This window comes from Lolium rigidum, chromosome 1 (assembly GCF_022539505.1).
Source record: "Lolium rigidum isolate FL_2022 chromosome 1, APGP_CSIRO_Lrig_0.1, whole genome shotgun sequence".
In the NCBI taxonomy this organism is placed as follows: Eukaryota; Viridiplantae; Streptophyta; class Magnoliopsida; order Poales; family Poaceae; genus Lolium; species Lolium rigidum.
This window is the reverse complement of record NC_061508.1, coordinates 109,833,529-109,897,563: the sequence shown is the minus strand read 5'-3', so window position 1 is coordinate 109,897,563 and position 64,035 is coordinate 109,833,529. Positions and strand designations below refer to the sequence as shown.

Below are 64,035 nucleotides of genomic sequence, written 5' to 3'. Positions count from 1 at the left end.
ACCGAAGGAAGTGTGAACGGAAAGCTGCCCTGGCTAGCACCAAGGTTAAGATCTCTTATGGGTAAAGCAACACACCTCTGCAGAGTGTAATGAATCGTGACTCGTCACTCCCTCGTTCCAGGATTTGGAACTCACGACACGCCAGCGGAAAGGAACTCCATGAAGTTCTAGTAAACCGGTGAAGGCCGACGGACATAGTTCTTTGAAATAAAATCAACCTCTTGAAGGAATGTTTATGAAAACTCGCATTGATACTAGACTTTCCGGTCTAATATCGTAGCTAGTGCATTAAACACCTCTTTTCTATAATGAACTTGTTGAGTACGCTCGTACTCATACCACTCTTAAATCCCCTACTTAGATTATGCCGAACCATCCGGAGGAGGACAACGACAACCTCGAAGGAGCCGACATCATCGGCTATGAAGAACCGTGACCTCTGGAGGTGTCGAAGGAGTAGACTACCTCATAGTCTACGGAACCGGGGAGGGTTCCGGAGGAGAGCACGTGTAGACCTACCAAGTAGTATTAGTATCCGAGCAGTACGAACTCTTAGTACTTTACTGCTCGAGGAAATAAATGTATAACTTAGTAAGACTACTATATTGTAAGTTGAGTTGGGTTCGCCTCGAACCCAGGAGTATCCCTCTTAGGACCCAAGAGGAGCTCCGAGATGATATGTACATTATGTTTGTAATAATAAATGAATGAGTTATGGACCTGCTATGTTCGTTGTACTACTCGAGGGATGTAATATTTGCGGATTGGTACTTCGTGAATGTTATATCAACGATCGGCATACTACAACATGCGATGGTATGCGTGTGGTCACCACGAGTTGGTATCGAGCAAAAGCTTTAACCTTAGGTTGGAACCTAGTAAATGGGACGAAACGTTAGGAGTCAAATAGGATTAGTAAAGAATTCTCTAAAAATATGGTGTATATTCACTTGAGAATAAAACAATCATATGTTTTAGTGCGATAATTCTTTATTATCTCTATTATGATGCATTATTACTAATCTTATATTCTTTCTATTCTACGACCAACTATGGCAAGTTCACGCCCGGGACGTAACGTGAAAGTGAAGCCGTCAAACTTGAGTGAATACGACGGAGGACTCGCAGACATTCTTCGTGCCATGTTGCTTGAATTTGGGTGCGATCCCCAAATCCAAGTAATGAAATACTGGTACTACGATGGACCAGTATTGGCGAAGTGTAGGGTAGGGCTAAGACTTCCAGACTCCCTAGCAATGAGTGTAGTGATGCCAGCAGGTGAGGCTAGAACTATCAACACAGCCTACCACATAGCCATAATGAGAGCCATCACTGATATTCGGGAGCATAAGACGAAGGAGCTTATGGGTTCCGAATTCGCTCATATTCCTCATATGGAGGAGGAAGATGATCCTATGCTTAACCATTTCAAGCTTGCAAAACGCAAACCGACAGAAGCCGCTAAGTACATGGATAACGAGCCGCAACCTCATCGTCATTGTTCTTTAAATTGAACCGACATTTGTCGGGAGCGATTGATACAATCGTCGGAAGAGTTCACTGAGCCCAAGGAGGAGACTAAGGGGAATGAGCCAATGGAGAATGAGGTTCACACACCAGTTTATTCAGCTGGTGATTACATTAGTATTGACCATCCCGAACAACAAACCACACCCATTACACCTAGGTACTTTCCTAGTAGTTCCCATGGAGGATATGAGGGTGGAGAGGAATCCGGAAACAATCAGCGTTCCGAGACTCCTATAGAAAACTCCACAGGTTGGCGTTGGGGATCAGATACTGGAACCCATAGTGATTCAGTTGGATATAATCCAGAGATGAACGAGGACGCCACAACCCAGAACTAGAGTTATCAGTATAATGGGGAAGACGATGGAGGGTATCCGATACAGATCGAGTCGGATACGAATGTTGGAAATACCTATGGTGGAGTCACAGGGGAGTACACCCGATGGGTGGATTATGATGCACTGAATGACCAGTTCATGAACACAGATTTCTCCCTGGGATCATCCTCTGATTCCGACTACCAGCCAACGGGAAGACCTTATGTTCCAGGTTTTGTCAGGAGGACTACACGTTCGACCGGATGGAAGCCTGGAATGTACCGGGAGTGAAGCACGACTAGAGACTACCATGGGAGGCGAGACTACAATACATTAGTACCACATGTATTGTAGTATATGTAATATTTTGTAGAAATTTGTACATATACTTCAATAAGTGAGTTTGCATACTCACAACGTCACTGAGTATTGTAATAAGACCACTTAAGTATGTATATACATGGTATATGTTTTGTATGATTTGGATTTGCTTCTTGATTTCCATTGCGTGACTAGTTCTGTGCACAAAGTCGAGCTCAGAAAACTTGCGCATGGAGTAACTATGAGTACCATTTTGTGTTGCAGAACTAGGGGGATATGTCGGGACCGACGGGAGAGGAGAGTGAAGCGCAGCGCATCGAGCGCGAGGCCAAGCAGAAGGAAGAGGCTGATGAAGCAGCCAGAAATCAGTTTCCACCACCACCACCACCCATGACGCAGCAGAACTTCCTCCAATACATGCAAATGTTGGAGGAAAGGTAACGTATGACGATGGAGCAGCAAAATAAGTTCTTCTAGGAGCTGCTTTAGCAGAACAGGGTGGAGAGGCCGGAGAACCAGGGAGTCACCTTGTCAGACTTCCAGAATACTAAGCCTATATCCTTCGCATACGCGCCCGAACCAATGGACGCGGAGGATTGGCTGATGGACACTGAGCGAAAGCTCAATACCGTTGGATGCAACGACTCGGAGAAGGTCGGATACGCAACACACTTGTTGTGTGGACCCGCCGCATCATGGTGGGATAATATAGTAGCCGTTTATCCGGCTGAGAAGGTATTCACATGGGAGGAGTTCAAGAGGAAGTTCAGGGAATCCAATGTCCCTGAAAGCATAGTGGAACTGAAACGTCGAGAATTTGAGAGTCTCGAGCAGAAGGATAAGGCCATCCTGACTTATGTCATGGAGTTTTCCAAATTGTCTCGGTATGCAGTTGAGGAGGTCAATACCGAGGACAAGAAAAAGAAGAGGTTCTTGTGGGGGTTAAGTCCCCAGTTCAAGGTACAACTCAGAATGATGAGAGCGATAGAGTTCCAGGAGTTGGTGGATGCAGCCATCACTCTGGAAGATGACTTCAAGCAACTACAGGAGGAGAAGAGAAAGAAGGCCAAGTTTGAGCCTAAGAGATATGTCAGCAACAAGCCTAATACTGGCTTGAGTTTCAAACCAAGGTACAACAACAACAACAACAACAACAGGAGGAGGAATCAAGGATTCCCAGCGGCAAGCCAGATTGTTTGCCGTAGTTGTGGGTTCACAGGGCATTTCTCAAAAGATTGCAAGAAGCCCAAGATAATATGCTTTGGGTGTCGTCAGGAGGGGCACATGCTGAAGGACTGCCCCAAGAGAAATACTGGAGGAGGTCAGTCAGGAGGAGGAGGAAGCCGAGGAGGAAACACCGGAGGGATTGGAAGAACAAGAAACCCTTCGGCAAGTTAAACTGCACCAGCTTGGAGGAGGTGGTGAACTCCGATCAGGCAGTGATAGGTACGCTTCAGATACTTACTCATCCCGGCAAAGTACTTTTTGATACCGGTGCAACTACATCATTCATTTCTCAACAATTCATCATCAAACATGGGATTAGTTGCACTAAGTTAGATACACCTATAACCATACTTTCTGCGGGGGAAACGATAGTAGTAACCCATACCAAACAAGGACAAGTCATTATGATCAATAAATGCGCGTTTGACGCAGACCTATTCATTTTACCGATGAAGGACATTGATGTCATTCTTGGTATGAACTGGTTAGAGGTTAATGGAGCATTGATAGACTGTGTAAACAAGACTGTGTCTTTGAAAAGCCCTGATGGAAGTAGAATGATCTACCAAGGAGATAAGCATACATGATTGAAGTAGAGCTACAGTTGAATAGCATGAAGGAAGTGAAGTTGGAGGATATACCTGTAGTAAATGAATTCCAGGATGTTTTTCCTAAGGAATTACCCGGAATGCCACCGAGATAGGGAGATAGAATTTACTATCGACCTAATTCCAGGAATAGCTCCGATTGCTAAAGCACCATACAAGATGGGGCCTAAGGAGTTGAAAGAACTTAAGGAGCAATTGGATGACTTGGAACAAAAAGGATTCATACATGAGAGTATCTCACCATGGGGATCACCTGTTATCTTCGTGGATAAAAGACATGGAGGCAGAAGGATGTGCGGAGACTACAGGAATCTGAATAATGTTACTATCAAGAACAAGTACCCACTTCCTAGAATACAAGATCTATTTGATCAAGTAAGAGGCGCGGGAGTCTTTTCCAAAATTGATCTAAGATCCGGTTATCATCAGATAAAGATCAAGAAGGAAGACGTTCCGAAAACAGCCTTTGTCTCGAGGTACGAACATCATGAATATCTAGTAGTACCTTTTGGATTAACCAATGCCCCAACAATCTTCATGAATCTTATGAATAAGATCTTCATGCCATGTCTAGACAAGTTTGTCATCGTATTCATCGATGATATCTTGATATACTCCAAAGATAAAGCTGAACATGCTGAACATCTGAGGATAGTGTTGCAAACACTAAGAGAACATCAACTCTATGCCAAATTCAGCAAGTGTGAATTTTGGCTAGATCAGGTAGAATTTCTGGGTCATGTTATTAGCAAGGATGGAATAGCAGTTAACCCAAGCAAAGTAGCAGCAGTTTTAGAATGGGAAGCACCAAAGACTGTCAAAGAAATTCGAGGATTCCTCGGAATGGCAGGATACTATCAAAGGTTCATTGAAGGATTCTCCAAGATAGCAGGACCGATGACTAAGCTGTTAAGGAAGAACACACCATTTGTGTGGTCTGATGAGTGTGAAAAGAGTTTTCAAACTCTGAAATAGAAACTCACCACAGCACCGGTGTTAGCAGTCCCGGAAGTTGGCAAGGATTACACCGTGTATTGTGACGCATCCAAACATGGATTGGGTTGCGTACTCATGCAGGATCGGAAAGTAATATTTTATGGATCGAGGCAACTCAGACCTCATGAAGTGAATTATCCAACACATGATCTAGAATTAGCAGCAGTAGTATTTGCACTTAAAACTTGGAGATATTTTCTCTATGGAGCCAAGTGTGAGCTCTATACGGATCATAAAAGTCTCAAGTAATTCTTCACTCAGAAGGAACTCAATATGAGGCAGAAAAGATGGCTTGAACTAATCAAGGATTATGATTTGACCATCAATTATACTCCAGGAAAGGCTAATGTTGTAGCAGATGCCTTGAGTAGGAAGAGCACTGGAGGAGTGGAACAAGAGTTATCACCAGAGTTGAGGAAGGAAATAAGCCAAGCCCAAATACAACTTTGGGAGAAAGAAGCTCATGAAGGACTTTCGGCTTTACAAGTAGCCAATGAGCTAAGTGTTAACTTAAAGAACGAGATAATCATGGGTCAATTGGACGATCCATTCATCGTAGAGGAAATGAGAAGGATAGATGAGGGTAGACCATCAGAATTCCACCGAGGTGAATCAGGATCATTATGGTTCCAGAAGAGGATTTGCGTTCCGGATATTGATGAGATCAAGGAAGTTATACTTCGGGAAGCACATCAAACACCGTACTCTATACATCCGGGAAGTACAAAGATGTACATGGATCTCAAGGAACTATTCTGGTGGAATAACATGAAGAGAGAGATAGCACAGTACGTGGCGGAATGCCATACCCGCCAAAGAGTGAAAGCTGAACATCCGAGTCCGGCGAGAAAGTTACAACCTTTACCAATCCCAGAATGGAAATGGGAGGAAATAGGAATGGATTTCATCACCGGACTACCCATGACTAATAAAAAGAAGGACATGATATGGGTAATCGTGGACCGGTTGACGAAAAGCGCACACTTCTTAGCAGTAAATCAGCAGGATAAAGGAGAGAAACTCATCGATCTTTACATCAAAGAGATCGTGAGTAAACATGGAGTGTCTAAGAAGATCATGTCAGATCGAGGATCCGTGTTCACATCAGCATTTTGGAAACAACTACACGAAGCTTTAGGATCCAAGTTGGACTATAGTACCGCCTATCATCCTCAGATAGGTGGACAACCAGAAAGAACAAACCAGATATTGGAAGATATGCTTAGGGCTTGTGCCCTAGACTTCGGAGGATCATGGGAGGAGCACTTACCATTAGCGGAGTTTTCATACAATAACAGCTATCAAAGCAGCATCAAGATGGCACCTTTCGAAGCTCTGTATGGAAGGAAGTGTAGATCACCAATTTGTTGGTATGAAGCAGGATCAAGCAAGGAATTCAACCCTGATTATGTCAAGGAAAAGCAACAGATCATTGACATCATCAGAGATAGACTGAAAATAGCACAAAGCCGACAGAAGAGCTATGCTGACCAAAAGAGAAGGACATGGGAGCCACAAGTTGGAGACATGGTGTACCTTAAGGTAAGCCCGATGAAAGGTCTTCAGAGATTCGGAGAAAAGGGGAAGCTTAGCCCTAGATACATCGGACCTTTCAAAATACTAAGTCAGAACCGAGGGTTAGCATTTGAATTGGATCTGCCGGGAAGGTTAGCTCAAGTACACAATGTATCCCATGTGTCTCAACTAAGGAAATGTTTGAAGACCCCAGACGAGCCAGTATCACATGATGAGCTAGAGTTACAACCAGACTTGACCTATATCGAGAAGCCAACCAAGATTCTCGAGGAAAATTGGAAACAACTCAGGAACAGAGCCATTAAGTACTGCAAGATTCAATGGAAGCATCACCCCGAGAGAGAAGCCACCTGGGAGAAGGAAGAAGACCTGAGAAAGTCTTACCCAGAACTGTTCAGGTATTACAACCACCACTTCGGGACGAAGTTTTCTTTAAGGGGGAAAGGCTGTAATGTCCCTGGTTTAGAGACAATCGAGGGGTAGATTTTAGAAAGGGGTATGCATTGCATCGTAAATTCTGGGGAAATTTCGCGCTTTTAAAGAAAACTGCATCGAAGGGGGACAATTTTCTCTCTCGACACCTTACAGAGTTAGGGTTTCGAGGGTGCGACAAACTTGCACCTCAATTAGTTCAATTAGGGTTTTTTGAGAAGAGAGGGGAGTAGTGCATCACAAATATTAAGTTGCATGATTGAATTCAAACAACTAGGGTTTGAATTTCAAATTTAAACATCATATGATTATTCCATAATTCAAATTGAGATAATTCATTAAACAAATATCAATAATCAAGTATATAAATAATACAACATATAATTAAAGCTCATTAGAGAAACTTTGAGCTTTATTGATCAACACACATAATACATTGTCATTTACAATATTCTTGTGAATTATGAATTTACAACACATTACAAGAATTGAAGAAATAGAAAAAGAAAAAGGAAAATTACAAGTTAATGAAATGTCCTAAACTACACAAGATTATCTTCATGAAAAGCTTGTGCATGATGATCTTGATCTTCATCTTGATCATCTCATTGATCCCTGCACACACATGAAACAATAACTGGATTATGCCAAGTGGCATTGCCACTTGGTAGGTTAGCAAATAAAATGGAGTGAGAGGATATTATCAAGACCAGCCGAGCTGATCCACTCAGCTGCACAAGTCCCACACACACACACACAAGCTGCTCACACAGCTTGAGTGCATGCTCAACAGCAAGCCATGGAGTGTGCATGCACAACATCACACACACACACAGCCAGGGGAGTCACCAAACGATGCCAGGCTCTGTTGTCGACCAGACAGGCAAAGAGTTGGGCATATATAAACTTTTCACAGCCCAAACCCTAGCCATTTGATCGGCAGCAACTCAAGTGGTAAGAACACTAAGAACAGCAAGAACAGGTGAACAGCTAGAGTTGCTCAGCCTATTCCAGTAACAAGCTGAATCAAATCAAGCATCACCAGCAAGCCAGGAGGAGCAGGGCAAGCATAAGCTCAACACTGAAGAAATCCTCTACACCAACACTTTAATCTAGGAGCTGGAGTGAGGTATACACACCATCATGAACAAACCAGATGGTTTTGTTCATAAATTGCACATGCATGATCACACAAGTACACAAAGGGTGGAGTAACCTTGTTTTGATCATCATTCGGTCATAGACCAAGTGTAACCTGGTAGAAATGGCAAAGAACAGGGATCAATCAAAGCCTATGTCCATGGTTATACCAACCAGACTAGTGGTAGCATCTTCCAGATGGAAATAGGAAGGAAAACCATCCCAGAGACTTACCCAAATATACCCAGACTACACTAGCCCATTTAAAACCATCAGAAATGCAGAGAAATATGTCTACTGCAATTATTTTCAACATCAAAAGCATCTGGCAACCAAATATGGTTAAACCAGAGAGCAACTGTCCATACACATCAAGCCAACAAGGGTGGGAGCTTCCTGAACAACAAAGAATTGCTGTTGAGGCCACCTCAACCACTAAAACAGCCAAACCACCAAGCCAGCACTTATATCATTACCTAGATGGGTTCAAAGAAGAGCTAGGGTCCCCAACAAATGGTTGGCATCCCTCTAGCTCAAGTAAATTAAGTATAAGAGTCATCACTGCAAGCAGTTCATCTCATTAATCCAGTAAACAAGGACAAGCTATACAGATAAATGAAATTCATAAATCTTAAGTAACTGGAACACTTGCACATGATCCAATGGATCATTGCAAGCATCAACTGATGCTTGAGCAAGCAACAGCACACACCAGCATAAGCCTGTGTGACACACACACATCACAGGGTGAGCATCAGTGAGGCACAGAACAGCAGAGCAGCTTTTACAAGTAATTGATGATCACAAGATCATCAGCAGCTTGCTAGAGTATGTTAGAACCATTCCAAGTATTAATACATGGACCAGATAATTAAATAGCCACAGTTAAGCAACAATTGTATCACAGATAATCATATAAACCATTTTATGATTGTATCCAGAAGCACATCATCAAGGAATTGATGCACATGGACAACAATTAAGCAAAGCAGAGCCTACCATGAGCCAGAACTCTTTAATCATCACACAAACAGCACTGACACTTGCAAATTTGCAAGGAATACACACAGTAAACAAGCCAGGGCCACATAAATGAATACACTTGAGTATTTAGCAAGTCTAATAACAAGAACAGAGGCACAGAGATAGAATTAAGCAAGAATTGCAAGCATAGGCAAGCACTGAGCCTAGGGAATCTTGCACAGAAGCAAGGCAGGGCTGCACACAGCAATAACACACGCACTGGCATGGTCATGGTAGCAATGGCCAAGGCCAGTGGAGCACAGCAGCAGCACAGCAGCATACGCAGGCTAGCAAGGCACAACAGTAGAGCATCGGCACGGCGAGCATCTCTACATGGAGATGCAAGCCAGTGACTGAGCAAGACGCAGAAGAGGAGGAGGAGAGAAGAGAACAGAACAGAGAGGGAGAAGAGGAGGCGATGGTACTTACCAGTGAGGCGGAGCGAAAAGCACGGCCATGGCGGCCACGGCGGCACACGCCGGGGCGCGGCGGCTCCAGGTCAGGCCAAGCCACGGCGGCGCCACAACACCATCTCCACCACGGCTAAGCATGGCGGCGCCACGGCATCTGGAGCATCGGCGGCGATGAGATCGCCACGGCACTCCATGGCAGGCGACCAGAGACGAAGGGGGCGAGACGAGCAGGCGACGTTTCACAAATCGCCGCGGTGGATCTGAAGCACCGTTGAACGGCGGTTCAGATGCACCATACCTCGCCGGCGGCGACGGCCGGAGATGGCCGGAACAATTCGGAGAAGACGACGACGACGCGGGTGTCGCGAGAGCGAGAGCGAGGGTTAGGGTTGCAAACGAGTGAAGGAGAAGGGGTCGGTGCGACCGACCGAGCCCAAGTGTGGCTCGGGTTAGGGTTAACCCGCTGGGCCACCCTGACAGGTGGGCCCAGGGGCAAATTTGGTATTTCACAAATTCTATAAATACTGAAACTTTAGAAATTCATAGTAGATGTTTTATAGCTCTAAAAAAATAATTAAAAATATGAAAATCACTCAGTATAAAATGCTCTACCATAATAAAATATAAAACAGAATTTTTGAAGTTAAACATGAATAAGTTCAAATTTGATGATTTAAATAATCATTTAAATCACACCTTATATTTTCAATAATGAAAATAAGTCCATAAATTCTTTTGGACTTTAAAAACACCTTGACAACATTTCAAGGTTGTATTTTACCCTAAACAGAGTATCCCTAAGTGATTCTTAGTATTAACCTCTCACATGAAATAATAAAGACATCGGGAGGGGGGAACAAACCCTAAAACTGGAATCATGCATAAATGCTTCTTTAACCATTGTTGCCCTTATCGGACAATGATGCTATTTTTCAGCAACAGAGGACAAGGGTCAGTCCACACCATCCAACTGCAACACTTTGCAGTGTTCAGGCAAGTTCATCACTTGCTCATGTCATTCGAGTATTTTTATCAAATTACTTGCAAAGTACTATGTTTATCACTATTGCATAAAAAGCAAAACCACTATTTTCATAACTATGAATATGACTAAGTGGTTGGCAATGGAACCATGGATTGTGTTGACATGGTGGAGGTTCCATTGCAATGGGTTTATATCCATCTAGGATTAAACAACAAATGTCGTCCAGTGATTCTTGTGCCGTAATAACCGTGTTAACCATAAGATCCGGAGTGGGACGGAGTAGTCAAAAGTGTTTCCACCTCTCGTTCATCAACGGATGCGCTTACCGTAGCAGTTATATCTTGCGAGAACAACCGGAGGGTGGGGATCCCATTCTAATTCCCCACGGTAATGCGGTCTATGAGGGGTTGCAACGACCGGCGATGGACCATGGTTGCGACCTGGTAATAGTCGAGGTCGGAAGGTATCCTTTGGATACGCTGACCGGCGAGGACCCAAGGTCGGAATTGCAACAAAGGGTGGGTGTTCGAGGTAGCGGAGGAACATGATTGGCTAGACCTTATACCGGGCCTCACACCGAAGGAAGTGTGAACGGGAAAGCTGCCCGGTTGGCACCAAGGTTAAGATCTCTTATGGGTAAAGCAACACACCTCTGCAGAGTGTAATGAATCGTGACCTGTCACTCCCTGTTCCGGGATTTGGAACTGCGAACGCTGCCGGAAAGGAACTCCATGAAGTTCTAGTAAACCGGTGAAGGCTGACGGACATAGTTCTTTGAAATAAAATCAACCTCTTGAAGAAATGTTTATGAAAACCTGCATTGATACTAGACTTTCTGGTCTAATATCGTAGCTAGTGCATTAAACACCTCTTTTCTATAATGAACTTGTTGAGTACGCTCGTACTCATACCACTCTTAAATCCCCTACTTAGATTGTCTGAACCATCTGGAGGAGGACAACGACAACCTCGAAGGAGCCGACATCATCGGCTATGAAGAACCAGACCTCTCTGGAGGTGTCGAAGGAGTAGACTACCTCATAGTCTACGGAACCGGGGAGGGTTCCGGAGGAGAGCACGTGTAGACCTACCAAGTAGTATTAGTATCCGAGCAGTACGAACTCTTAGTACTTTACTGCTCGAGGAAATAAATGTATAACTTAGTAAGACTACTATATTGTAAGTTGAGTTGGGTTCGCCTCGAACCCAGGAGTATCCCTCTTAGGCCCCAAGAGGAGCTCCGAGATGATATGTACATTATGTTTGTAATAATAAATGAATGAGTTATGGACCTGCTATGTTCTGTTGTACTACTCTGAGGGATGTAATATTTGCGGATTGGTACTTCGTGAATGTTATATCGACGACTGGCATACTACAACATGCAGTGGTATGCAGGATCACCACAATCCACCACTACAATGAAATATATTTTGAATTCCCATCATCTTCCTCCATCAATCAAGATATCACAATACAGGAGGCATGCAAACATGGTGACATCAACATATATGATCGTATCCACCTCCCATTATCTCTATTGTTGCCTCTCAACAAGATGCAATAAATTTCGTGAAATTTTGCAATCCAATAGTGACGATGTGGAGAAGGACCCCCCCCCCCCCCAAATTTGGACATTAAATAGCCTTGAGTGGAATATAGGATTAAGTTGACCTTTGGAAGAATATATTACATGGCGGGGTGAGATATAAGATCTTTTGTCCAATGAGATCCTCATTCTTGAAATGTTGGTTCCTACGGAATCACTGTAACAAATTTATTTTACGGCCAGAATAATCAATGCTTAGGACCATATTCGCTTCTTCAAGGAATCATTCGCATGCCCTTGCCATGAATACGGGGAAACCTAGTCTTGAAGTGAGGGGGTGCAAGGATGGATTGGCACCTTGTAATCTCTCTCCTCTCCCACATTCACACGTACACATCTTTATACAAAAAGATAACGGTATACAAGTCATCCTGTTGTTTATTCTATCGAATATACATGCATATTAGAATAAATATACATATCTTACTCTTAATTAAAGTCTAGAAAGGAAAAAAAAGAGAAAAAAATAAAAAACATTAAACAAACGTACCTTGTCGGGCTGGCCCGCCGGGCAGCAGTGCATGGTCGTTGTTCCCGTACGCACACTGCAGGCGTCAGTTAAGTAGGAATCGCTATCATGAGCCCACCATAAGGTCTTGCCTCTGGCAAAACCTATACACCGACCAGGTCGGTGGCTACCGGCCACCGCACACCCCCTGGTCGGGTATGGGCCAGGCCCATTTGGGTCTGTTTAGCCTGTGCAGTTCGTTTTTGCTTTTTGCTTTTTTTTTCTTTTCTGGTTTCTTTTTTCTGTTTTCATTTCTTTTTTCTGTTTTCAGTTTTGTTTATATTTTTTCAGATTCGAAAATTTTAATTTTTAAAAATTGTTCAAATTGAGAAAATGTTTAAATTCAAAAATGTTCAAATTTGAAAATCATTCAAATCTGAAAACCGTTCATTTGAAAACCGTTCAAATATGAAATTTGTTCAAATTCAAAAATTGTTTAAAATTTTAAAATGTTCAAATTTAAAATTTATTCAAATTTAAAATATGTTTATATTCGGAAATGTTCAAATTTAAAAAAATCAAAAATCTGAAAAATGTTCAGTCCCAAAAAAAAGTTTAAGTTTGAAAAATGTTCAAATTTTGAAAAATGATCGGACATTTCTCACAGCAATCAAAAAATCTGAGCGAAAAAGCGGAAACCGGAAAAAAAACGAAACATCGGTATATGGGCCTGGCCCAGAAGCCAATTGGGGTGTGCGGTGTCCCGATTGCCACCTACCTGCTCGGTAGTGAGCAGCCCCGCGATCCCTATTCTCCGCTTATTGCGGGAGCAATCTAGCGCTCCGCACACCCCCGGTCGTATGGGCCTCGCCCAATAACTTTTCGTGCTAGCTTCCGGAGAACGTTTCATCCTCGTGCAGCCAGATCTGGCCGACGCGATTTCTTTTCTCCTTCTCGTCTCGTTGGGTTCTTCTCTTCTGGAGGCGGGCGCTGGGTTTATTCGCTTCTGAATTCTGATGGCAGGTGTTCGATTCATTTGCTCGTCGGCGATGGCCGGCGATGGCAGCCAAGGTTCATGTACCCTTTCCCGTATCCCTTTTTTCTTGTTGTTCCTTTTTCCCGTCTTAGTTCTAGGGTCTCTCTAGGTAGGTTCGTGCCTTCTAATAGTTATCTAACATAAAAGGCGGTAGTGTATTTGTGGATAACTAGATTCTTCTCTTTCAGCTTATGATTAACTAGATTCGTGTGATGAGTTCCTGGTACAAATCATATAGATTGTCTACCTGTAATTTCTACACACCGCACATGATCTCATCTGAAATTAGGGTGGTGTTTCGGGTGGGTGGATGGGGGATTTTTCATCTTATGTGTGATTCTGTTTAGGCTCGTAGTTTTCATAATTTTGTCCACCTTCTTCACAAATTATGTTTCCTAGTATCTGTTTTTTTGGAATTAGTGCAGGTGCTTTAGGTGGGGTTTTGGTGCAAATATGTCCAGATGTATGACCATGTGAAGTCCTAGTTCTTTATTTTATTTTATAGCTGACCTCTTTTGTTGTTAGATATATATTTTTCAATTTTTCATAATTGTGCGAGGTTGAGAACCAGTTCAAGGTCAAATCTCATTGAAGGTGAAATGCAGTTCATGGTCATAACTGTTCTTGTTGGAAATCTGCTCAAGTAAAATAAATGTTCACGAAGGGAAATTGTTCATGTTTCATAAATGTTCAAGATGAAAATCTGTTCATGCACCCCTAAAATGTTCAAGGAAAAATCCGTTCAGGGAGGGAAATCATTTATAAATTTTTAAGGACGAAAACCATTCAATATTCAAAAGTGTTCACGGAGGGAAAAAACCGTTCATAAATGTTTTAGGTGGAATACCATTCAAAATTAAAAAGAAATGTTTATGGAGGGAAACCATTTTTCAAATTTTCGTAAAAATTTTCTTGCTGGAAATCCTCTCAAGTAAAATAAATGTTCACGGAGGAAAATTGTTCATGTTTCATAAATGTTCAATATGGAAATCCGTTCAGGCACCCCTAAAATGTTCAAGGTCAAATCCGTTCAGGGAGGGAAAACGTTCATAAACTTTTAAGGTGGAAAACCGTTCAAAATTCAAAATGGTTCATGAAGGGAATCGTTCATAAATGTTTAAGGTGGAAAACCATTCAAAATTCTAAATGTTTATGGAGGAGAACCGTTTTTAATTTTTCATGAATGTTTTTGGTTGAAAACCAGTTCAAGGTGAAAATTCCGTTAAAGGTGATATTTGGTTTTAGGAGAAATTTCCTTCATAGTTTTTCTTGATGGAAATCCACTCAAGTAAAATAAATGTTCACATAGGGAAATTGTTCATTCATAAATGTTCAAGAGGGAAACCCATTCAGGCATCCCTAAATTGTTCAAGGTCAAATCCGTTCATGGAGGGAAACCGTACGTAAATGTTTAAGGTGAAAAACCATTCAAAATTCATAAATTTTCATGGAGAAAAACAATATTCAATTTTTCATAAATATGCAAGGTTGAAAGAAGTTCAACGTGAAATGCCGTTGAAGATGAAATTCAGTTTAAGTTGAAATTTAGTTCATAATTTTTATTGCTGGAAATTTCTCAAGGAAAATAAATGTTCGCGAAGGAAAATTCTTCATGTTTCATAAATGTTCCAGATGGAATTTTGTTCAGGCACCCCTAAAATGTTCAAGGTCAAATCATTTTAGGGAGGGAAACCGTTCATACATTTTTAAGGTGGAAAATCGTTCAAAATTCAAAATCGTTCATGAAGGGAAACCGTTCGTAAATGTTTAATGTGAAAAATCGTTCAAAATTCATGTAATTTTATGGAGGAAAACTGTTTTCAATTTTTCATATATGTGCGAGGTTGAAAACCAGTTCAAGACGTAATCTCGTTGAAGGTGAAATTCAGTTCAAGGTGAAATTTTGGTCATCTTTATTATTGCTGGATATACACTCAAGTAAAACAAATGTTCACGGAGGGAAATTGTTCATGTTTATAAATGTTCAAGATGGAAATCCGTTCAAGTACCCCTAAAATGTTCAAGGTCAAACCCGTTCAGAGAGGGAAATCGTTCATAAATTTTTAAGGTGGAAAACCGTTCAAAATTCATTAATGATTTTTCAAAGTGTTTGTTATAGCTTTTGTACTCTCTCTCTGAAGTTGTACTGTGAAGTTGCTGAACGTTTAACAGGTGCTTCATGACACTATCGCATGTTTATATTGTACTATATAGTGAATCCTGTATGCATTGTTTTATACTGCACTCAATATTTTTACTTTGCGCGTGCGAATACATATATCCAAATGAGAAAAAGTTAAAGCCATGCGAAAATGGTCCGCAGCACTTGTATTATGTGGGAAAAGTCACGCGGCAACAGCTACAGGCAAAATCGAGATACACTGTTTTCACGTCAAACAGACCGTGCATGTTTCTCCTGCTGGAGAACCATGTGGGCTCGGCCCATTAAAGCCGATCGTTGGAACGAAGATATGCGGAGCCAATCGTCGCTCCGCTTAAAGCGGTCAATTGGCGCTCCCGAGCAGCCCCCTTGCCTCTAAGCGCCACACCCCAGTATTCCGCGGGCCGACGGACCGAGGTGACACGCCCCACGTACGTCCCAGGATGGGCTCTGGGCCGCACGAAGCAGCCCTAACGAGACGAGCACGGCTGTCCGAGGAAATTGCTGGCTGCCGCGACGCGGCTGCATCCTTCAGTTCAGAAACTAATTGGCGCGGCTGCAGTCAACACTTGCCGTGCTGTGTGCCGTGTCAAAATGTTAACGCTGCTGTGTCAGGTGATTACAGATCGATCGCGGGCGGCTTCATGCCTGCAACCGCAGCATCTTCCTTCTGGGGGTGAATTGCTTGCAAGATAGGACGTGACTGACGCGCCGCCCCTCCCAGTCCCAGGCTCCAGCGCCGGCCGGAAAAGGGGCCATGAGAGCTCAAGGACGTGACGCGCCCACGCGTGCGACGCTCCGTTCGGTAGCTCACGCAGAACTTGCAGCCCTCGATCGACCGGCTGCCCCGCCGCTCGCGCCGCCGGCCAGCTCTAGCTAGGTGAGCCACGCAAAGCTCGCCGCGCGCGCATGGCGCCCCCTCCTCTCCAAACCGCACGCATAAATACCACCGCAGATGAGACCATACATTCCATCCACAGCGCATCGCCGAGCACACACACACAACACAACACAGCCAACAGGCAGAGCAAGATCGAAGCCGGTAGCGCTCGACCGACCAGCTGACGATGGCGCCGAGCACCGTCCTCCCACGCGCGCTCCTGGCGGCGTGCGTCGTCGCCGTGCTCCTGGCTTCCACGGCGCCGGCGGCGGAGGCGCAGGGGGAGTGCGTGCCGCAGCTGAACCGCCTGCTGGCGTGCCGCGCCTACCTGGTCCCCGGCGCGGCGGACCCCAGCCCCGAGTGCTGCAGCGCGCTCGGCTCCATCTCCCGCGACTGCGCCTGCAGTACCATGGGCATCATCAACAGCCTCCCCTCCCGCTGCAACATTGGGCAGGTCAACTGCGGTAAGACCGGCCATCTCCATCTCTATCTTGTTTCTGCTTCTAAGCTTAAATGCTTTGGGCTAATGTACGTACGTGCACATGAACGCAGCGGCTTGAGGAGCGTAGCAAGGATGCGAGCTCGAGAGGAGCTAAATAATGGAAGGCGGTGACTCCGAGCGCGGCGAGGCAGCCGTCGTTGCGCCCCTTCACCGTCGACTTCGTTTTCGTTTCTTCAGTCTCTTGATGTTCATCTCCATGCGTTAATAAAGTGAACCACCTTACGCGCGCACGCTTGCAGTACATCTCAAAATCGCATGGCTTTGTTCCTTGCCGTGCTGGAACTGCTATTTATTTTATTTACCACACATTGTCCACGCTTGGCTTCCGATGCTACTTTCTCTTTTTATTTGATTTTCCGATGATGCTTGAAAGAGCTAAAACCCAGAAAACAGACACAAGTAGTAGTAAATGGGATGTCGAGTTAGATGCTTATCGGAAGGCATTTTATTTTCAACTATTCAAGTGTCCGCCTTGAATCAACTTACTAACAATCAACTCGATGAAGCTGAAGAAACAAGTACTCCCTCCTATCCATAGTAGTAAGTGTCAGGGCTTCAGTTTATATTTAGACTAAAGCCCGACACTTACTATGGATCACAGGGACTAAAATTTATCATTGCTAAGGCCTGCAACTGCATCCAAAGATCAATACTAAACGCTGATAACAGCAACAGAGTAACAAGCCAGTAACGGTCAGGTCACGGGTACCAAGCAAGGCTAATATCCCACAAGGCAATCCAATAGCAATAGCATTGTCAAATACTACGTAGCATAAGACCTGATAAACTATGGTAGCACTGTATATACATCCTGACTGCGTGCCTAAAGCGGGTCCGGGACACTGAGTATGGCATAAGTACTGCCATAGTTTCGATAAAAACAAAAAAGGGATAGCTGAGACCTTTTTCAACGCCAAGGTTCATGGGAAACATTTGCTAAATTTTTCGTCAACATACGGCAGCAGACAGAACTAGAAACCCTGAACCCCCACAGCCAGACGCTGTCCATTGCTAAATCCTATCCGCTATCCTGAAATCTGCTCTAGAAACAGGGCCTCCTGCTTGCTGGTCAGGCCAACATCACTCAGCGACATCAGACACTCCTCGTCGGTGAATGCACGCCTGGGGTAAGACCTCACCTGCACATCACAAATTCAAGTTAATACTACATTCATTGGTATTATAATAATTATTAAAATTTCAAACATAAATTCGTAGAACATGAAGTTGAGCGAACTTCGGATGCACTTGTTCTTCCCTAGTGCTTAGGGACATCATTCAGAATTCACATACATCAAAGAACAGCAATAAATGGCCAGCGAAAACGTATTTCCAGAGAAACACCATGCACAAGCATGCAGGAAGATCCTACTGATCTAATAATAAGCATGCCCCGTGAAGCGGAGACGGTTGGCATCGCTGTTTCTATGAAATCAATCATCATACAGGTTCATTGGGAATGGATCAGTACGTGAATTTAAGCATTGTGCAGCGGCATATAAATACAGTAGCCTTCATATATCGACGAAAATAGCGAACTAAACTGTGAAACATGATAATCTTTCGCCTCTGTTGTATATAAGTCCAGTATACCAGGTTAGTGCTACGACATTGATCGTTCTTGGTAGAAATTCTCTTGTGAACATAAATTCACGAAATTGACGAAAAATGGTAGATTTACCAGTCTATAAGTTCCTGGCTTGAATGTCTTGCTGATGTCTATGAAATCAAAAAGAACCTGCAAAGATCCCACAAATTTGCAAGCAGGTATAAGTTTTTTTTTTTGAAATGTGCAAGCAGGTATAAGTTTATAATGTATGATATCATTATGGAACAGCCAAACTGGCAACTGAAAGCAGCTTACCTGAAGCTGGTCGGATCTCAAAAAGCGTCTTCCCTGGCGACTACCATCAGGCATGCGAACTACAACTGTGACTGCTCCTTCAGCATTTGGCAGTGGCTCCTTTGGTAATGATTCTCGCTTGGCTGCAAGCAGTGACTCCAGCTCCTATTTTCATAATACGACATGAATGCATGATCAATATATTACCATGCCAAATATAACACATTGATGGAAAATACATAGTAATCAAGCTTTTGACAGAATTTGCAGAAGAAATTACATGTTTCTTAATAGAGACAATCACAGCAAGAAATATCTCTTGTATTAGACTGCTTCTACTTAACCCTAAATTAGTTTGAAAAGAATGCCCTAGTAAGAACCAAGTAAAGAAACATACTAAATTTAACAACTCCAGGCATATCTTCCGCATTCGCATTAATATCCACACACTCATGTTAAAAGTTAACAATCATATCCATTGCCAGCTGCGCAATGATGTAATGAACCATCCTGAGACAAGCAACACGCTTCCAAACCAATAAACTATCCAAGTGTGATTCGTATGTAAGATATATCAGTGTATTATCTGACCAACTCCTACGTAGATGGTATTAGCATTGGGTTGTGTGCATTAGAGTAAGACTCATGAGATTAGTATATACAGAGGTATATGTATAGCAACTATGAGAATAGAGAGAAATCCCAGAAAGTTTTAGATAATGCCAACTGAAGTACCTCTTCCTCAAGTTGTTTTCTCAGCTTATCCTCGTTCTCTTGCTTTTGCTTTTCAATAGCAGCTTCTCTTGCAGCAGCTTCTTCCACTCTACGGAGCTCAGCATCCTCCACAGCCTTCAACTCTTTTTCTCTATCAGCTTGGAGGGCTGCAAGATACTCATCATCCTACAATGGAAAAACATTAGGTGTTCAGCGCAATAGTCTCTATAATCTCCAGCAGAGAAATGCTGTTCCATACCTGCTGCTCCCTTATCAACCTTTGTGCAGTTAATGTTGGTGATGGAGGATGTGCTACTCGGGGATAGCCAGCTGAGATTCCATGAGATGGGCGAGGAAATGGATATGCTGTGTGTTCAGGAATGCCACCAAACATTGCAGCCTCAAGCATAACAGCTTCATCATGCTCCTCGGAAGAAATGCCACCCCACTTTTAAGTGAAAAAAGAAGGACTGAGTTGTGGAGAAACTGTACTGTACTGAAATTGAAGCCTCCAAGAGGACCAAGAGGGATAATGGGATTACCTCCGCGAAACCTCCATTGTGCTGGTGAGGCTGAGGGCTTAAAGGAGGACTGTCAGGCCTTTGCACAGCTTCTGTTGTCTCTGCATTTCGAGATAGAACACGTCTAGAACGTTGTCTAACTAAAGGTTCTTCCTCAACATCTTCAATATCTTCTTGGAAGTTCTCTTCATCTAACAATTGCCTAGAAGTTCCGACATCCCTTGCAATTAGTCCTTGCCTTCAATAAAAAAAGAGGATACATTTGAGGAATCAGTTACCAATGGAGAGAAGAAGGTTAATTTGAGGCTATTACAATAGGACACACAATGATCATGCTTAATAACTGGTAAGGAATGAGTAAAAATAGCACAAAGATGCAAAGAGCATGGTAGACTGCAGCTGCAAGAATACATTGCCCTTTGAAACTGACGACGGATGGAACAATGGACACTGAGCAAGTGATAAGACATTCCAGGGAACCTAACAAATTATTGATCTAACGACTAACTAAATAAAGTAATATGGTGGGCAATATTTGATAGTCACCTTTCAACTGTTTCACTTGCTCCTTCCATGTCTTCCTTATCAGATAAATCAGAAGAACCATCGACCAAGATTCCCTGTTGGCGTAGAACTCTCTCTCGCTCTGCTGCCTGATTAACCACCAAAGAAAGGTGCATTTAGTATAAAGGTATATGCACGAAACAGGAGCTCCAAATCTTGGAGAACTACCTCCAACGACAGAGAAACTGCCTCTGCAAGATCGTTATCTCTGACTTGTGATGCATTTTCACGTCCAACATCATTTAAACCCTAAACACAACAAATTTTGTCAAAACAAAGTGTAAAGCCTAACTTCTCAAGAGAACTAGATACCAAATAAGCAGAAGCTTACATTTGTCGATCCTTCCGCATCCCTTTTTGATGCTTCAATTGCTGCACGGATCATCTCCTCTTCTATGTCATTGTTGTAGTCACTAACCAATGGAGGAGCACTTGGCGCAGAATAGTATGTGCCCGGAATATCTCTTGGGATAGTAGGAGCATAGGCAGACGGCAAGTCATCATCATCCTCATCAACTACAACAGTCCCATGAACCTCCGGACCATATGAAGACTCACGTCCAGTAACATCTTCAATAACAGGACCCTGACCAGAGCTCCCTGTTTCAGGATTAGTGTCTTTTACTTCAATAGGTATCTGCCGCACCTCCCTGGGATGTGTAACCTGAGGTCTCCCACCGAAGAAACCAGCAGCAGCTCTCTCAGCAAAACCTGGGTGCAGAATATCAAAAGGGTTGCCCATAGGCCTGCTGAATGGGGGATCAAATGGATCGTCCAGATCCATCATATGATCCATCACATCGTCATGACTGTCAGGTACAGGGTTCTGAATGATTCTGGTGCTGAAAATCATACAGCCCGATTATATTTTGTCAAAGGAAGCACCGTATCAGAAAGAAAGCAGATGGGTGAGCGGAAACTCACGTGGACCTATCTCCATCATTGAAGTATGCATTCACAGCTTCATTTAGGTCACCGCTATGCTCCTGGACACATTTCATTACCACCAATATATCAGCCCAGAAAGCATAGTAGTATACAACAATCAGTATGTCTAGTAGATGAGCCTCAGGTGCCATGACAAAAAAGAGCTGTAATCCAGATTGTTCAAGGATAATACACCCAAATAACATGAGCATACTATAACCTCTGAATTATTTTCAAGTTGGAATTAGAAGGAGTCGCCTTGCCTACAAGGTGGAACAAGGCACGTCTAGTGATACTGAGTACTTTAGTAGTGAGTAGTATAGTGATACTGAGTAGCCTAGCATAGGGTTAAACTGAAATCCAGTGTAAAATGCGTGCTTGTTTGAATTCCAAACTACTGTATGTATTTTATAAGAGCAGTACAAGATGAAGAAATATGAGAAACAGTGAAATGCAAATGAATTCAATCATTCATGGTGTATTAACTCATTAAATACTCCGTCAACACAAATCTCCAGCAGAACCAGATCTGCACTCAGTGCACAACAGCAGTCTGACGATAAATCCAGACGCCAAAAACTTTAGTAATAAAAAGACATTTCCTCCTGCCCTTAGTCCAAACGACCAAATACAATGCACTTCTCCCTACAAAAGTTCCATTCGTTTTAGAACAGCAACATGGCGCAATCATCTGAACGGATTCAACAGAATTCAGTCCTTCCCGCTACACGGAGTACAGGCTAGAGAACCGCAGGCATTACACTCGAGAAACCCCAATTGGACGATTATTCTCTCTTCTAAGCACCCCACAGCACGAGCCCGCATACTGATCAAACCCTGACGCTGAATCAAACCACCCACTCGCCATCTCGTCGCATCGCCATCTGACCCCTACCCTGCAGCAGGGAGAGAGCGAACCCTAGCTCGACCCGAAGGGGGCCGATTACACATGCGCGGAGCCCCCGGCGCGATTTCGATGGGGAAAGGGAAAGAGCAGGAGATAGTACTACTGATGGGGTTGTGAGGGTGGGAGGAGGTCTCGGGTTTCACCTCGAGCTTGCGCGCGGCGGCGGCCTCGTCGGCGCCGGTGATGCTGATGAAGGTGTCGATCGCCTCCTGCGAGGGCCGCGCCATGGCGGGGCGCCGTCCTCGGGATCCGCGCGCGGCGACGCGACGGCGAGGGGGATTGGGGTGGAGCGGAGGAGCGGAGGAGGAGATGGAGGAAAAAAAGAGAGGAGTTCGTGAAGCAGCGGATTAATTCGAGAAGTGTTGATGATGCGGCGTGTTCCGGTTTTCTGGGTTTTGGGCATGTCGTTCGCTTTCTTGGTTGTTGGGATTTAGTGGGCTGGAGGATGCCGGGCCCATTAGGGCTATCATATTTACATTTTTGCCCTCCATGGAGTTTGATGCCTACAGATTAAATAGGCCATGGAACTATTTGCAAAAGAAGATAAAGTTCGAACTTAAAATCGTGCACATTTCCATAACATCACCATCCTGACATGTCGAATTTCAAAAAAAAAAAAAAACTAACTCCAAAGCATAGCTCCTGCAGTTTTTTCATTGTAACATGATTTTGACATGACACTTTCTTCTCGGCTCTGGACTGTGAGATAAATGGTGACAAATCAAAGGGGGCATCAACATCATGTAGATGTTGATTGGGTGTGGCACGGAACAAGGTATCAACCACAACATAACATCAAGCATGGCGGTGTGGTGTGGAGGCGAATGGAGGAAGCGATACCATGACAAAATAATAAATAGGGGATAAAGGTATAGAAGCACGGTGTGGCAGGGCAACAAGGAGGTTGTCGAAGAAGAAGGTGAGGAAAACGAAAGTATAGTACCATACAAGGATACTGACCGCTATGTTTCTTTAGTGAAAAAAAATGTTCTTAACAGGCTGGGTATTTCGTCACAAGGATGCCCAGTAGCCAAGGGTATGAATGTAAAATCACACCCAGCGCTTTGCCATCTTCTTGCGGAAGAAGTATGCCATGCCAAGAGAGAGAAGATGGAAGAAAAGAACCGAGTCTTCTCCACCAAGGAAGGCAAACTTGGTCAGGCTGAGGCTGAAAGCAGTTGCAACCAGCACTAGTACAGTAAGGTGGCATATACCTTTCTGCACCTAGGCAGTAATGAAATATCCTATGAAACGATCACACGATGAATCGAAGATGACGTGTGCTATTTTTATAATGATTTTTTATCTTGGCGGGACATTTTTGGGTTTTATTATAATGAATTCTAACTTGCAAGGATATATATAGTTCAGCAGACCACCGCAAATTGGGAGGAAAAAACAATGTACAATTACACCATTTAATTGCCTTGCGAGGAAACCGCAAACAGGTACAAGTTCAAATTACATCATCGGCTCATCGCGCATGATTTTACTTTATAGATGCAGGAGGTATTCGGCTATGTAAAGCACAAGTCTGATGCGGGTCTATAAACACACAAGCATAAAGAGAGAGGATCCCAGAGGATTCATGTATGGAGTATTTCGGAGAAACACCAAATGGATGGAACTGAACCGTCTAAGTGCACTTCCATCTGGATGTCGGTAAGCAGTTCAGGTACCGGCACCAGTGGCATCCATCGTTGCCGTTCTTGCCCTTGAAAAGCATCGCCAGGGAGACCGCGTACCTACATCAGAAGTCACCTCCCGTCAGGTTTAATAGCTTGTCGTTTGACAAGAGATCGCTCGTCCGAGCAATGATGTCAGTTTTGAATATTTCATCTCAAGTCAAATTATACAACTAAGTGAAATCTAGACTGCATACTAGCCTGCAGTATCTTCGGATAGAGTGGAGGGACTTACCCAACTAGAAGCAAGAGCAGTGCCGCGCCCCACAGAACATACTGGTACCTTCTGTACTTTGGAGGTTGATTAGTCTCTGGCAACTCATTACGTTCCATCCAACCAAACTGAGGCCTTGCCAGCAGCACAAACCCGAGAAGGAATCCAGTTACGAATCCACCAATGTGAGCAAAATTATCGGCGTGCGGCAGTATCCCGATCGCCAAATTGATCACAATTATAGACAGAAGAGTTATGATGGCTGCTGCCTGCAAAGAGCAAACGAGCTGAAACTTGCACCGAAACAACTGAATAGGAGTAAAATAAACCACAATGCCTTTCTTCTGCTGACCTTGTTGGAATAAATAGTCCAGTTCATAAATATCTCCGAGAGCATAGAGCCAAGTAGGCCAAACAGGGCTCCAGAGGCACCAACAGAGATGTTGTGGTTACGTAAGAACAGTGCAGACAGCACACTGCCGCCAAAGCCAGATAGCAGGTAGATGATCCCAATGCGGACTTGCAAGTGCGAAAAATGAAGTCAATGCACAGGGATTTACTATACACATTGGCATATTAAGTTGAAAAAATCACCATAAAAAAAAGAAGTCCAGCAAGATTATTCACAACTGTATACCTGATTGCTTTTCATTGTTTTCAAATAAAAACCAAGAAACCAAATTATTATCAGATTTGTGAAAGCAATGGCCTTATCTGGGAAAATCATATCTCAAGAGCTGTACACCACAGCTGGAAGAAATTGCAGCTGAGGCCTGAGGCGCGCCATCTACCAAGATTGACGACAGGAAGTGGCAGGGGAGTTTAGGGTCTGCTGACTGCTGGTGTGTGTGTGTTTGTGTGTTTTTTTGTTGGGATGTGTTTTGCATAACTTAGTTTCAGGATAGCACTATGTGTACTATTTGATAGGCATGCAAAGCCCCAAGTAATCTGTAAGGATGGTTGAGCTTGCTGCCCACTTCTGGGTGGTTTGTTGTGCCTTGCAGTTAAACTCTTGTAGTACCTTGGTTTCCATTAATAGAAATCAAGGAGAGACCCAATTATGGAGGTAAAAGTAGCAATCTAGTACATAGGAGTACCTAACATAAAGGTTCGGCATGGAATTAATCATACCAAACTACTTAGTTCAGATTGACATTATAGTTTCCACAAATACATATTACCAAGGCAGAACCAGTTCAAAGAATTACAATGCTAAAAACCATGAAACAGCCGAGAGAGAAATGAGCCTAGTGCTATAAAGGAGCAGAGTCAACCGAGGTACCTCAGTAAAGAACGTTTTCTGCAAAAATGGTAAAATGTACCAATTCAGAACTTGTGTGAAGCTTACCATAGCCAAATTGCTGTTCAAGGCGGATTCCGATGAACAGCAAGCTCAGCATGTTGATAACCAAGTGGATTAGACCAGCGTGCAGCCACATACAGCTGATTAGGCGCCATCCTTGGTGTTGATAAGCAACTTTGGCCCAGTTAAGAGCTCCCATCTTCTCCAAACTGCAAGATGGGTGTGATGTTAGGACTTGAGTCCATTTATCCCTAACATTTTCAAGATGAACAAAACTATACTGTGCTATTCCTAACCATAGCATTTCATAAACATAATGTAGCCCTGATTCTGGATGCCATTCCTAAGAAAACTACACCATCATTTCATAAACATAATATAGTCCTGATTGTGGATGCCATTCCTAAGAAAACGACACCATCAGGGCTTTATTAATTTAAAGTCAGGCAGTAATGCCTTTTATCCAAAAAAAAGAAAACTACACCATGCTATTCCTAACCATAGCATTCCATTTTCCTGCAGAAATCAACTAAACATGCTATTTCTAATCATAGCAATCCAATTTCAAGCTGCTAAGAAAACTGCCACGTGCTAGAATTACAAACCACGACAGAACAAATAAATAAATAAGTGAGGGAAGAAAACAAGTCCACGCCAATCATTATTCCACGAGGCACAGAATAAATAAAGAAATAAATAAATAACTCAATGCGGCCAACATACTACTACCGTAGCGTACCTATCTGCCAGTAAATAAGTGGCGTATCCACTAGAAAACAAATGGTAGAGAATAAAGTATGCATTTGTCAGTCGAATTGTTTCCAGGTATTTTCAATTAGCTAAAACAAAATAAATCACTGGAAACAGCAGTACATGCTACAAAGCGAAACTTACTAAGGAACGGTTCATGATGTCTACTCACCAGTTCAGAAGTAGTCATACAGATCTATTTATAGCTAACATTTGCCCAATTTGACCCATTTCCAACTACCAGCTACAGATTCAGTTTGAGTGTATAATGCTCTAAGCTCTAGCGATGACGCCTGAATTTTTTGCCTACACTACAAGCTTTCCTTTCAAACCCACCACAGAAATCCCAACTTCCCCTGTAACAAAAAAATATCATCCCCACATCTGAATTCGCATCAAACCAGGCAGATGTGAGGCGTATACGTACGTGGCGGAGGACGGGCCGAGGAGCGGGTTCTCGCGCAGCGGCTGGAAGGAGAACCGGCGGAGGAACCCGGCGACGCAGGTGGCGCGGCCGCCCAGGGTGCTCCCGTGGCTGGGGCAGTCGTTCTCGTACATCTCGACGGCGAACACGGCGACGCAGGCGCCGAGCAAGGTGGGCACGAGCCACGGCCACCACTGCCGGTCGTCGTACACCCCGGTGCCGTACGAGGAGGCGTACTGCAGGTACAGCGCGCCCGCGGGGTCCGCCTTCCCCTCGCCGCTGCCGCTCGCCACCTTCCCCACGCCGCTGCCGCTCGCCACCTTCCCCTCGCCGCCGCTGCTGCCGCTCGCCACCTTCTCCTCGCCGCTGCCGCTGGCCATCTTGCTCCTCTCGCTCGCGCACGTCTTGGGTGGCGGCACACGCGTGCGACGGCTAGGACTACTCCCTCTCGCTCTGCTCGCGGTTTGCGGCTCGCGGCCTGTAGTTATAGGCAGCTGCGGGGGGGAAGTGGAGACGGGCGGGGAAGCGGCGGGCGAGGTAGTGTTGGAGTGTAGGAGTAGTGGAGCTGGCGGTGGTTGGCGTTGAGCGCGGCTTGGCTTGGAAGCGAGCACGGGGTGATAAATGGTGGAGAGTGAGGTGAGATGCCCCGCCGACAGCGCCGGTGTGGCTGACTGTGAGGCTGGCGCCCGGGGACCGTTGGGCTGAGGGGCCGCCGGTCGGCGACGCCGCGCGGACGCGCCGTCGCTCTCGGTTTCGACGCAGTCGTGCCGGCGACTGTTTATTTATGGTTAGGACTACGCGGCGATTCTAGGGTGCACTCTAGCCTATAGGTCTCGGTGCATGTTGGTACCGTTAATTTTGGTGCTTTACTATTCGTTCTACAACGTTTCATTCATCCAGTTTGGTTGAGCTTTTGTTATGCTTTTGGAATGTGTGTCGGACTAAAACGCATTGGAACATGGTGAGACAGTGCAAGCTAGGTAGGATTGGAATGCATTGAACGCAATGAAACGGTGAACGCTAGGTTGAAGAAACAGTTCATGCTAGGTAGAATTGGAATGCATTGGAACATAGAATTGGAATGCATGGAAACATAATGAAACAATGCACATAGTTTCAAAAAATGAAACAATGCACACTGTTTCAAAAAAGAAGAAACAATCCACGGTAGGTAGCCACATTTCTCAGCTAGCAAGGTATCGCTAGCTGGATTGATTGACTGGACGTCACCAACAACCGATTTGAACTGGACGTCACGCATTTTCCCCTTTATTTTTGTCGTCAACTCGAAGTAGTTGGGCGGATAAGTTCAGTTGACAAAAACAGCACACTAGACATATCTATCTGATTTGTGTATGGTTCAAAAACTAGTGCAAACAAAGAGATAAGTAGCACAAACGTGTTAGTAGGAAAGGACACCACCACAACACGGTTAGCACCGCTGTTGTTGTCGCACATGATGATCAGTGGCGGAGCTAGGATTGGCGTTGAGTGATGTCAAAAGCCCCAGATAAGTGATAGATTAGGCCAGTGATGTCAACAGGTAGTATTATTAGGGTCGGAAGTTGTGTATTCAAAGCTGGCCTAACTATGTTAACCAAATTTATGTAATGCCAATTGACAATTATAGTCAATGACACACTAAAAGAGCACCTAATACATCCACTAGGAAGGTGAATTCGGTTGAAGAAGTAGATTCCTTGTCTAGTAAAATGGATGCCATACTTGCTTACACGTCTAAGCAAAATATTGATAATGTTCCTTTACAAGATGACAACTTGAAAAACCAACACGAACCAAATAAAAACCTCATTGAACAAGTAGCTAGCCATGGTACAATGATAGAGGAGCTAAATAAGTCTATTGCATCCATACTGATATTAACGGGTTGCAACATCAAGCGACATGCTTAGATAAAGATCTTTCTAAATTGGCTCATAATCAAGCAATATTGTTAAGCATGCCTGCATAAAAGCCAGGACCACCTATTGTGGACATGAATTCCATCATTATTACTGAAAATATGCCTTCTACTTTGGAAGATGAGTTTAATTATACTGATCTTCTCGAGCCACTTTTGCTATAACTTGGGTCTCTTACAAAAGAACCCAACACTTCAGAAAAAAGAAGAGAAACAATCACTTATGGCAATGAATGAGAAACAAGTAGAAGAAATTAAAATGCTTAGTGAAGTAAAAAAAACTCTACTAGATCTTGATAGATGTAGCTTGCGTGAACTTATTAATATATTAAAAAAATCTAATGACCCTTCACACTACAAGAAAAGTTCTGATAGACAACGTCTCAAAATCGTCCGCTAAGGGGTATTTTTCGTCGCCTATGGGCCTAACCCGACGATATGGGTTCTGTTGTCTAAAGTGCGTCAGGCAAAGTCCTACGACGATTTTTTCGGTCCGTCGCGCTAGGGCGCCCTTCCGCCACGGAAAATCGGACCGTTACAGAAGTGTTTCCGGGAGCCCGTTTACTGCTGGCGTCATGCAAACTGACACGTGGCGTACGCCGTTAATCGGCGATTAACGGCGTTAACCGACTGAAACCCCGTGGTAGATGGTAGGCCCACACGAGGCCTCGCCACGTCTTAAGCGGGCCGCCCATTAAGTTTGCGGGTCGGGCCAGCTGACTTAGTTTGACCCGGTCAACTATATAGCTCGAGCTGGTCCATTAGTTACGTGGGCCGGGCCTAACCTCTAAGGTTGACTAGTCAAAACATTAATGGGCCGGCCCACTAAGCATGTGGGCCGGGCCGAATGCACTCGTTTGACCGGTCAACAGGCAAAAGAGCCGGCCCACAAAACATGTGGGACCCACTTTCCTGTTATCGGACCGGCCCATTTACCAAGTGGGGTCCACCTTAAAGCAAGTGGGCCGGCCCAAGAAGTTATTGGGTCGGCCCACTAGCATGTGGGTCCCACTTTCCGCTATCGGCCGGCCCATTTAGTACGTGGGGTCCACATTAGATCAAATGGGCCGCCCACCAGCTGCGTGGGTCGGCCAAAGCAGCAGGTGGGTCCCACTTTCCCGTTAATGGGCCACCCATTTAGTATGTGGGGTCCACCTTATAGCAAGTGGGCCGCCCAACAAGATAGTGGGCTCGGGCCAAAAACACGAGTGGGTCCCACTTTCCAGCTAAAGGGCCTGCCCATTTAGTATGTGGGGTCCACCATATAGCAAGTGGGCCGGCCCAACAAGATAGTGGGCCGGGCCAAAAACACAAGTGGGTCCCACTTTCCAGTTAAAGGGCCGCCCATTTAGTATGTGGGGTCCACCATATAGCAAGTGGGCCGACCCAACAAGATAGTGGGCCGGGCCAAAAGCACAGGTGGGTCCCACTTTCCAGTTAAAGGGCCGGCCCATTTAGTATGTGGGGTCCACCATATAGCAAGTGGGCCGGCCCAACACGCTAGTGGGCCGGGCCAAAACACACAGGTGGGTTCCACTTTCCTTTTAAAGGGCCGGCCCATTTAGTATGTGGGGTCCATCATGTAGCAAGTGGGCCGGCCCAACAAGATAGTGGGCCGGGCCAAAAGCACAGGTGGGTCCCACTTTCCTGTTAACGGGCCGGCCAATAAGTAAGTGAGCCGACCCAAAATGAAAGTGGGTCCCACACTATCGTTAATGGGCCGCCCAATCTGTTATAGGGCCCTGGTTGTTTGACTAGTCAACTTGCATTAAATTTCATGAGCCTAAAATCTGATATCAATGATACACACAATTACATACACAAATAAAATAACTAGGAAAATTACAAGGCAATTTTATGTGCACAAATAAAAAAATTACATAGAATCATTGAGGACTTCTATTAGCATCATCAATAACACGTTGACATTTGGCAATCGCCTTGATTGAATCTTGTGTACTCTTGGTCAACATATCAGCTACAGACCTTAAAGCAACAATACCATGTCTTTTATAAAGTACAAACCTTGAGATGTTCACCTGTTTGATGAAAGGAATGGTCTAGGTTGACGGCTATGAGAGGATGCATCAGAAGAAAGATCAGAACTTTTTGTGGGCCTCTCTATTAATGAAGATTGCTTCATCAGAACTGCATTCTGATAATAATGCAAAAAGAGTTAAACGATGAACTATGCAAACATGTATTAAGCATTGTCGATATGAGATAGTCACAAGTACTAAGCTACGTACTTACATTATATCGTTGCATAGGCTCACGCTCGAACCTTTTTTGCGCTCTATCTTCTACTAAGGACTTCTTCATTACAACCGCATTCTAGTAATATTGCAAAAATAGTTACAAAAGTGAACTATTCAAACATTTATTATGCAATGTAGATATAAGATAATAACAAGTTGCATAAATAAGACAATGTATGGAACTTGTACTAAGCAGACTTACATCATAATGTTGCACAGGGTCGCTTTGGCGACTATCTTCTAATGATGATTGCTTCACTAAAAATGCATTCTGGTAATATTGCAAAAATAGTTACAACAATTAACTATTCAAACATGTATTACGCAATGTAGAGATCAGATAACAAAGATGTAGCGAACATACCGGCTCGTCGCAGTCCTTCTCTTGCGTGCACTAGTCGTGGTCGACATGCATGTCATTTTAGGTTCAGCCATCAAGTGAAATGCTAATCCTCCTCGCTCCATTGTCCTTAATCCGTGTTTAGATATCACATTTAAGACCAAGTCACCGGTTTCAAATAACAAAAAACTTGAGCCGCCAAATGAATAAGCCAATATTTACCGTATATCGATTAAAACCAACTAGATGTTGCTTTGCATGAGATACGCTTTCGTACATTCAGATTTAGAGTAGGGTAATGCCAAGGTTTTCCACATAAAGTAAATTGGCATTAAGAATGACCAAATGTCGGTTCAAATCACCTTCAGCAGCTTGCTCGAAGACAAGCATATCAAATAGGCAGTAAACATAGTAAAGCATGGATGGCATTGCTATGGCAGTAGTTCCAAGTGTTAATCTCTTGCATAAGGAACAATGCATATAGGTTATAGATAATAACGGAAGTAAGCCGCCAAAGTTACCAACCAAGAACTCAGATTCCAACCTTCCCTAGCGTCCCCGCCGTTAATGTTGGATATTCTAATAAGTGGTTCGCATGATCAATCCCTAGGAAAAATAACATTGACAAGTTAGTCTACGATAATACAAAGACCAGACATGCACGCAAAGAATAACTATACAAGCCGTGCGACAGAGCATTCATGGAAAAAAATAGCTATAAGCTAAAGACGAGGTATAAGAGCAAGCAGATTGAAAATGCACATAGCATGATTATAAAAGCAGAGGTGCGAATAGCAGTACACGAGAAAACAACTAGCGGCTAGCGGTGAGCTAATGACGTGGTATAAGAAAAACCAGATTGGAAATGCCCATAGCATGACTATAAAAGGAATAGCATGCAAGCACAAAAACAAGTTGGCAGCAAATGAATGGGTCCCCTATAAATATGTGGATGCACACAGGTGTCGTAGAATGAACATGATGGTAGCGACCGGATAATGCTTTGGTACCGTACAATATTTAAACGAACTTCATGCGAAGTAACACATCAAGAAATTTAATGGCATGTGAGATCCGCAAATAACTACACAAAACATGGCTAAAGAAACACCGCGATCTAACGGCCAGACGTACTAACCAAGCCGCGGCGGGGTGGACGAGGGCGGCAACTTGCATTCCAAGATAGCTGGCGAACGCGGGAGACGATGAGTCGACCTCGTTTCGCAGAGAAGCGGGCGTTAGTGAAGCGCATCTCGGTTGGCCGGCAAGGGATTCGGTGAAGTTGATAGCGCCCGCTGCGCCGAGGTAGTCGATGGAATAGATCGGCTTCTGTGGAGGGGGGGGGGCGCGGTGAAGTAGACACGGTTCCGTTGGAGAGGATCCGGTGCGTCGACAGGAAAGGTGTTGATTGCTACGCTGTGGATGAGGTCGGCGATGAAGCAGATCCGTCGGTGGCGAGGTCGGCGGTGAAGCAGATCCGTCGGTGGGGAGGTCGGCGGTGAAGCAGATCCGTCGGTGGCGAGGGCGGCGGGGGAGCGGATCAGTGGGTGGACAGCCAACACGATCAAGGCTACGCTGTGGAGGAGTATGCCGACGGCGAGCAGCATCTAGTACCGTAGAGAGTCGAGCTTTGGCGTGTGAGAGTATTTTTGAGTTAATGGGGCGAATGGTTGGTGGGTGGGTGTGGGCCTCGTGGGGAGGGTTCGGGATCTAGGCAAGATATTTCATTGTTACCGAATGAGCCCTCCATGGTCGGTGGGTTGTAGCTTCCGGACCAGGGTTAAAAGGGTAAAACTGGTCACGGGATTTTCGAATGGATGCGACGGGATGATTTGGCGCGCGGCCGAAATTTTCGCTTCAAGCTACGAGCAGTAACGACAAAAATAATGTTCTTCCCCGGGAGCTCTCATTTCTTCCTCTTCTCTTTCTCTCTCGAGTCTCTCCCACTCCCCGGCTCCTCTCCCCTTCTCTCCCGGCAGCCTCGCCGACCGGAGACGAGGCCGACTTTATATCGTACACCCTCCGAACTAAATTAATTGATTCAACTTTCCTTAGACGTGTATGTATCTCGAGTAAAAACATGTGTGGATACATCCATATTTAGATAAGCAAAGTTGAGTCGGCTTAATTTGGATCCGAGGGAGTTCATGTTGCCGTAAGCTTAGATCCAGATGTTTCCCATGAGCAGTAATGGCGCAATGGAGTCGGGGATCTCGTCATCGGCTTCAGTATCCGGCCTATGGTGAATCTGGTGGATCTTGTCGGCCAAACCCCGATCTCGGTGCCATCAAGGTGATGGTGCTAACGGTGAGGCTTGCTTTGGTCAGGCTTCGTATCCGGCCAATGGGGAAGTCAAGCCGCTAACGTTCACAAGCTCGGGGCATACGACGGCCGTTGACTGCCAAAACCCACCTGGCGGGCAGCGGCCTTGTCAACACCGTAGAGCCGGAAGAGCCTAGAGCTGCGGCTGGCCGAGACCCCTCCGAGCGACGGCCCGCAATGCTCTTCTCGGTCACACGCGGCGCTGCGAGTGCAGGGCGTGCCACCCGACCTATACCCGGTCGGAAGGTGATGAGGATGCCTCGCTTAGTTTCCCCGCAGTGGCATACATGTAAACGTTAAATACGAGCCTCGATCGGCTCTCAGTAATCTCCGTGAATCGGCTCAAAGAGCCGATCCACCCATGATCCGTACGGGGTGCACGAATACTTGGTGGTCCCGCTTGATCAAGATGAAGCTAATGAGATCTACGACGATTTAGGGTTTTCACCGCATAATCGGATCATCCTACTCCAGGTTGGGCCTTGCGGCCACGCACGGTGCTCGTAAGTCCGATCCTAAACAAGGCCAAAAACCAACATGAAGTTGATCCTAGGAACATCCCGTTTAGGACTTGCGAACGCCACCCTACGTGCCACCGGATCCTCCCCCTTTGTAAGGCCTAACTATTGCAGATATTAAACTAATCCTTGTAGAACAAGGAGCAATCGTAACGGATCGATCTACTAAATAATGATCAAGCGGGTGCCGCCCCCACACCCGAGATAGGCGTGAGGGCGGCTAGATATGCAAGGGTTGCACTACGTAAGCATGCTTAAACGAAGAACAATGCTAACCCTAACACATCTAATGATAACTACGTTGCTCTCCATCAAAAACGCTTCAAGCACGAGCAACGCATGAACAACGTAGCTTAGGCCGCCTAGATCGCAAGATGCGATCTAGGCAGCATGTCGCTTACTCCGATAGAAACCCTCGAGACGAAGGAGTTGGCGATGCGCCGAGATTGGTTTGTTTTTGGGGTTGAACGTGAGTTGTTGTTTATTCCATAAACCCTAGATACATATTTATAGTCCAAATGGACTTTCTAATGTGGGCGTGCACTAAACCGTGCACGAGATAAACTCTAACTTCTAAACCGATACACAATCTATTATATTAAGATACACGGGCTAACTAGCCCAAATTCTCCGTGCAAGGCCGCTTCATAGTTCTTCCATATGTAATCTCCCAAGCCCATCTTGATCGCGGCCCACCTCCCCGATTTAGCCAAAATCCGGTGATAACACATGCCCCCCTGGTTTTGGTAATGATAATTTCAAAACCACTCGTTTTTTCCTCGTAGGGGTCGTATCACTACAGAGCGGAACCGTCGCAGCATGCCTCATCATGACGACTTGCCTTCCCAACTTCTCTCGCACGATTTGACAGCTTTGGCACCATGTCCTCGAGAACCGCTCGGAAATTAAAAACCCCCACCTCCTTTTATTTAGCCGCAACGAACAGCTCTCTTCTTTACCCCTTCCGCAGTGGCACTCCAAAAACCCTCCCCGCAACCATGTCCTCTTCCTCTTCCTCTTCTTCTTCGTCGGATCTTTCCCACGTGTCTTCTCCCATCCGAGAGTCGACGCCCTCGTGGGGTACGCAAGCGGCGTACGACATCCTTGCCCCGACAAAGTGGGACAAAGAGGACCATGACTCCTCCGTCTGGTCCGAGGATGACAAATCCCAAACCGACGGGGAGAGCGACCTCCGCTTCCTTGCCGACGAGGAAGCGGTGGTGGAGAGCGAAGACGACCGCCTCTCCTGGGCGGACTTCACCACCTCCGAGGAGGTGAAGGAGGAGGGAGAGGAGGAGGAGGATGAAGACAGCTCCTCCGACGAGCCGCCGGCCAAACGCCGCCACCTCTGGCACGGGAACTTCAGCGACGTCGATAGTGACGACGATGCTGACGAAGAGGATGAAGACGACGAGGGTCCTATCGGCGGCCGCCGGAGCAGCGATGACGAGCCGGGCAGGAGCAGCGCGCCAGCGATGGCGATGACGGCGACGACGACGATGACGAGGGCAGCTAGCGGCCCCTAGATAGGGTCTTAGCATAGGGCTAGCAGTAGCAGCACGGGGCAATGTATCCCCCTGGTCTTTCCTTTTGAGAGCAATCAGCTCTTCTCTCGTAAGAAATCTGGCTTATCAATGAAGAAATTCCCCAACTCGATTTTGCCGATTCCCTTTATGATAATTTAGCCGATTGTCTTCCCTCCCGATTCTCGCCGATTGCCACACCGGACAATGCCCAACAAGCCGATGGCATCGCATCGGTCTCCCACACTAAATTTCGAGATAGATCCACCCGCACCCAAACTCCTTGCCACACAAGGCCAAGCCTTACTCGCGCGAATCCACAGCATCTCACTCAAGATGACATGTTGAACCTAGCGGCAGAACTCCTCGAAATAATGTCGGTCTCCTTTTCATTATCCTCTCCGAATTCTCGCTCGTTCAGCTCCGACAGCCTTCCTTCTACAATAAACACCGTCTTTTGAACGAGCCGTCACGAAGAGTGGGCCCACTTCGACGAGTTGGTTAGACCTCGAGGGCGAGCCGCCCCCGAGCCTCAGCCAAGGCGAGGATAAAGGACTGGATCATCACCATTGAGATTTCGGGGCGGGCTCAACCTTGTCCAAGAGAGCTATCCCGCAGGCCACCAGCCGATCACCTCCCTTCCGTTGAGGGTCCATACAGCCCGATCCAAGCAGGCTATGATAATTTTGCAACATAAGCACCATTCTTCGGGTAACTTGTGGTGCGTAGTTCGGCCGATCCCAACGAAATCGGCTCCCCGGAGCGCAGACCTTCAAGGTGAGCTGCCCCCCGGCCTTTAAGGTGAGAATAGCAGCGAGCCGATCACGTCAATCATCCTTGGTTTCCAACTCGCAACGCCGTATCAACCGATTCGAACAAATCGGCTCTTTAGAGTGAGGGAATTTCAGTGGCGAGCCGCCCTCCCCGAGCTTTTTCAGATCCAAACCTTGCGCCTTGCCGATCGGATCGGCTCATCATCTTCGGCAAGTCGAAGCGACTTCCGGTGAGAACGTCTTCGCATTTCCGACACCCTCCGTACTCTTGGAGGGAACTAGCCCCTCGCTCTTAAGTCGATGTCTATGCATCGGCTATTCCTGAAAATTTTCGAATTTTTTCGGCCGACTTGTGTATCGGCCCCCATGCTCCAATATCCACCATCAAAGGATGAGACTCTTCTACCGCATACCCTCGTGTTTTATCCACTTGGCGCCCCCGAGCCGATTCTCGTCAAGAGATTTGATGACATCGGCTCGATGGACCGTGAATGTGTTGAACCCGTGCAAGTATGGATGGTGAGGATATTCGCGGCCGATTACTGGAATCGGCCTCCACGCTGTTTGCTCAGTGAAGGTTTTGTACTGTTCCTTCATAGACCCTTGGGGCCGATCACAAGGATCAGCCTCGACAATCTTGCACATCGCTTGGCTTCAACTACATGGTCAGGACAGTGGATAAAACTAGCTTAACCCTTCCCTTTGTCACATCGATGCGCTCGCAGTCGTCCAATTTGATGCCTGAGAGGGGTTCTTGGCCTCGCCGCTTCCCATGCGTTCATGCCAGCCGTTGAAACTTCGGCCGAGTCGTCGGCTTGGACGACCTCTACCTCATCACCATCCCACTGTATTATGCATTGGTGCATCGTGGAGGGAATGCAGCAGCTTGGCGTGGATCCAATCTCTTCCCAGCAAAACAAAGCATAACCGCTCGTGCTATCAACGATAAAGAACGCCGTAGGGATGGTTTTTCTTCCTACGGTCGATCCACATTCGGAACTCCTTGTGCCTCGTACGCTTGGCCGTTGAAGTCACTCAACGTTACGTTGGTTTTGATTAGATCCGAACTCGAGCGCCCCGACCGACGTAGCATAGAGTACGGCATGATGTTAACTCGCCGCTCCGTGTCCACCAAGATCCTCGTTCACCGGCCTCCCATCGATATATCCTCGTAAGTACAGGGCCTTCGGATGCCTCGTAGCTCCCGTCTCGTGGCTTCTCAAAGATAACCGGCCGTGGGCCGCGATCAAGTTGTGCCACGGATGTCTCATCTAATCTCGGAGCACCGAACTCCGACGGGAGGATAAACACCATATTTGTGCCGGCCCGATGTTTCATCATCGGCTTTTCTCTCGCTCGGGCGCCACTCTTTTCTTTGTGGCTCACCCTCCTCGTCCGGGATTCGCAGAATTTTGGCGGCCGCATCAGGCCGTGCCTTCCTTAGCGTGCGCAGGTATAATCTTTCAGTTTCTTCCAACTCACGCAGACGCTGGACTTTTTGCTTCTGGGAACGGCTGAGCCCATCAGGGCACCATCTGGGCTGATGATATTTGTATTCTTCACCACCGTCCTCCAGCTCCTCGAGATCTTCTATCTGAGGGGACTCAGCACGCTTGTTCCGATGCGGGAAAGGCCCTAGCCGGCTGAACACGTACACGTTAGCGGCACCCTTCTTCCTTTGTTTGCATTCCGGGCAGTCCTCGATTGTTGGCAATCGGCTCATCCCCGAGTCCCGAGCAATGTTTGAAGAACGGGCAGTCCCAGTGCCTATCCATGTCACTCTGCCCCCTTGGCTTCCCTTCGGCGCGACGATCGTACCCGTTGTTGCTTCTACCATGTTGGCGGTACCTTCCGACCTCGGCATCGACCGGAAATTCCTTTCATCGTCGGCGTCGTAGCGCCGACGTCGGTCGTGGTGTTGCTCGTATTTGTTGAGAGGGTGCTTGGAGTGTGGGCGTTGATACCGCATGCTCCTTATTCCCCCTCTTGCCGGGTACCGCCTCGTCCTCACATCGGGGTTGGTCGCGCGGATCGGCCCCCTCTTCATCCTTGCCACGGGAGTGGCCGCTTCTGTTTCCTCTTTGTCATGGCGGCTTGCGCATCCTCGCCACATTGACACCAAAGGAAAACTTTGGCTGATCTATGGGGTGGCTGAGATCCACCGTGTCGACACCGGGACCCGACGTGGGTTTCTACCGAGCTCGATGTCGTGCGGCCGGGTCTTCTCGGCGGAGCCGATGAGTTCGGTTCCACGGGTTGCCTTGATCCCGTCATGTTTCCTTCTCGAGCTCCTTGGGCAGATCCCCATGCTTCAAAGACCCGGTGTGCTCCTCCGACGGGGTGGAGAGATCTCTCCCATCAAGTGCGCCTTCGGCGTGGAACCCCTCCCCCTGACGCCATGGGAGTGGGTTCGGTGGGAAGAGCCGAAGAGTGCGGCTTCGAGGATGGCTTTGATCTCGTCGCATGTGACTGGCGCGCCGTCCGCCATCTCAGACGGAGATGGCGATGTGGTTGATGTAGACGAGGGTCCCACCGGGCGTGCCAGAATGTGTTGACTGCCAAAACCCACCGGCGGGCAGCGGCCTTGTCAACACCGTAGAGCCGGGAAGAGCCTAGAGCTGCGGCTGGCTGAGACCCCTCCGAGCGACGGCCCGCAATGCTCTTCCGGTCACACGCGGCGTTGCGAAGTGCAAGGGCGTGCCACCTGACCTATACCCGGTCGGGAAGGTGATGAGGATGCCTCGCTTAGTTTCTCGCGGGGCATACATGTAAACGTTAAATACGAGCCTCGATCGGCTCTCGGGTAATCTCGTGAATCGGCTCAAAGAGCCGATACACCCATGATCCGTACGGGGTGCACGAATACTTGGTGGTCCCGCTTGATCAAGATGAAGCTAATGAGATCTACGACGATTTAGGGTTTTCACCGCATAATCGGATCATCCTACTCCGAGTTGGGCCTTGCGGCCACGCACGGTGCTCGTAAGCCGATCCTAAACAAGGCCAAAAACCAACATGAAGTTGATCCTAGGAACATCCCGTTTAGGACTTGCGAACGCCACCCTACGTGCCACTCGGATCCTCCCCCTTTGTAAGGCCTAACTATTGCGGATATTAAACTAATCCTTGTAGAACAAGGAGCAATCGTAACGGATCGGATCTACTAAATAATGATCAAGCGGGGTGCCGCCCCCACACCTGAGATAGGCGTGAGGGCGGCTAGATATGCAAGGGTTGCACTACGTAAGCATGCTTAAACGAAGAACAATGCTAACCCTAACACATCTAATGATAACTACGTTGCTCGCCATCAAAAACGCTTCAAGTACGAGCAACGCATGAACAACGTGGGGCTTGTGCTGCCTAGATCGCAAGATGCGATCTAGGCAGCATGTCGCTACCCGATAGAAACCCTCGAGACGAAGGAGTTGGCGATGCGCCGAGATTGGTTTGTTTTTGGGGTTGAACGTGAGTTGTTGTTTATTCCATAAACCCTAGATACATATTTATAGTCCAGCGGACTTTCTAATGTGGGCGTGCACTAAACCGTGCACGAGATAAACTCTAACTTCTAAACCGATACACAATCTATTATATTAAGATACACGGGCTAACTAGCCCAAATTCTCCGTGCAAGGCCGCTTCATAGTTCTTCCATATGTAATCTCCCAAGCCCATCTTGATCGCGGCCCACCTCCTGATTTAGCCAAAATCTGGTGATAACAACGGCGTCATCCGTCTTGCCCGTGAACATCTTGGCCTTTCAGCGGCCCTTCTCAGAGCCAATATGCCGTTGCTGAGGCCCTTCTTCTCCTTCGTCCTGGCGACTACCGGCGACACCATCCCAAGTGGTGCGTCCCCGACGACGGAGTTGCTGGAAAGGATGCGGAGCAGAGATTCGATGTGCGGTCCAGAAGGACTCGATTGATTTTCTTCTATATGTTTTGGGGTCCTTTTTGTAAAGTTGCAGGTCCTATTAGTTATTGTCTAGTTCTCTTGGACCTCTATGTATTTTTTTGGACTAGTTTCCATTTGCACCGATAAACTTGAATTTTGACAAGTTCACGGGAAAAAAATTCCTTTGCACATATGGCCTATCATGTATGAACATTCTTGAGTTTTAAACTATATGTAATGGCTAGCACTTGCGCAAGGGGCTCGTCTAGTGCGCACTAGTTTCCATTATCACCGATAAATTTGAATCTTGACAAGTTCTTGGAAGAAAAAATTGATTCACATATAGCCTATCATGTATGAACATTATTGGGATTCAAACGATACATAGATGGCCAACACGTGTGCAAGGGGGTCCTCTAATGTGCACTAGTTTCCATTAGCACTGATAAATTTGAATCTTTACAAGTTCTCGAAAAAAATTTGCTTCACACATATGCCCTATCATGTATGAACATTATTGGGATTCATATTATATATTGATGGCCAACACTTGTGCAAGGGGGTCCTCTAATTCTTGGGGATTTCAATCTATCTCTCTCTCTCGATCTATCATTGGTGGCCAGAACAACACACACATATGCATGGCACTTTATGCGCAAAGGCGCGGGTGCCTCTAATAATTCATGTGTGTGTGCGTATATTTGAACATATTCTTGGGGATTTCAATCTCTATCTCTCGATCTATATATCGTTGGTGGCCAAGAAACACACTTATATATACACGCATGCACTTTATGCGCAAAGGCGCGGGTGCCTCTAATAATGTGTGTGCGCCTCGATCGATGATCCCTAAACCTTAAACCATAAAACCCTAATCCTAATCCGTAAACACCCTAAACACTAAACCCTAAACCATAAACACTAAACCCTAAACCCTAAACACTAAACCCTAAACCCTATACCCTATACCCTAATTAACACTAACCCTAACCCTAACCCTAATTAAACCCTACATATATAGGCCAACGACACTTAATTGCGCATCAAGCAGGCGACCAACTAATTAGCGCTGATAAGTTAATTAACTTGAATTTTGACAAGTTCTCAATCTCGAATGAAAACACATTTGATTAAGTTGTCTCATAATATCTCACGGTATGATTGCTGCACCCCCATGGGGCTCTCACAGGCGTTTGGATTTTGGGCCGTCCGATCGAGCTGACGTGGCGCGATCTCGACCAGCCATTCCATCCAGGGCGCGAGGCCCTCCCGCAGACCCGCATTTTATCCACGGGTCCTGTGAAGCCCGCTCGGCCCAGACTCTCCCGCTGCCCAATCCCCGTGCGGCTGCTTCGCCTCCTCCCTATCGCCGCTCGCATCGCCTCCACCTCGGCCGCCCTTCGCCGCCGCCAGCCGTCGGGGAGCAGCCGCATAGAGCCGCTGCTGTCCTCTTCAACCCTGATTCCCTCCATCTCCCCGCGTCTCCTCCTCGATCCGCTCCATCTCCTCGCAGGCGCAGCGGGATGGCTAAGAAGTCGGCCACCGCGACCTCGGCCGCCGGAGACGCGGAGGCAGACAGGGAGGGAGAAGAGCGGCGGTGCCTGCACCCGGCGCCGCAAGTCGGCGGCGCCGCGAGCGGCGCTCCCCACCTCCGGTGCTCCATCTCGCTCGCCTTTCCGCATCCTCCAAGCCAGCTGGTAGCCCCCAATCCTCACGAGAACTCTCCTTGCGTTTTACCTCTTTTCGATCCGTGTTGTGATCGAGCTGCTCTTGGATTGTATCCGTGTTCAGGAGCTAGGAGGCTTTCAGCATTGGATGGACTTTTCAACCAGTGAACTGTATTGTTACATGTGAACTAGCAAATATTCAGTTAATTGAGGTTAGATTTGTATAGCTTCTGTTGTTGATTATTCATGCTTGCTGTTTGATATGAAGGACAGTAGGTTGTTGTGTTGCATAGGCCAGCTGCTCTCGAGTGTCCCAATTGATAAGAAAATAATATGATCCGCAACAAAATGCAAGCTTTGTTATATGTACGAGTCAGTGTGCTTCATGATTTTTCATTGATATTTTTATAGTTATAGATGACCCATATTTGTTTATTGTTAATATTTTCAAAGGTTTGCTGATGCCTTTTCCTATACTTGGTAAAGTTGTCAATCTAATGATATAAATCTCTCATGCTTGGTAAAGTTGTCAACCTAATATATGTGATCCCTTGTGGCTATTGTCGATTTAATTACGCTCATGTTCTTGGCTGTATAGGGGCGGTTGCTTATTAGAATTTGTCCATGTAGGCTCTGAATTTGGGCTTGGGTTTCGTTTTCATTTACAAGTGATATAAGAGACAGTCAAGTTTCATTCTGGCTTCTATGTGTCAAAGAAACTGAGATACATAATTTTAGCGGGTCTGATTTGTCTCCTAATGCTTATTGATATTCTCCCCTTGTATTGGCATATTCACAAAATGACATGTTTGATTGTACTTTGGCATGTATATATTTTTCATTGGATAAATAGAGTGTAATACATGGATTGTTGCATTCCTCACTTCATCTAGATCAGCAATCCGGGAACGTGCGCGTACGTGAAAAGATCCGAGCCTTCTATTTTGGCAGGCAATTACTATTTCTTCTTGTAGATTTGTTCTCTTGGTAGGGCTGTACAAGAGTTGTCCGGTATGCATACCCGCATTCATACTACACAAGCCAAGTTAGTTATTCTGTTGTTTTCCTCATTTGAAGGTTTTGTATTGGAAAAAGTCATGCCTCATTTGCCAAATCCGAAACATCATATCCATGAATATGCCCTCCTTGCTTTCACTGCTCGGTGTCAAATCTATTATCTCGCTATTTCGAGTAAAGCAAGGTGATAAATCATTATATGTACATGTTCCGCTTCTCGGTTTGTATAGTGAAGTCTTGGCTTATTTATTATTACTTATCGTGCTTCGTAGGTAGAGTGCACTCGTTTATTTTTCAGAATTATCACACCAAATATTTTAGTTACGATGGCAGGGTTTTGATTTGAGTTTCTCTAAATTTTAAATGGTAGGAACACTATTGGATCGGTATTCTCTCCATACTTGATGCGGGAGGGAGAATATATTCTCTCCATACCTGATCATTTATTTCTTCGTAACCACATTCTTTTGGTGATCCTAATTAGTTAAGCGTGTTGGTATCCACTATTTTACATTTTGGGACAGTGTGTGCTAACGAAACCACAATCGCCTAGCCGCTTTATGCCTGGTGTTAAATATTGAAACCTCTCGCACTCTTTTAAATATTTGGACGGTTGTGCTAACAAACCTACATTCGGATGGCTGCTTTGTGTCCGGTTAAATACTGAAATCACTCGCATAAATATCACGGCTAGCTACTATATTTTATTTGTTGCATACTAGAAAATCAGATTTTATATCGAATATGCTTCTGAAATCTTTAATGCCATCTCCATACTTGTATTTCTCCAGACTTTTCTATTGAGATTTTGAGTTTTGAAATGATGCTGTGAAGTATAGTTTGATGAAAGTAAAATACTTGGGTGGTCTTACAGTGAGTAAAGTGAAGTTGGATGAGAGGGTAATGTTACAGTTCCTTGTTGTCTTATTCCTAGAGTTTAGTTCTTATTATTTTTCTGAATTTAATTTTAAGGGTTGAAGTTAATGTTCTAAACTTTGTACAGGTTTATCAAAGAGAAGCGAGGAAATCAAGCCAAGGAGACACGCCACTGATTAGCATGTGCGGGAGCATGTCTCCGATTGCTTGACTATTATTATGTATTGTATGGATTTCCTCTTCATGTATTATTCAATGTCGAGCTCGACAAAGTGTAGCATTGCACTGGTGCATATGTGTATATGAAATCTGCAGCATGTATATGAATTTTACTTGGCATAAAGAGTTCAGATTGTTGACCTTTTGCAGGCTATTAGGTACGTATCCTCCCCACAAAAAGGAACATGCAACTATTTGATCTATGAAAGAAAGCACATTATGAGCTCCAACTTTTTACAAAAGTTTCTTAGTAGAAAGGGTTAAGGAAATTGGTTAATCATAGTTCATTGGCTGAACCCAGAAATTGGTTAATCATAGTTCATTGGCTGAACCGATCAAGATGATTTGTTAAAACAATGTCCATGCATAGATGAATCATCCTCCGTTGATCATGGTCTTTAACCTTGCTTCTGTAATGTGACAAGCTACGATTGTCCATAGTGAGATAGCTGCCTCTTTCTTAGTAGTTGCCTAGATATTTTAATTAATTACATGAATCGAACTTTTCTTTGGTTCCCTTTAAAAATAACTGATTTATCCATCTATTTGATTTTCTCGCATTTTTTTTTGATCTTTTAGTTCGGGAGAGATAGGAAAAATAACGGAATTGAGTTGTTTCCTGATGTAAATTAGCCGACGGGCCTCACCTCGTGTTTCCTGAAGTAGTTGATAGTAGTTTCAAACTTACTTAAATAATACTTTCTAGAGATTTATGATGTACCTTCTGAGTCTCAGTTATAAAAAATAACAGTTTATTCAAAGGAACTGAAGCAAGTCTTTACAGATGCGGGAGAATCCTTGAGGAGGTTTTGCACAAGGTCTTCTACAGTGGATGAATCTCCAGACTTGGGTTTCCAATTATGCTATATCCAACTGAAAATATTTCTTTGGTAAATTCATGCTTGACTTTCTTGGGAAGGTATTGTTGTGTAAACATGAAAGCTTACTTTCTGTGCAGGTAAGAAAAGTGTCCTGTTCTTCCATGGAATGTGCGCTGGTGTTCAATGTGTGTGTGGGTTTTTAGATGGAAGCTTGATAATCTCTACGTGATATGCATGTAGGTATTTTTTTTGGTATGGCTAGCTCTATTGTGCACCTCTTTCCCAATGTATGATGCATTTAGATGGCTACTGTGTTTCATTGATTTTCGTTTTCTCAGGGCTTACTTCGACCATCACTTCACTGCCGGAGCGAAACTACATTCAGGGAATTGGCTTCAGAGATCTACAGATATTCAGCGCTCAAGCTTCCCGTAGCAATTGATGCAGTTGCAGATACATCTTATTTAGCTTAGATCATTCTACTGCATTATTATGTATATTTTTTCGTTGCAGTTTGCTCTATACTATATTACTGAAGATATTTCCTTCAGTGCTCTCTGTTTAGTTGTAGTCAGTGTATTGAGGTCTATCCTTTATCTCATTTGTCTTTGCTCTCCTCCGATTCTCGACTGTTTTTCGCGTGAATAACAATTTCTTATTGTACCTTCGTAAACTTTACTTTAGAAAATCAAATGCAATTCAGACTCAGAGACCACCTTTCAACCGAAAATATCATTAGTGACATATATCCTGACACCATGGTGAGCAAGACAGATATTTTATATCTAATTGGGAATTTACCCTCACTCTTTAACAAATTTTTTGTCTTCTTTCTTTTGTGTATATACGCGATGTATATTTTGTATTGCAAGCTTTCTAAGATAAAGGCACATTCAGTGAAAGGTTCACGGTTAGTTTATTCCTTTTATTTCGATTACGGTTATTACCTATGGTACTTTTTATGTAGACAATACAAATGTCCGGACTTTGTCCCATAGTCCTCTCCCTTCTTGTACATCGGTGTGTTTTATTTGAGCATTTTCCCCTCTCTTTGCCTTAGATAAGGACATAAGCTAGTCGTAGATGTGGAGATACAAAGACGGAACCATAAGCTCGATGAAACTATTGAATTTAAGTTATACTTTGAATGCTTCTTTCCATTTTGTTATGCATATGCACAAGTGATTGAAGTTCCCGGATCCAGAGTGATTTACCGTTGTTTTTAGGATTTATGATGCAATGAGATGTAATTAGAAAATTAGTTTGGTGAAATTATCCGCATCTCCACTCTATACAAACTAGACCCAAGTACTTGCAGCTAGGAAATGAGTTACTTGATTCATGTGTTAGTCCGAAGGTTTGTACTCCTGGTTGAGCACTTCATCTCAACAACTCAAAGAAAAGGCTTATGGCTTTATGCACTTGGTTACTACTCGCAGGTTAGAAGAGGTTCAGATTATGTGCACTAAGACATAATCAAGTCGTTTTGTTTTTTGAATGCTTTCTTTGTCAAGTGACTTCATGACATTTCGTCCATGTCTATTTACACTTTACAGGAGGCAGAAACTACAATTTTGAAGGAAGATAATTGATACCTTCAATGGCACACTTGGAGTATGAAAATGCCTCGTTTGGATATATGCCCCTCCATTATCGCCCCACAGACCCGTGATTTTTTTTGTTTTAAGGAGGTCCAGGTATCGCGTTCACCAATAGATGTTCTACCTCCCTGTGTGGTAACTGTCAATCAAGGTAATTAAATTAATCCTGTTGATAAATTTTACTCTTTGTTCACACATATAAGACCCATATTCGAACGGTGTGTCATGAGGTATTGGCAAAAATTTACTGAATTTAATGGTTACTCACTAAACATGTATTGGCAAAAAAGCAAGAATTTCAGTGGACCAACTTATCCAAACCTTTATCTGTAATGGAGTAAGGTTTCGGTTCTTCGGTTGTTGAGTATAACTTGACCGATGTCATTTTTGTCCTTTGTTAGCGCTTAGCAATGCCCGTAACATCTTTGCTAGCTATTTTGATTCATGATCAAGTCATATAATTAGTTTTACTTTCACGGATGGTCCAAACTCACCAACATAAAAATCTCTTCATCGCCACCCACCAAGCAAGTCCATCCTCCCACACCCGTAATGGTCGCTTGCCCGATAAGTTAGTATTGTCTCGCTCTTTGCCAGCGATCTCTAGCTCAACATTCTCTCGGCAACACACAAGCTCCAGAAGAATCGCCCAATGCTATACACGCCGACTTTGAAGTGATCCCTATGTTACTGAACCACTCTGGGGCAACATATCCTCGTGCGCCCCGAATGCGGGTGTTTGTCTTTGTCTGATTGGCTCGAAGAAGCTTCGCTAGGCCAAAGTATGCAGTCTTCGCCATAAGGTTGTCGCCGAGAAGGATGCTCTGTGGCTTTATGTCACAATGGATAATCTGTGTGCTACACTGCTCGTGCAAGTAGAGTAGTTCACCCTCTTGCAACTCTGACTTGGAAACGGAGACTCCAATGTGGCTGAGTATCACTAAAGAGAAATTTGTTCAATGAGGCATTTGACACGAATTCGTACACTAACAGTCTGTCAGTTCCGCATTGCAGAACCCAAGCGGCCTAACCAGTTTCTTGTGAAACGTCCGCTCGATGGTTTGCACTTCCACCATGAACTCCTTGGTCTCTTTTCGAAGCTTTTCAATTTTCTTGACGGCAATGCTGGTCGCATGGTCATCTTGCATCCGCCCTTTTTTTACACGGTATCGGAGGCACCATGCCTAGCGTCTCATTGAAAGTGAAAATATTCGGCGCAATAAGGAACTACCTTATGATTGTGACAACTGGAGTTTCTTCTTGGAGTTGAAACCACAGTAGTAGGTGCCAAAGAGAAGAATTGAGGTAAGGAGAATGTTGACCAATACGGAACTTCCAAGAAACAAGGAACTGCCACGAATCCAATGCATCTTATCCTTCCATTTGCTAGAGCCTATGCTCAGTCGGGACTCTGTATTTATTGTCAAGCTTAGGATACATGGTTTTATATATTTTTGTAGAAGTGATTGACAGCTTTTGTGAGTGCTAGGTTGGTGTTATCTACCACTACGAATCTTTGTTGTATGGAACCCGATGTCATCTACATTAGGCTGCTTATAGAACTATCTATTGAGATTTCGTTTATCAATGGTTTGTATTGTAACATATCCGATCCACATAACATTTTACCTTTAGATTGATAATGTTCTTTGTTTTTAGTGTACTTTTAAATTAGATTTCAGTTTGGTGCATGTTTTCCTTTGTATTAAAAACTACATAAAATTCTTTAGATTTTGGTTAAAGTTGTGTGAGAGGAATAGACCTTGTATCTTCTCTTTATGATTGGTGTGCTCTTAATCTTTTGGTAGTATTCTCACATGAACACTGATAATACGACATTTATTCTATTTTTCTACATAATAATTTTGCAGCTTGAACAAGAGATTTGGGCAGCCGAAGGCGATCAAGTACTCGTTTCACTTCGCTTGGGTGTGCCGTAGTCCGACCACCTATAGAACTATCAAATTTTCCGTGTTCACTTTCAATTTCATGATTGTGATGTGAAACACACATTCTTTATAGCCGGTCCAGTCCATAATGGTTTACCGGTGCAAAAGGCAAATGTTTGTGTCTCGTTAATCGCATATCGTGGTTTCGATGATCGTGTTCCCCCTTTTCTAGCTGATCTGTATAGTATAAGGTAATACCTTATACCCAACAATCGATGGACTAAGAAAGCCATCATCAAGAGCTTCATATGATTCCGGATCAACCAATTTGAACGCACCCACAAATCAAACAAATTCAAGAATTTGGATTAACGATGGAGTAATTTAAACGTAATGTTCATCATTTCGTGCGTTTTATCCTAATTTTATCTTATTGATATGGTTATGTGAAACCGGAAAACGTATATCATTTACCCACTCGATTTTCATCGATGTGTATTATCATTTACCCACTCGATTTTTATCGATGTTATACAAACTGTAAATTAGTGCGAATTTTACGGGATCGTGCGCCAAGGCGCACATCTAAATCTAGTATATATAATTAGTGTGCATGCGCGCATGGCATACCTTTCATATCATTCGTGCGTATATTTCAATATATATTTGAACATATTCTTGGGGATATATATATTTAAATCTCTCTCTCTCTCGATCTATATATCATTGGTGGCCAAGAAACACACTTATATATATACGCATGCACTTTATGCGCAAAGGCGCGGGTGCCTCTAATAATGTGTGTGTGCACTCGATCGATGATCCCTAAACCTTAAACCCTAAAACCCTAATCCCTAATCCCTAATTATACCCTAAACATACACCCTAAACACCCTAAACACTAAACCCTAGACCCTAAACCCTAAACACTACTCCCTGATACGTCCCAAACGTATCTATAATTTCTTATGTTCCATGCTACTTTTATGATGATACTCACATGTTTTATACACATTATATGTCATTATTATGCATTTTCCGGCACTAACCTATTGACGAGATGCCGAAGAGCCAATTGCTGTTTTTTGCTGTTTTTGGTTTCAGAAATCCTAGTAAGGAAATATTCTCGGAATTGGACGAAATCAACGCCCAGGGTCCTATTTTTGCACGAAGCTTCCAGAAGACCGGAGAGTAAACAAAGTGGGGCCACGAGGCGACGACACGCCAGGGCGGCGCGGCCCTTGCCCTGGCCGCGCGGCCCTGTTGTGTGGGTCCCTCGTGACGCCTCCTGACCTGCCCTTCCGCCTACTTAAAGCCTTCGTCGCGAAACCCCCAGTACCGAGAGCCACGATGCGGAAAACCTTCCAGAGACGCCGCCGCCACCAATCCCATCTCGGGGGATTCAGGAGATCGCCTCCGGCACCCTGCCGGAGAGGGGAATCACCTCCCGGAGGTCTCTTCATCGCCATGATCGCCTCCGGATCGATGTGTGAGTAGTTCACCCCTGGACTATGGGTCCATAGCAGTAGCTAGATGGTCGTCTTCTCCTCATTGTGCTATCATGTTAGATCTTGTGAGCTGCCTATCATGATCAAGATCATCTATCCGTAATTCTTCATGTTGTGTTTGTTGGGATCCGATGAATATTGAATACTATGTCAAGTTGATTATCAATCTATCATATATGTTATTTATGTTCTTGCATGCTCTCCGTTGCTAGTAGAGGCTCTGGCCAAGTTGATACTTGTGACTCCAAGAGGGAGTATTTATGCTCGATAGTGGGTTCATGCCTCCATTAAATCTGGGACAGTGACGGAAAGTTCTAAGGTTGTGGATGTGCTGTTGCCACTAGGGATAAAACATCGATGCTTTGTCTAAGGATATTTGTGTTGATTACATTACGCACCATACTTAATGCAATTGTCTCGTTGTTTACAACTTAATACTGGAGGGGGTTCGGATGATAACCTGAAGGTGGACTTTTTAGGCATAGATGCATGTTGGATAGCGGTCTATGTACTTTGTCGTAATGCCCCGATTAAATCTCATAGTACTCATCATGATATATGTATGTGCATTGTTATGACTTCTTTATTTGTCAATTGCCCAACTGTAATTTGTTCACCCAACATCTGCTATCTTATGGGAGAGACACCACTAGTGAACTGTGGACCCCGGTCCTATTCTTTACATCTGAAATACAATCTGCCGCAATTGTTCTTTATCGTTCTTTGCAAACAACCATCATCATCCACACTATATATCTAATCCTTTGTTTACAGCAAGCCGGTGAGATTGACAACCTCACCGTTACGTTGGGGCAAAGTTCTGTGATTGTGTTGTGCAGGTTCCACGTTGGCGCCGGAATCCCTGGTGTTGCGCCGCACTACACTCCTCCGCCATCAACCTTCAACGTGCTTCTTGGATCCTCCTGGTTCGATAAACCTTGGTTTCTTTCTGAGGGAAAACTTGATACTGTATGCATCACACCTTCCTATTGGGGTTCCCAACGGACGTGTCGACTGCACGCATCAAGCTCTTTTTCTGGCGCCGTTGCCGGGGAACGAAGAAAAGTTACACCACAAAGATTTTCAACTCCCACGTCAACAACTATTTTTCTGGCGCCGTTGCCGGGGAGATCAAGACACGCTACAAGGGGAGTCTTCCACATCCAATCTCTTTACTTTGTTTTTGTCTTTCTTTACTTTATTTACTGCTTTGTTTGCTTCTTATATCAAAAACACACAAAAAATAGTTGCTAGATTTACTTTATTTACTGTCTTGTTCTCTATATCAAAAACACAAAAAAATTAGTTACTTGCATTTACTTTATTTTACTTTGCTCTATTTACTACTGCTAAAATGGGTACTGTTGAGAATACTAAGTTGTGTGACTTCACTAGCACAAATAATAATGATTTCCTATGCACACCTATTGCTCCACCTGCTACTACAAGCAGAATTCTTTGAAATTAAACCTGCTTTACTGAATCTTGTTATGAGAGAGCAATTTTCTGGTATTAGTTCTGATGATGCTGCTGCCCATCTTAATAATTTTGTTGAACTATGTGAAATGCAAAAGTATAAGGATGTAGATGGTGACATTATAAAATTAAAATTGTTTCCTTTCTCTTTAAGAGGAAGAGCTAAAGATTGGTTGCTATCTCTAGCCTAGAAATAGTATTGATTCATGGACTAAATGTAAGGATGCTTTTATTGGTAGATATTATCCTCCCGCTAAAATTATATCTTTGAGAAGTAGCATAATGAATTTCAAGCAATTAGATAATGAACATGTTGCTCAAGGATGGGAGAGAATGAAATCTTTGGTAAAGAATTGCCCAACCCATGGATCGACTACTTGGATGATCATCCAAACCTTTTATGCAGGATTGAATTTTTCTTCGCGAAACCTATTGGATTCAGCTGCTGGAGGTACCTTTATGTCCATTACTTTGGGGGCGGCAACGAAGCTTCTTGATGATATGATGACAAATTACTCTGAATGGCACACGGAAAGAGCTCCGCAAGGTAAGAAGGTAAATTCTGTTGAAGAAACCTCCTCCTTGAGTGATAAGATTGATGCTATTATGTCTATGATTGTGAATGGTAGATCTAATGTTGATCCTAATAATGTTCCTTTAGCTTCATTGGTTGCCCAAGAAGAACATGTTGATGTGAACTTCATTAAAAATAATAATTTCAACAACAATGCTTATAGGAATAATTCTGGTAACAACTATAGGCCATATCCTTCTGCTAATGGTAATAGTTATGGTAATTTCTTACAATAATAATAGGAGTGTACCCCCTGGTCTTGAAGCCATGCTTAAAGAATTTATTATTACACAAACTGCTTTTAACAAATCTGTTGAGGAAAAGCTTGATAAAATTGATATTCTCGCTTCTAAGGTTGATAGTCTTGCCTCTGATGTTGATCTTTTAAAATTGAAAGTTATGCCAAATAAGGATATTGATAATAAGATTGTTACTACAGCAAATTCCATCCAAGTTCGAATTAATGAGAATATTAGATTGATGGCCGAATTGCATGCTAGGTGGGAAAGAGAAGAAAATGAAAAACTAGCTAAAAAAAATAATGTAGCTAAAGTTTGGACTATTACCACCACTAGTAATGTTAATGATTCACATGTTGCTACACCTCCTACTATCAATGGTAAAATAATTGGTGTTGGCAATGTTACTACTCCTAGTGCAAAGCGTGCAAAATTGCCTCGAAACCGCTAAAACTGCTGAAATTGATAAAACTGCTGAAATTTTTCAAAATATTGGGGATAATGATCCCATTGCTGTAGATCATAATGGTTTAGACTTTGATGATTGTCACATCTCTGAAGTTATAAAGTTCTTACAAAAGCTTGCTAAAAGTCCCAATGCTAGTGCTATAAATTTGGCCTTTACAAAACATATTACAAATGCTCTCATAAAAGCTAGAGAAGAGAAACTAAAACTTGAAACCTCTATTCCTAGGAAATTGGAAGATGGTTGGGAGACCATCATTAAGATGAGGGTCAATGATTTTGATTATAATGCTTTATGTGATCTTGGTGCAAGTATTTCTGTTATGCCTAAGAAAATTTATGATATGCTTGACTTGCCACCATTGAAAAATTGTTATTTGGATGTTAATCTTGCTGATAATACTATAAAGAAACCTTTGGGGAGGATTGATAATGTTCGTATTATGGTTAACAATAACCTTGTCCCAGTTGATTTTGTTGTCTTGAATATTGAATGCAATGCATCTTGTCCCATTATATTGGGAAGACCTTTTCTTCGAACTGTTGGTGCTACCATTGATATGAAGGAAGGTAATATTAAATATCAATTTCCTCTCAAGAAAGGTATGGAACACTTCCCTAGAAAGAGAATGAATTTACCTTATGATTCTATTATTAGAACAAATTATGATGTTGATGCTTCGTCTCTGACAATACTTGAAACACACTTTCTGCGCCTAGCTGAAAGGCGTTAAAGAAAAGCGCTTATGGGAGACAACCCATTATTTTACTTCTGCACCTTTATTTTATATTTGAGTCTTGGAAGTTGTTTACTACTGTAGCAACCTCTCCTTATCTTTATTTTATTGCATTGTTGTGCCAAGTAAAGTCTTTGATAGTAAAGCCAATACTAGATTTGGATTGCTGCGCAGGAACAGATTTCTTGCTGTCACGAATTTGAGCAGTAGTCTCTGTAGAAAAATTAAAAAAATCTGCCAATTTATGTGCGTGATCCTCAGATACGTACGCAACTTTCATTAAATTTGGGCATTTTCATCTGAGCAAGTCTGGTGCCATTTTAAAATTCGTCTTTACGAACTGTTCTGTTTTGACAGATTCTGCCTTTTATTTCGCATTGCCTGTTTTGCTATGTTTGATGGATTTTTTGTTCCATTAACTTTCAGTAGCTTTGTGCAATGTCCAGAAGTGTTAAGAATGATTATATCACCTCTGAATATATGAATTATGCACTGACCCTCTAATGAGTTTGTTTCGAGTTTGGTGTGGAGGAAGTTTTCAAGGGTCAAGAGAGGAGGATGATACAATATGATCAAGAAGAGTGAAAAGTCAAAGCTTGGGGATGCCCCCATGGTTCATCCCTGCATATTTTAAGAAGACTCAAGCGTCTAAGCTTGGGGATGCCCAAGGCATCCCTTCTTCATCGACAACATTATCAGGTTCCTCTAGTGAAACTATATTTTTATTCCGTCACATCTTATGTGCTTTACTTGGAGCGTCTGTTTGTGTTTGTTTTTATTTTTGTTTTTGTTTGAATAAAATCGGATCCTAGCATTCTTTGTTTGGGAGAGAGACACGCTCCGCTGTTTCGTATGAACACATATGTTCTTAGCTTTATCTTTAATGTTCATTGCGAAATTTGAACTATTTCATTCATTGCTATACGGTTGGAAAAGGAAAATGCCGCATGTGGTAAATGGTAAAATGTCTTGAATAATGTGATACTTGGCAATTTTTGTGCTCATATAGATCATGTTTAAGCTCTTGCATCATGTACCTTGTACTCATTAATGAATAACTACATAGAGCTTGTTAAAATTTGGTTTGCATGATTGATCTATAGAGTCTAGATATTTTCTCGGTTGAGGTGTTTGAACAACAAGGAGACAATGTAAAGTCTTATAATAGTTACAATATGTTCATATGTGAGCTTTGCTGCACCTTTTATACTTGAGTTTGCTTCAAACAACCTTGCTAGCCTAGCCTTGTATTGAGAGGAATTCTTCTCATGCATCCAAATCCTTGAGCCAATAACCATGCCATTTGTGTCCACCATACCTACCTACCACATGGTATTTCTCCGCCATTCCAAAGTAAATTACTTGAGTGCTACCTTTAAAATTTCCATTCTTTGCCTTTGCAATATATAGCTCATGGGACAAATAGCTTAAAAACTATCGTGGTGAAGAATATGTTCTTATGTGTCTTATTTCTTAATAAGTTGCTTGTTGAGCGGTAACCATGTTTCTGGGACGCCATCAACTTTACCTTTGTTGAATATCATGTGAGTTGCTATGCATGTTCGTCTTGTCTCGAAGTAAGAGCGATTTTCATGATCATATGGTTTGAGTATGCATACCGTTAGAGAAGAACATTGGGCCGCTAACTAAAGCCATGATTCATGGTGGAAGTTTCAGTGTGGACAACTAATCCTCAATCTCTTATGAGAATTTTAATCGTTGTTGAATGCTTATGCATTAAAGAGGAGTCCATTATCTCGTTGTCTATGTTGTCCCGGTATGGATGTCTAAGTTGAGAATAATCAAAAGCGAGAAATCCAATGCGAGCTTTCTCCTTAGACCTTTGTACAGGCGACATAGAGGTACCCATTTGTGACACTTGGTTGAAACATATGCTATGCAATGATAATCCGTGTTAATCCAAGCTAATTAGGACAAGGTGCGAGCACTATTGGTATACTATGCATGAGGCTTGCAACTTATAGGATATCTTATACATAACACATATGCTTTATTACTACCGTTGACAAAATTGTTTCTTGTCTTCAAAATGAAAAGCTCTAGCACAAATATAGTAATCAATGCTTCCCTCTGCGAAGGGCCTTTCTTCTACTTTATTGTTGAGTCAGTTCACCTGTTCCTTCTATCTTAGAAGCAAACACTTGTATCAACTGTGTGCATTGATTCTTACATGTTTACTTATTGCACTTGTTATATTACTTTGTATTGACAATTATCCATGAGATATACATGTTGAAGTTGAAAGCAACCGCTGAAACTTATATCTTCCTTTGTGTTGCTTCAATGCCTTTACTTCGAATCTATTGCTTTATGAGTAACTCTTATGCAAGTCTTATTGATGCTTGTCTTGAAAGTATTATTCATGAAAAGTCTTTGCTATATGATTCATTTGTTTACTCATTATCTTCATCATTGCTTCGAATCGCTGCATTCATCTCATATGCTTTACAATAGTATGATCAAGATTATGATAGCATGTCACTTCAGAAATTATCTTTGTTATCGTTTACCTACTCGAGGGCGAGTAGGAACTAAGCTTGGGGATGCTTGATACGTCCCAAACTTATCTATAATTTCTTATGTTCCATGCTACTTTTATGATGATACTCACATGTTTTATACACATTATATGTCATTATTATGCATTTTCCGGCACTAACCTATTGACGAGATGCCGAAGAGCCAGTTGCTGTTTTCTGCTGTTTTTTGGTTTCAGAAATCCTAGTAAGGAAATATTCTCAGAATTGGACGAAATCAACGCCCAGGGTCCTATTTTTGCACGAAGCTTCCAGAAGACCGGAGAGTAAACGAAGTGGTGCCACGAGGCGACGACACGCCAGGGCGGCGCGGCCCAGGCCCTGGCCGCGCGGCCCTGTTGTGTGGGTCCCTCGTGACGCCTCCTGACCTGCCCTTCCGCCTACTTAAAGCCTTCGTCGCGAAACCCCCGATACCGAGAGCCACGATACGGAAAACCTTCCGGAGACGCCGCCGCCGCCAATCCCATCTCGGGGGATTCGGGAGATCGCCTCCGGCACCCTCGCCGGAGAGGGGAATCACCTCCCGGAGGTCTCTTCATCGCCATGATCGCCTCCGGATCGATGTGTGAGTAGTTCACCCCTGGACTATGGGTCCATAGCAGTAGCTAGATGGTCGTCTTCTCCTCATTGTGCTATCATGTTAGATCTTGTGAGCTGCCTATCATGATCAAGATCATCTATCTGTAATTATTCATGTTGTGTTTGTTGGGATCCGATGAATATTGAATACTATGTCAAGTTGATTATCAATCTATCATATATGTTATTTATGTTCTTGCATGCTCTCCGTTGCTAGTAGAGGCTCGGCCAAGTTGATACTTGTGACTCCAAGAGGGAGTATTTAAGCTCGATAGTGGGTTCATGCCTCCATTAAATCTGGGACGAGTGACGAGAAAGTTCTAAGGTTGTGGATGTGTTGTTGCCACTAGGGATAAAACATCGATGCTTTGTCTAAGGATATTTTTGTTGATTACATTACGCACCATACTTAATGCAATTGTCTCGTTGTTTACAACTTAATACTGGAGGGGGTTCGGATGATAACCTCGAAGGTGGACTTTTTAGCAATAGATGCATGCTCGGATAGCGGTCTATGTACTTTGTCGTAATGCCCTGATTAAATCTCATAGTACTCATCATGATATATGTATGTGCATTGTTATGCCTTCTTTATTTGTCAATTGCCCAACTGTAATTTGTTCACCCAACATCTGCTATCTTATGGGAGAATCACCACTAGTGAACTGTGGACCCCGGTCCTATTCTTTACATCTGAAATACAATCTGCTGCAATTGTTCTTTACTGTTCTTCTCAAACAACCATCATCATCCACACTATATATCTAATCCTTTGTTTACAGCAAGCCGGTGAGATTGACAACCTCACTGTTACGTTGGGGCAAAGTTCTGTGATTGTGTTGTGCAGGTTCCACGTTGGCGCCGGAATCCCTGGTGTTGCGCCGCACTACACTCCTCCGCCATCAACCTTCAACGTGCTTCTTGGCTCCTCCCGGTTCGATAAACCTTGGTTTCTTTCTGAGGGAAAACTTGCTACTGTACGCATCACACCTTCCTCTTGGGGTTCCCAACGGACGTGTCGACTGCACGCATCACTCCCTAAACCCTAAACCCTAAACACTAGACCCTAAACCCCAACCCTTGACCCTAAACCCTAAACCCTAAACCATAAACCCTAAATATATTTCAATCTCTCTCTAGATCTATATATCGTTGGTGGCCAAGAAACACACTTATATATATACGCATGCACTTTATGCGCAAAGGCGTGGGTGCCTCTAATAATTAATGTGTGTGTGCACTCTATCGATGATCCCTAAACCTTAAACCCTAAAACCCTAATCCCTAATTATACCCTAAACGTACACCCTAAACACCCTAAACACTAAACCCTAAACCCCTAGACCCTAAACCCTAAACACTAAACCCTAAACACTAAACCCTAAACCCTAGACCCTAAACCCTAAACACGTACTAAACCCCAAACCCTAAACCCTAGACCCTAATTCCTAATTAACCCTAACCCTAACCCTAAAACCCTAGCTAGCTAACCCTAAACCTAAACCCTAATTAAACACTACATATATATATAGGCCAATGACACTTAATTGCGCATCAAGGAGGCGACCAACTAATTAGCGCTGATAAATTAATTAACTTGAATCTTGACAAGTTCTCTTGAATGAAAACACATTTGATTAAGTTGCCTCATAATATATATACAATTAGTGCGCATGCGCGCATGGCATACCATGCACATATCATTCGTGCATATATATATTTCAATATATATCTGAACATATTCTTGGGGATATATATATATTTTAATCTCTCTCTCTCGATCTATATATATCGTTGGTGGCCAAGAAACACACTTATTATATATATACGCATGCACTTCATGCGCAAAGGCGCGGGTGCCTCTAATAATGTGTGTGTGCACTAGCTCGATCGATGATCCCTAAACCTTAAACCCTAAAACCCTAATCCCTGATCCCTAATTATACCCTAAACGTACACCCTAAACACCCTAGACACTAAACCCTAAACCCTAGACCCTAAACCCTAAACCCTAAACCCTAGACCCTAAACCCTAAACCCTAAACCCTAAACCCTAAATATATTTCAATCTCTCTCTAGATCTATATATCGTTGGTGGCCAAGAAACACACGTATATATATACGCATGCATTTTATGCGCAAAGGCGCAGGTGCCTCTAATAATGTGTGTGTGCACTAGCTCGATCGATGATATCCCTAAACCTTAAAACCTAAAACCCTAATCCCTGATCCCTGATTATACCCTAAACGGACACCCTAAACACCCTAAACACTAATTAAACCCTAAACCCTTGACCCTAAACCCTAAACACTAAACACTAAACCCTAAACCCTAACCCTAGACCCTAAACGACCCTAAACCCTAAACCCTAAATATATTTCAATCTCTCTCTAGATCTATATATCGTTGGTGGCCAAGGAACACACTTATATATATACGCATGCACTTTATGCGCAAATTGGCGCTACTGCCTCTAATAATGTGTGTGTGTGCACTCGATCGATGATCCCTAAACCTTAAACCCTAAAACCCTAATCCCTAATCCCTAATTATACCCTAAACGTACACCCTAAACACCCTAAACACTAAACCCTAAACCTTAGACCCTAAACCCTAAACCCTAAATACTAAACCCTAAACCCTAAACCCTAAACCCTAACCCTAACCCTAACCCCTAGATAACCCTAAACCCTAAACCCTAATTAAACCCTACATATATAGGCCAACGACACTTAATTGCGCATCAAGCAGGCGACCAACTAATTAGCGCTGATAAATTAATTAACTTGATTTTTGACAAGTTCTCGCCGATCTCGAATGAAAACACATTTGATTAAGTTGTCTCATAATATATATATATATAATTAGTGTGCATGTGTGCGCATGCATGGCATACCTTGCATATCATTCGTGCATATATTTCAATATATATTTGAACATATTCTTGGGGATATATATATATATATTTCAATCTCTCTATTATCTCGATCTATATATCGTTGGTGGCCAAGAAACACACTTATATATATATACGCATGCACTTTATGCGCAAAGGCGCGGGTGCCTCTAATAATGTGTGTACGTGTGCACTAGCTCGATCGATGATCCCTAAACCTTAAACCCTAAAACCCTAATCCCTGATCCCTAATTATACCCTAAACGTACACCCTAAACACCGTACCCTAAACACTAAACCCGGCCTATACCCTATACCCTAAACCCTAAACACTAAACCCTAAACCCTAACCCTAGCTAGACCCTAAACCCTAAACCCTAAATATATTTCAATCTCTCTCTAGATCTATATATCGTTGGTGTGGCCAAGAAACACACTTATATATATATATATATATATATACGCATGCACTTTATGCGCAAAGGCGCGAGTGCCTCTAATAATGTGTGTGTGCACTCGATCGATGATCCCTAAACCTTAAACCCTAAAAGCCTAATCCCTAATTGATTGCGCGTAATTAACACGTCCGGTGGGAACCCCAAGAGGAAGGTATGATGCGCACAGCAGCAAGTTTTCCCTCAGTAAGAAACCAAGGTTATCGAACCAGTAGGAGCCAAGAAGCACGTTGAAGGTTGATGGCGGAGGAGTGTAGTGTGGCGCAACACCAGGGATTCCGGCGCCAACGTGGAACCTGCACAACACAATCACAGAACTTTGCCCCAACGTAACAGCGAGGTTGTCAATCTCACCGGCTTGCTGTAAACAAAGGGTTAGATGTATAGTGTGGATGATGATGGTTTTTTGCGAAGAACAGTAAAGAACAATTGCAGCAGTTTGTATTTCAGATGTAAAGAATAGGACCGGGGTCCACAGTTCACTAGCGGTGTCTCTCCCATAAGATAGCAGATGTTGGGTGAACAAATTACGGTTGGGCAATTGACAAATAAAGAAGGCATAACAATGCACATACATATATCATGATGAGTACTATGAGATTTAATCAGGGCATTACGACAAAGTACATAGACCGCTATCCGGCATGCATCTATGCCTAAAAAGTCCACCTTCAGGTTATCATCCGAACCCCCTCCAGTATTAAGTTGTAAACAACAGACAATTGCATCAAGTATGGTGCGTAATGTAATCAACACCAATATCCTTAGACAAAGCATCGATGTTTTATCCCTAGTGGCAACAGCACATCCACAACCTTAGAACTTTACGTCACTTTGTCCCAGATTTAATGGAGGCATGAACCCACTATCGAGCATAAATACTCCCTCTTGGCGTCACAAGTATCAACTTGGCCAGAGCCTCTACTAGCAACGGAGAGCATGCAAGAACATAAATAACATATATGATAGATTGATAATCAACTTGACATAGTATTCAATATCCATCGGATCCCAACAAACACAACATGAAGGATTACAAATAGATGATCTTGATCATGATAGGCAGCTCACAAGATCTAACATGATAGCACAATGGGGAGAAGACGACCATCTAGCTACTGCTATGGACCCATAGTCCAGGAACTACTCACACATCGATCCGGAGGCGATCATGGCGATGAAGAGACCTCCGGGAGATGATTCCCCTCTCCGGCAGGGTGCCAGAGGCGATCTCCGAATCCCCGAGATGGGATTGGCGGCGGCGGCGTCTGCTGTAAGGTTTTCCGTATCGTGGCTCTCGGTGCGGGGGTTTCGCGGCGGAGGCTTTAAGTAGGCGGAAGGGCGGGTCGGGGAGGCGTCACGAGGGGCCCACACACCAGGGCCGCGCGGCCAGGGCCCGGGCCTTGCCGCCCTGTTGTGTCGCCACCTCGTGGCCCCACTTCGTCTCTCCCTCGGACTTCTGGAAGCTTCGTGCAAAAATAGGACCCTGGGCGTTGATTTCGTCCAATTCCGAGAATATTTCCTTTGTAGGATTTCTGAAACCAAAAACAACGAGAAAACGACAAGCGGCTCTTCGGCATCTCGTCAATAGGTTAGTGCCGGAAAATGCATAAATATGACATATAATGTGTATAAAACATGTGAGTATCATCATAAAAGTAGCATGGAACATAAGAAATTATAGATACGTATGAGACGTATCAAGCATCCCCAAGCTTAGTTCCTACTCGCCCTCGAGTAGGTAAACGATAACAAAGATAATTTCTGAAGTGACATGCTATCATAATCTTGATCATACTATTGTAAAGCATATGAGATGAATGCAGCGATTCGAAGCAATGATGAAGATAATGAGTAAACTAATGAATCATATAGCAAAGACTTTTCATGAATAATACTTTCAAGACAAGCATCAATAAGACTTGCATAAGAGTTACTCATAAAGCAATAAATTCGAAGTAAAGGCACTGAAGCAACACAAAGGAAGATAAATTTTCAGCGGTTGCTTTCAACTTCAACATGTATATCTCATGGATAATTGTCAACACAAAGCAATATAACAAGTGCAATAAGTAAACATGTAAGAATCAATGCACACAGTTGATACAAGTGTTTGCTTCTAAGATAGAAAGAATAGGCAAACCGACTCAACAATAAAGTAGAAGATAGGCCCTTCGCGAGAGGGAAGCATTGATTACTATATTTGTGCTAGAGCTTTCATTTTGAAAACAAGAAACAATTTTGTCAACGGTAGTAATAAAGCATATGAGTTATGTATAATACATCTTATAAGTTGCAAGCCTCATGCATAGTATACTAATAGTGCTCGCACCTTGTCCTAATTAGCTTGGGTTAACACGGATTATCATTGCATAGCATATGTTTCAACCAAGTGTCACAAAGGGGTACCTCTATGCCGCTGTACAAAGGTCTAAGGAGAAAGCTCGCATTGGATTTCTCGCTTTTGATTATTATCAACTTAGACATCCATACCGGGACAACATAGACAACGAGATAATGGACTCCTCTTTAATGCATAAGCATTTAACAACGATTATTATTCTCATAAGAGATTGAGGATTAGCTGTCCACAGCTGAAACTTCCACCATGAATCATGGCTTTAGTTAGCGGCCCAATGTTCTTCTCTAACGGTATGCATACTCAAACCATTTGATTGTGAAAACCGCCCTTACTTCGGACAAGACGAACATGCATAGCAACTCACATGATATTCAACAAAGGTAAAAGAGTTGATGGCGTCCCCAGAAAACATGGTTACCGCTCAACAAGCAACTTACTAAGAAATAAGACACATAAGTACATATTCTTCACCACGATAGTTTTTAAGGCTATTTTGTCCCATGAGCTATATATTGTAAAGGTAAAGAATAGAAATTTTGAAGGTAGCACTCAAGTAATGTACTTTGGAATGGCGGAGAAATACCATGTGCTAGGTAGGTATGGTGGACACAAATGGCATGGTTATTGGCTCAAGGATTTGGATGCATGAGAAGAATTCCTCTCAATACAAGGCTAGGCTAGCAAGGCTGTTTGAAGCAAACTCAAGTATAAAAGGTGCAGCAAAGCTCACATATGAACATATTGTAGCTATTATAATACTTTACATTGTCTCCTTGTTGTTCAAACACCTCAACCAGAAAATATCTAGACTCTAGAGATCAATCATGCAAACCAAATTTTAACAAGCTCTATGTAGTTATTCATTAATGAGTACAAGGTACATGATGCAAGAGCTTAAACAAGATCTATATGAGCACAACAATTGCCAAGTATCACATTATTCAAGACATTAAACCATTTACCACATGCGGCATTTTCCGTTTCCAACCATATAACAATGAATGGAATAGTTCAAATTTCGCAATGAACATTAAAGATGAAGCTAAGAACATATGTGTTCATACGAAACAGCGGAGCGTGTCTCTCTCCCAAACAAAGAATGCTAGGATCCGATTTATTCAAACAAAAACAAAAAATAAAAACAAACAGACGCTCCAAGTAAAGCACATAAGATGTGACGGAATAAAAATATAGTTTCACTAGAGGAACCCGATAAGTTGTCGATGAAGAAGGGATGCCTTGGGCATCCCCAAGCTTAGACGCTTGAGTCTTCTTAAAATATGCAGGGATGAACCACGGGGCATCCCCAAGCTTTGACTTTTCACTCTTCTTGATCATATTGTATCATCCTCCTCTCTTGACCCTTGAAAACTTCCTCCACACCAAACTCAAAACAATCTCATTAGAGGGTCGAGTGCATAATTCATATATTCAGAGGTGACATAATCATTCTTAACACTTCGGACATTGCACAAAGCTACTGAAAGTTAATGGAATAAAGAAATCCATCAAACATAGCAAAACAGG

The 64,035-nt window shown here is 43.8% G+C and overlaps 3 protein-coding genes across 3 annotated transcripts; 1 reads left to right on the top strand and 2 right to left on the bottom strand.

The window, feature by feature from the left end:
• The first annotated feature begins 16,849 nt into the window (after positions 1–16,849).
• LOC124651069 (non-specific lipid-transfer protein C4-like) lies at positions 16,850–17,240 on the top strand. Its single transcript, XM_047190247.1, has 2 exons — positions 16,850–17,126; positions 17,215–17,240. Exons 1-2 carry the CDS (start codon positions 16,850–16,852, stop codon positions 17,220–17,222), a joined length of 285 nt encoding a protein of 94 aa, XP_047046203.1. The 3' UTR covers positions 17,223–17,240.
• A 612-nt stretch (positions 17,241–17,852) lies between these two features.
• Positions 17,853–22,873, bottom strand: LOC124650931 (plant UBX domain-containing protein 8). The gene is made up of 11 exons (XM_047190186.1): positions 22,784–22,873; positions 21,731–21,792; positions 21,138–21,648; positions 20,975–21,055; positions 20,789–20,895; positions 20,264–20,480; positions 19,981–20,169; positions 19,743–19,907; positions 19,029–19,172; positions 18,846–18,902; positions 17,853–18,303 (listed from the first exon to the last, which is right to left on the bottom strand). The coding sequence occupies exons 1-11, from the start codon at positions 22,865–22,867 to the stop codon at positions 18,190–18,192; spliced, it is 1,731 nt and encodes a 576-aa protein (XP_047046142.1). The 5' UTR covers positions 22,868–22,873; the 3' UTR covers positions 17,853–18,189.
• Positions 22,874–24,029: 1,156 nt separating this feature from the next.
• Positions 24,030–27,396, bottom strand: LOC124650039 (RHOMBOID-like protein 2). The gene is made up of 5 exons (XM_047189609.1): positions 27,020–27,396; positions 25,888–26,051; positions 24,892–25,058; positions 24,561–24,808; positions 24,030–24,385 (listed from the first exon to the last, which is right to left on the bottom strand). Exons 1-5 carry the CDS (start codon positions 27,394–27,396, stop codon positions 24,277–24,279), a joined length of 1,065 nt encoding a protein of 354 aa, XP_047045565.1. The 3' UTR covers positions 24,030–24,276.
• Between the last annotated feature and the right edge of the window lie 36,639 nt (positions 27,397–64,035).

Coding starts and splice junctions, on each gene's coding strand:
- LOC124650931 (XM_047190186.1), bottom strand. CDS start 22,867: ATGGCGCGGCCCTCGCAGGAGGCGATCGACACCTTCATCAGCATCACC. Junction 21,793..22,783: donor CCGCCGCGCGCAAGCTCGAG/GTGAAACCCGAG, acceptor AAATGTGTCCAG/GAGCATAGCGGTGACCTAAA. Junction 21,649..21,730: donor AATGATGGAGATAGGTCCAC/GTGAGTTTCCGC, acceptor TATGATTTTCAG/CACCAGAATCATTCAGAACC.
- LOC124651069 (XM_047190247.1), top strand. CDS start 16,850: ATGGCGCCGAGCACCGTCCTCCCACGCGCGCTCCTGGCGGCGTGCGTC.
- LOC124650039 (XM_047189609.1), bottom strand. CDS start 27,396: ATGGCCAGCGGCAGCGGCGAGGAGAAGGTGGCGAGCGGCAGCAGCGGC. Junction 24,809..24,891: donor GGACTATTTATTCCAACAAG/GTCAGCAGAAGA, acceptor TGCTCTTTGCAG/GCAGCAGCCATCATAACTCT. Junction 24,386..24,560: donor CTGCTCTTGCTTCTAGTTGG/GTAAGTCCCTCC, acceptor CTTCTGATGTAG/GTACGCGGTCTCCCTGGCGA.